Source organism: Triticum aestivum, chromosome 1B (genome assembly GCF_018294505.1).
Source record: "Triticum aestivum cultivar Chinese Spring chromosome 1B, IWGSC CS RefSeq v2.1, whole genome shotgun sequence".
In the NCBI taxonomy this organism is placed as follows: domain Eukaryota; kingdom Viridiplantae; phylum Streptophyta; class Magnoliopsida; order Poales; family Poaceae; genus Triticum; species Triticum aestivum.
The window spans coordinates 231,858,827-231,930,915 of NC_057795.1; the positions used below are offsets into that span (position 1 = coordinate 231,858,827).

The 72,089-nt window shown below is 45.8% G+C and overlaps 1 protein-coding gene across 1 annotated transcript; it reads left to right on the forward strand.

The window, feature by feature from the left end:
• Window positions 1–32,359: 32,359 nt before the first annotated feature.
• On the forward strand, window positions 32,360–59,040 carry LOC123117317 (UTP:RNA uridylyltransferase 1). The gene is made up of 6 exons (XM_044538096.1): window positions 32,360–33,798; window positions 46,355–46,726; window positions 47,032–47,255; window positions 47,340–47,397; window positions 57,785–57,981; window positions 58,504–59,040. Exons 1-6 carry the CDS (start codon window positions 32,431–32,433, stop codon window positions 58,769–58,771), a joined length of 2,487 nt encoding a protein of 828 aa, XP_044394031.1. The 5' UTR covers window positions 32,360–32,430; the 3' UTR covers window positions 58,772–59,040.
• The last annotated feature ends 13,049 nt before the right edge of the window (window positions 59,041–72,089 follow it).

The following is a 72,089-nucleotide window of genomic DNA, read 5'->3' on the forward strand; positions in this document are numbered from 1 at the left end:
GAGTGCAAGGCCCAACTTGAGGCCGCACTAGCCACCACAGGGGAGCCACAGAGACCCCCGCTAGCAATACGTACTTCGAAAAGATAAGTAGTTAACAAAGTGCGGCGTGTGCGTAAATCTGACAATAATATTGCAGAGGGCGCCGGACTAGATCCGGACAAGCAACAGCTACTGCGTCAGCTAAAGGCCGGCGAGAGGGTGCTTATGAAGGTGCAGCAGGAGAGAAACAAGCTCCAAGATGCCCACACCCAGCTAGGAGAAGATCTGAAAGGTGTTCGGGCCCAGCTGTCTGGCTCCGTGAAGGAGAATCAGCGGCTTCGTCGCGGCATTTATAGTAAGTGCTTGAGCGAATTCCTTTGAAAAGAAGAATTTGGCGAGGAAGTCGATTGACAGAAATGTGTCTTTAGGTGTGCTCACAGGTCGCCCTGCGGAGGAAATGCCTGGTTCAACGGGTGACCAACTTCCCGAGCTGGTTCAACTGCTCGAACGTGTTCGGCAGGCGATGAGTGGCGTCGTTCAGGCTTTATGGCCTTCCGTCTCCCTACCCGAGGGCCTTGGAGGGCTTGCTGAGAAGCTCCAGGGAGCACGGCGATGCCTCCGTCTGTGGAAAATATCGGCCTGCCGTCAAGGCGCCAGGGAGGCCTGGGCCATGGTGAAGACGCGGTACCCGAAGGCTGACCCAAACCACATGGCCGAGGTCGGACCTGCGGGGCCTGATGGGAAGGAGATCCCTGTGAGCTTGATGTACGGCCAAGTAGAACTGGCCGCGAAATATTCCCAACAGGACTGTAAATTAGACAGCATGTTAGATGGGATTGAAGAGGAGTATAATCAGTCAGTTTGACGATGTAATTTGAAATGACATGTAAAATGCCTTCTAGTCGGATTGTTGATCGTTTGTCTTTGCCGACCTTTTCGCTTCAACCTCAGGACCCAACAGTCCGGAGTGTGTCCAAATACCCTTACGGTTATAGAAGAACCGGGGTATGCGTGGAGACAAGGCGTCGGGGTCATAATTGCTTTATCAGACAAGTGCCCAACTAGCTATGTTATATTACATGGTTAGTAAGAAACATCTTCCAGGGAGAATAGTTCCGTTAAGGGTTCCTTTCCCTGGGAGGCATGCCCTAAAGTGCATGTCCGGACTGCAAAAATAGCAGAAAAAACATCTGGGGGCAAATAAATAAGTAAGTAATAAATCATCTTTCAAGTCACCGACCGAATATTCTCTTAAGAACGCTAGCTTTCGGCTTCACCCAGTCTGAGGTACACATCCGGCTGACCCGGCAGTAACAATTGCAGAGGTGACCCCTTTACCTCCTAGCCGAACAATCGGGAACGTAGGGGTAAGCACAGGAGCCAGGCAACCCAGCTTGGCCAAAACTTAAGTCATATCGATGCATATAATGGTGAATAAAAGGTACATGCGGAAGTATGACACATGTGTTGGGCATGAAGCCCGTATAAATAAGCTTATGTTAAAGAAGCCCCCAGGTATAATGAGTGCTAGGAGCACATCAAGTGTGTGCGAACAATGCGCAAATCAGCCTATCAAAGGTATTGAAAAAAAGGTGGGAAGAAGGAGGGGGACAAGAGACAGTGAAAATGTAAAAAGGCGGACGAAGGAGTGAGATGAACTCTGAGTCCGGCGTTAGGCGTAGAATCTTCGGAGACGGGCTACGTTCCATGGGTTCGGCTCGAGTCGGTTGTCAGATGCGTTACGTAGACGGTATGCTCCGCCGGTCAGGACTTGGTCGATGATGAAGGGACCTTCCCACTTGGGCTTAAGTTTGTCCTTTTCTTTTCCGGCAGGCGTAGAACGAGTTCGCCAACATTGTAAGCTTTGGCCCGTACTTCTCTGTTTTGATATCTTCGAGCCTGCTGTTGATAAAATGCGGAACGAGCTTTTGCCACGTCCCGCTCCTCCTCTAAGGCGTCCAAACTGTCCTGCCGATCCAGCTCGACTTCTCTTTCTTCGTACATGCGCACGCGAGGTGAGTCATGAATTATATCGCAGGGCAGAACTGCCTCTGCGCCGTACACCATAAAAATGGTGTGAATCCGGTAGTTCGGTTTGGCATGGTCCGCAGCCCCCAGAGTACGGAGTCAAGCTCCTCTACCCAGTGCGTGTTAGATTCCTTGAGGGACCGCACTAGTCTGGGTTTGATGCCGCTCATGATTAGACCATTTGCTCGCTCGACTTGACCGTTAGTTTGGGGGTGATAGACTGAAGCGCAGTCGAGCTTGATGCCCATATTTTTGCACTAGAGTTTAACCTCGTCGGCCGTGAAATTCGTGTCGTTATCAGTGATGATGATGTGGGGGACGCCAAAACGGTGTACTACCCCGGATATGAAATCTATCACAGGTCCGGATTCTGCCGTTTTAACCGGCTTGGCTTCAATCCATTTGGTGAATTTGTTCACCATGACCAATAAGTATTTGTGCTTGTGGGTTCCCCCTTTAAGGGGTCCAACCATGTCAAGCCCCCAGACCGCGAACGGCCAGGTGATGGGTATAGTTTTGAGGGCGGTGGGTGGCATGTGGCTCTGATTAGCAAAGAGCTGGCAACCGATGCATCGTTGGACTAAGTCCTGAGCATCTGCCCGGGCTGTTGGCCAATAAAATCATGTACGGAAGGCCTTGCCTACAAGGGCCCAGGCTGCAGCGTGGTGCCCGCCGAGTCCGGCGTGAATTTCAGCCAGGAGATTTCGCCCTTCCTCTTCGGAGATACACCTTTGAAGGACTCCGGTTGTGCTTTTCTTATAAAGTTCTCCCTCATGGACCTTGTAGGCTTTAGATCGCCGAACTATGCAGCGGGCCTCATTTTGGTCTTCGGGAAGTTCCTGCCTAATTAAGTAGGCTAGGAATGGTTCCATCCATCGGGCAATTACCGCCATTATTTCGTGGGCTGAAGGTGTTATTTCATTTGCTGAGCCGCCGATTGTGTCAGAATTGTCTGAGTTAGGTGCTGCAGCTGGCTCCGGATTGTTATTTCCGGACTCCTCTTCCCATAATACGGATGGCTTAAAGAGCCGTTCTAGGAAGATGTTTGGAGGGACGGCGTCGCATTTTGCGCCGATGCGTGCTAACACGTCTGCTGCCTCGTTATTATCCCGGGCTACATGGTGGAATTCGAGTCCTTCGAACCGAGCTGACATTTTTAGGACGGCGTTGCAGTAAGCTGCCATTTTCGGATCTTTGGCGTCAAAGTCTCCATTTACTTGGGATATTTCGAGGTTTGAATCCCCGCGCACCTCTAGGCGTTGAATGCCCATGGAGATTGCCATCCGGAGGCCGTGTAGAAGGGCCTCGTATTCGGCTGCGTTGTTGGAGTCCATGTACATTATTTGAAGTACATATTGGACTGTGTCTCCAGTTGGGGACGTCAAGACGACGCCAGCCCCCAAGCCAGCCAACATTTTGGATCCGTCGAAATGCATGATCCAATTGGAGTACGCGCCGTACTCTTTAGGGAGTTCGGCTTCGGTCCATTCGGCGACGAAGTCAGCCAGGACTTGCGACTTTATAGCTCGCCGTGGTTTGTAGGTTATGTCAAATGGTAAGAGCTCAATGGCCCATTTTGCAATCCTGCCCGTTGCGTCGCGATTGTTTATAATATCGTTGAGAGGTACTTCGGAGGCCACCGTTATGGAACACTCTTGAAAGTAGTGTCGCAGCTTCCGGGATGCCATGAACACCGCATACGCTATCTTTTGATAATGTGGGTACCGGGACTTGCATGGAGTTAAGACAGTGGATACGTAGTACACTGGTTTTTGAAGAGGGAATCTGTGCCCTTCTGTTTCTCGTTCGACGACGAGTACCGCGCTGACAACTTGATGTGTTGCTGCGATATATAATAACATAGGTTCGCCCAGGTTGGGCGCGGCCAGGACCGGATTTGTTGCCAGTATGGCCTTGATTTCTTCGAGTCCGGCCGTGGCGGCATCCGTCCATTCGAAGTGTTCGGTGCGCCGGAGGAGGCGATAGAGGGGTAGAGCCTTTTCTCCCAAACGGGAGATGAAGCGGCATAGAGCCGCTACGCACCCAGTTAGTTTTTGTATTTGCTTGAGGTCTTTTGGGATATCCAATTGTGAAGAGCTCGGATCTTGGCTGGGTTTGCTTCAGTTCCTCTACCGGATACAATGAAGCCCAAAAGCTTTCCGGGTGGTACTCCGAAGACACATTTTTCCGGGTTGAGCTTAATGTCATATGCTCGGAGGTTGTCAAATGTCACCCTCAAGTCGTCTACTAGAGTTTTGACGTGTTTGGTCTTGACGACCACATCGTCTACGTATGCCTCTACTATTTTGCCTATCTGGGTAGCCAGACATGTCTGAATCATGCGCTGATATGTTGCGCCGGCGTTTTTGTGTCCGAAGGGCATTGTGTTGAAGCAGAATGGCCCATATGGAGTAATGAATGCCGTTGCGGCCTGGTCTTTTTTCGCCATCTTGATTTGATGGTATCCGGAGTATGCATCGAGGAAGCACAATGAATCGTGCCCTGCGGTAGCATCGATGATTTGGTCGATGCGAGGGAGAGGGAAAGGGTCCTTTGGACAGGCCTTGTTAAGGTCTTTGAAATCGACGCAGAGGCGCCAGGATTTGTCCTTTTTTGGTACCATTACTAGGTTGGCTAGCCAGTCCGGATGTTTGATATCTCTGATGAATCCGGCTTCTAAGAGCTTGGCTAGCTCCTCTCCCATTGCCTGTCTTTTGGGTTCGGAAAATCGCCGAAGAGCTTGTTTGACTGGCTTGAATCCTTTTAGGATATTTAGGCTGTGCTCTGCCAGCCTGCGTGGGATTCCTGGCATGTCTGAAGGGTGCCAAGCAAAAATGTCCCAATTTTCCCGAAGGAATTCTCGTAGTGCGGCTTCTACATCAGGATTTAATTGTGCCCCAATGGATGTCGTCTTTGTGGGGTCCGTTGGATGGACCTGAAATTTGACTATTTCGTCTGCTGGTTTAAAAGAGGTGGACTTGGACCTCTTATCGAGTATCAAATCATCCCTATCCACCATGGAGCGCAGCGCAGTTAGTTCCTCTGCCGCTAGGGCTTCGGATAATGCCTCTAGGGCCAGTGCGGCTGTCTTATTTTCAGCGCGGAGTGCTGTATCTGGATCACTGGCGAGAGTGATTATTCCATTGGGTCCGGGCATTTTGAGCTTCATGTACCCGTAATGGGGTATAGCTTGGAAGATTGTGAATGCCTCTCGCCCTAACAAAGCGTGATATCCGCTGCCGAATGGGGCCACTTGGAACCTGACCTCTTCGGACCTATAATTGTCCAGCGAGCCGAACACTACATCTAGTGTGATTTTTCCTGTGCAGCGTACTTCTCGACTAGGGATTATTCCCCTGAAGGTTGTGCTGCTTCGCTCAATGCGGCTCCGGTCAATTTCCATTTTTTTAAGGGTTTCCTCGTAGATGAGGTTTAATCCGCTGCCGCCATCCATGAGTACCTTGGTAAGACGAAAGTCGTCCACTATCGGACTGAGGACCAATGCGGCTGGTGCTCTAGCTGTTCGGAATTTAGGTTCGTCGCTGGCATTGAAGGTGATAGCCGTGTCGCTCCATGGATTTGTTGTTGCTACTTGGTAGACTTCGGCAAGGCTGCAGATTGTTCGTTTCCGCATGTTATTTGATGCGAAAGTCTCGAAGACTGTTAATACCGTACTGGTGCTGCTGAGCTGGTTGCCTGGGGCTAAAAAGCCTTCGCCACTTTTGGCCACCTGCCGTAATATCCAACATGCTCGAAGGCTATGTGTTGGAGTGGCGCCCTCCGTACTGTGGATTTTGCAGGGTCCGTTGAGCCATCCCTCCGGTACGGTTCCGTACCCTTTAGGGGTTTTTTGCTTTTTGGTTTTCACCCCAGGTGCTTGAGTATGACGCACCCTTTTATTTCGGACTGGGGTTGTATTCAGGGCCGGATTGTCCCAAAACCTAGTTTCTGTTTTCCAGGCACTTTCCATCGCGCAGTATTTCTGTACAATGGTCGCTAGGTCGGCGAAGCGTGTAACTTCGCGATGACTGATGGCGTTTATGATTCCCTTGTCCGTGCAATTGTTGCAGAAGATTGAAATCGCGCTTTCTTCACGACAGTCCTTTATCCTGTCCATAACCAGGAGGAATCTGGCCCAGTAATGATGTACTGTTTCATCGGGCTCTTACCGTATTTGAGATAGATCGCTTATGTTTGGGTGGGCGGGTGGAATCAAGTTCGGAACCCCGCCCAATCCGAGGCTCAAAGGCCAAGAAGCTTCCGGATTCGGAAGCTTGGTTTGCTGGACGCTTTCCAACAATTTTGGTCTGATGCCTGACTTTAGGTTGAGTATTTGATTATCATCCGTCCCTCCGCGGGAATCCGGCATGGAGGGATCGGGAATCCGGACATAGTTGGTTTTTAACATAGAAGAAGAGTCGCCGCATTGTTCCTCTACCACGACAACGTGCTGGGTAACCTGGGGAGAGTTAATTTCTCTCAGATTGGTTTTAAGCCCAATCTGATTGTAGTCGGTAGCGACTCCCAGGGCGGCGATGCGATCCAAGAGCTCGTTTATGGAGGAGAGCTCAACCGGATCTAGCTGCTCGGCGAATTCCGAGCTGACATGAAGATCGCTTTTAATGACCTGAGAGGTCATTGTCGGAGCGGTGGCCGAACAGGCGGTCATAAGAAAACCGCCTAGCCGGATAGTCTGGCCGGCAGACAAAGCTCCCTTGACGACGGTGCCGTCTTTGAAGACGGGAAAAGGCATCCTTCCTGATGATGGCGGCACAGAGGAACTCTCAATGAAAGCACCAATGTCGGTGTCAAAACCGGCGGATCTCGGGTAGGGGGTCCCGAACTGTGCGTCTAGGCGGATGGTAATAGGAGACAAGGGACACGATGTTTTACCCAGGTTCGGGCCCTCTTGATGGAGGTAAAACCCTACGTCCTGCTTGATTAATATTGATGATATGTGTTACAAGAGTAGATCTACCACGAGATCAAGGAGGCTAAACCCTAGAAGCTAGCCTATGGTATGATTGTTGTTCGTCCTATGGACTAAAGCCATCCGGTTTATATAGACACCGGAGAGGGCTAGGGTTACACAAAGTCGGTTACAATGGTAGGAAATCTACATATCCGTATCGCCAAGCTTGCCTTCCACGCCAAGGAAAGTCCCATCCGGACACGGGACGAAGTCTTCAATCTTGTATCTTCATAGTCTTGGAGTCCGGCCGACCATGATAGTTCGGCTATCCGGACACCCCCTAGTCCGGGACTCCCTCAGCCTCATCTGGTAATTTTTTGCGATCAATAAAAACGTAATTACGTGTACCAGTTGTTATTCGGCATGTTTGCAGATCTAACAATAGATTCTGCAGACAATCCTGGAGTGAATTTGGAGATCCTACAAGAGGATGAACAACGAGCTCAACGACAGCTAGAGGCTGGCGAGCGTGTGCTTACATGGGTCCGGCGAGAGAAATACGATCTCCAGGATGCCAATACCCGGCTGGGCGTGGAATTGAAAGATGTTCGGGCCCAGCTAGCGGACTCCATGAAGGAGAACAGGAGGCTTCAACGCAGCATTTTTAGTATGTGCTCAAATGAATCTTTGTATAGCTCGGCGAAGAAACAGGCTAACAGAATTATGTCTGTAGGTATACTGACTGGTCGTCCCGAAGAGGAGATGCCCGGATCCGCAGGCGATCTTCTACAAGAGCTTTCGCAACTGCATGAACAAGTTTGGCAGGTGATGCAGGATATTGCCAAGGCCTTGTGGCCATCCGACTCCCTGCTAGGAAGCATGGGGGAGCTTGCACGGTTGCTCAAGGGAGCGCGGCGGCACTTCCACTTATGGAAGATATTGGCTTGCCGACAAGGTGCGAGGGAAGCTTGGGCCATGGTAAAAACACGGTAGACCAATGTTGATCCCAATCACATGGCCCTGGTCGGACCTGTAGGGTCAGATGGGAAAGAGATTCCCGTTAGTCTGGTATATGACCAGGTAGGATTAGCCGCAAAGTATTCCCAACAGGATTGTAGGCTAGACAGCTTGTTGGATGCTATAGAAGAAGAATTTAGCCAGTCTAAGTGACTGTGTACTTCAATTGACATGTTTTTTCCCTAGCCGGATTGTAAATCATTTGTCATGGCGGACCTTTTTGCTTCAGCCTCCGGACCCGACAGTCCAGAGTGTTTTCGAATACCCGCTTAGTCATGTAAACCGGGGTACGCGTGGAAACCAGGCGTAGGGGTCATAAGTGCTTGAACAGACAAGTACCCAACTAGCTATATTATATTACATGGATAGTAAGAAACATCTTCCAGGGATAATAGTTCCGTTAAGGGTTCCTTTCCCTGGGTACACATGCATTAATGTGCATGTCCGAACTACGAACAGAGACGCGGTATATAAAACATCTCGGTTTGTATTGTAATAGGTAAGAAACATCTTTAGTTCACTGACCGAATATTCTCTTAAGAACACTAGCTTTTGGCTTCACCCAGTCTGAGGTACACGTCCGACGTACCCGGCAATAACAATCACAGAGGTGCTCCCCTTATGCCCTAGCCGAACTAACGGGAAAGTAGGGCATAAACACAGGAGCCAGGCAACCCAGCTTGGCCAAAACTTAAGTCATATCGATGCATAATGGTGAAGAAAAGGTACATATGGAAAAGTGACACATATGCAGTGGGCGTGATGCCCTGAAGGTAATTGTATTAAGCTTTTGTATAAGAAGCCCCAAGGTATAGTAGGCGTGCATAGCGCGTCAAGAGTGTGTAGTCGAGTCACACTTAAAGCTTTTAGGGCCATAAAAGAAAGAAAGAGAGAGAATATAACTTAAAAAAAGGGGGGCGGAGGGAAGGAGACGAACACATAGTTCGGCGCTAGGCGTAGAATCTTCAGAGTATGGCCGCGTTCCATGGGTTCGGCTCGAGTCTATTATCTGATGCATCACGCAGGTGGTACGCTCCTCCGATGAGAACTTTATCAATGATGAAGGGACCCTCCCACTTGGGCTTGAGCTTGTCTTTTTTCTTCTCCGGTAGGCGTAGAATGAGTTCACCAACATTATAAGTTTTGGCCCGTACTTCTCTGCTTTGATACCTTCGAGCCTGTTGCTGATAGAATGCGGAACGGGCTTTCGCGACATCACGCTCCTCCTCCAGGGCATCTAAATTGTCCTACCGATCAAGCTTGGCTTCTCTCTCTTCATACATGCGCACACGAGGTGAGTCATGAATGATATCGCAGGGCAATACCGCCTCTACACCGTACACCATGAAGAATGGTGTGTATCCGGTAGTGCGATTCAGCAAGGTCTGCAGTCCCCATAGTACGGAGTCGAGCTCCTCGACCCAGTGTGTGTCTGCTTCCTTCAAGTCTCGCAGTAGTCTGGCTTCGATGCCGCTCATAATAAGACCATTTGCTTGTTCGACTTGACCGTTTGTTTGGGGATGATAGACAGAGGCGTAATCGAGCTTAATGCCCATGTTGCCGCACCAAGTTTTCACCTCATCGCCTATGACGTTAGAGCCATTGTCGGTGATTTTGCTGTGGGGGACACTGTAGCGGTGCATGACCCCTGATATGAAGTCTATCATTGGTCCGGATTCGGCCGTTTTAACTAGTTTGGCCTCTATCCATTTGGTGAATTTATCCACCATGATCAACAGGTATTTTTCTTATGGCTTCCTCCTTTAAGGGGTCCGACCATATTGAGCCCCCATATCGCAAAGGGCCAAGTTATGGGGATTGTTCGGAGTGCGGTAGGTGGCATATGGCTTTGGTTGGCGAAGAGCTGGCAACCGACGCAATGTTGGACGAGGTCCCGTGCGTCTGCTCGGGCTGTCGGCCAGTAGAATCATGTACGGAAGGCCTTGCTTATGAGGGCTCGAGCTGCGGCGTGGTGGCCGCCGAGTCCAGCATGAATTTCGGCCAAGAGTTGCCGCCCTTCCTCTTCGGAGATACATCTTTGGAGTACTCCGGTAGCACTTTTCTTATAAAGCTCTCCCTCGTGTACCTTGTAGGCTTTAGAGCGCCGCACAATGCAACGTGCCTCATTTTGGTCCTCGGGGAGTTCTTGCCTATTTAGGTAGGTTAAGAAGGGTTCGGTCCAGGGGGCGATGATGGCCATGATTACGTGGGCCGAAGGTGTTATTTCGGTGGCGGAGCCTCCGATTATGTCCGAGTGTTTGGGCTCTAGGGTTGTGGTCAGATCCGGACTAGTATTGCCGGTCTCCCCTTGCCACACCATGGATGGCTTGAACAGCCTTTCCAAGAAGATATTAGGTGGATGGGGTCACGCTTAGCGCCGGTGCGGGCGAGGATATCCGCCGCTTGATTGTTTTCTCGGACCACATGATGAAATTCAATCCCTCGAAACGAGCTGACATTTTGAGGACGACATTACGATAAGCCACCATTTTCGGGTCCTTGGCATCGAAGTCTCCATTTATTTGAGATATTGCAAGGTTCGAATCTCCACGCACCTCTAGGTGTTGGATGCCATGGAGACTGCCATCCGAAGACCATGCAGCAGAGCCTCGTATTCGGCTGCATTGTTGGAGTCTGTATATAGTATTTGGAGTACATATTGGACTGTATCTCTGATGGGGGATGTCAGGACAACGCCCGCTCCTAGACCCTCCAGCATCTTAGAGCCGTCGAAGTGCATGATCCAATTGGAGTATGTGCCGTACTCTTTAGGGAGTTCGGCCTCTGTCCATTCGGCGACGAAGTCAGCCAGTACTAGCGACTTAATGGCTCTTCGTATATATAATGTCGAACGGGAGGAGCTCGATGGCCCACTTAGCAATCCAGCCCGTGGCATCGCGGTTATTTATTATATCGTTAAGTGGTACTTTAGAGGCCACCGTGATTGAACACTCTTGAAAGTAGTGTCATAGTTTCGGGGATGCCATGAAGACCGTGTATGCTATCTTTTGATAATGTGGGTACCGTGACTTGCATGGTGTGAGGACAGTGGATACGTAGTGTACCGGCTTTTGAAGCGGGAACTTATGTCCGTCCTCCTCTCGTTCGACGACGAGCACTGCGCTTACAACTTGGTGCGTTGCAGCTATATATAACAGCATGGGTTCGCCAATGTTCGGTGCGGCCAGGATTGGGTTGCTGGCCAAGAGGGCCTTTATTTCTTCCAGTCCGGCCGTTGCCGCATTCGTCCACTCGAAGTGTTCAGTACATCGAAGAAGGCGATAAAGAGGTAGTGCCTTTTCTCCCAGTCGGTAGATAAAGCGGCTTAAGGCAGCCACGCATCCAGTTAATTTCTGGATTTGCTTGAGGTCTGTTGGGGTAGCCAACTGTGAAAAAGCTCGGATTTTAGCTGGGTTTGCTTCAATTCCTCTATTGGAAACAATGAAGCCCAGGAGCTTTCCGGCAGGAATGCTGAAAACACATTTTTCTGGATTGAGCTTGATGTCATATGTTCGGAGGTTGTTGAACGTGAGCCTTAGGTCGTCTATTAAGGATTCGACGTGTCTGGTCTTGATGACCATGTCGTCCACGTAAGCCTCAACTGTTTTGCCGATTTGTTTTTCCAGGCATGTCTGAATCATGCGTTGGTAGGTTGCACCGGCGTTTTTTAGCCCGAAAGGCATGGTGTTGAAACAGAAGGGGTCGTATGGAGTGATGAATGTCATTGCGGCTTGATCGGATTCTGCCATTTTGATTTGATGGTATCCAGAGTATGCGTCGAGGAAGTACAATGAGTCGTGTCCTGATGTAGCTTCGATAATTTGATCGATGCGGGGGAGAGGGAAGGGATCCTTGGGGCAGGCCTTGTTGAGGTCCTTGAAATCGACACATAGGCACCAGGATTTATCCTTCTTTGGTACCATCACCAGGTTTGCTAGCCAGTCTGGGTGTTTTATTTCTCTGATGAATCTGGCTTCGAGTAACTTGGCTAGCTCCACTCCCATAGCTTGTCGTTTAGGCTCTGAAAAGCGTCGTAGTGTCTGCTTGACCGGCTTGTATCCCCTTAATATATTGAGGCTATGCTCGGCCAGCCTGCGTGAGATCCCTGGCATATCTGAAGGGTGCCAGGCGAACATGTCCCAATTCTCGCGTAAGAACGCCCGCGGTGCGGCGTCGATCGTGGGGTCCAGCTGTGCCCCGATGGGTGCTGTTTTTGTAGAGTCCGTTGGGTGGACTTGGAATTTGACTATTTCGTCCGCTAGTTTGAAAGAGGTGGACTTGGATCGTTTGTCGAGTATCACGTCCTCCCTGTCCACTGTGGAGCGTAGCGCAGTTAGTTCTTTGGCCGTGAGGGCTTCGGATAATGCCTCAAGGGCTAGGGCGGCGGTTTTATTTTCGACGCGGAATGCTATGTTCGGATCACTGGCTAGAGTGATGATTCCGTTGGGCCCGGGCATCTTGAGCTTCATATACCCATAATGGGGTATAGCTTGGAAGCTCACGAATGCGTCCCACCCTAAAAGGGCGTGGTATCCGCTACTGAACGGGTCCACTTGGAATGTTATCTCTTCGGACCTGTAATTCTTCGGTGTGCCGAATACCACATCTAGTGTGATTTTCCCGCACATCGTGCCTCCCGACTGGGGATAATTCCTCTGAAGGTCGTGCTGCTTTGTTCAATGCGGCTCTTGTCTATTTCCATTTTGTTGAGAGTTTCCTCGTAGATGATGTTTAATCCGCTGCCACCGTCCATGAGCACTTTAGTAAGCCGGAAGCCGTCCACAATTGGACTAAGGACCAAAGCGGCTGGTGCCCAAACTGTTCGGAATTGAGGTTCGTCACTGGCATTGAAGGTTATGGTCTTGTCGATCCATGGATTTGTTGCCGCAACGTGGCAGACTTCGGCGAGGCCGCGGAGTGCTCTCTTGCGCCTATTATTTGAGGTGAAAGTCTCGAAGACTGTCAACACTGTATTGTTGTTTTCTGCGGGATGATGCTCTGCGGTATTGTTAATGAGGAGATCCTCGCCGCTCTTGGCCACCTGCCGAAGTATCCAACATGCTCTAAGGCTATGTGTTGGTATGGTATCCGGTGTGGTGTGAATTTTGCATGGCCCATTGAGCCATCCCTCCAATACGGTTCCGCGCCCTGTAGTGGGCTTTGGTTTCTTCGTGATTGGATCAGGTGACTTGCGAGAGTGCACCCTTTTTGTTCGGATGAGGGTTTTAGTGAGAGCCGGAGAATCCCAGAACTTTGCCTGGGTTTGCCAGGCGCTTTCCATCGCACAGTACTTCTGTACTATGGCCGCCAAGTCAGTGAAGTGTGATATGTCACGGCGACTTATGGCGTTAAGGATTCCCTTGTCCGTGCAATTTTTGCAAAAGAATGAGATTGCATCTTCCTCGCGACAATCCTTGACCTTGCTCATTACAAGGAGGAATCTAGCCCAAAAGTGATGTACTGTCTCTTGGGGTTGTTGTCTAATGTGGGAAAGATCGCTTGTATCTGGGTGGGTGGGTGGATTTAAGTCCGAACCCTGACCCGATCTGAGACCCAGGGGCGGAGGGACTTCCGAACTTGGGAGTTCGGGTTCTGGGATGTTGGCCAATTTTTCTGGCCCGCCATCTGTTTCTAAGTTCAGAGTTTGGGTCATGTCCTCCCGCAAACGGGTATCCGGCTCAGAGAGCTCGGGAATCCGGACATAGTTCGTCCTCAAGATAGAGGAAGAATCGCTGCATTGCTCCTCCACCACTGCTATCTGATGGGTGACCGGCGGAGAGTTAATCTCTCTCTGATCGGGTTTAAGCCCAATCCGATCGTAGTCCATAGCGACTCCCAAGGCGGCGATCCGATCCAAGAGCTTGTTCAAGGACGAAAGTTCCATTGGATCCATCTGCTCGGCGTATTCCGAGCTGACGAGGAGGCTGTTTTTGATGACCTGAGAAGTCATCGTCGGCACGGCGGCCGAACGGGCGGTCATGATGAAGCTGCCCAGTCGAGGGTTTGGCCTAAAGCCAGGGCTCCCCCAGAGGTGATGTTGTCCTTGATAACAAGGCGAGACATCAAACCTTTTTCGACGTCCCAGTGGAACTCTCAATGAAAGCACCAATGTCGGTGTCAAAACCGACGGATCTCGGGTAAGGGGTCCCGAACTGTGCGTCTAAGGCTAATGGTAACAGGAGACGGGGGACACAATGTTTACCCAGGTTCGGGCCCTCTCTATGGAGGTAATACCCTACTTCCTGCTTGATTGCTCTTGATGATATGAGTATTACAAGAGTAGATCTACCACGAGATCGTCGAGGCTAAACCCTAGAAGCTAGCCTATGATTATGATTGTTGTTATCCTACGGACTAAACCCTCCAGTTTATATAGACATCGAAGGAGGCTAGGGTTACATAGGTCGGTTACAGAGAAGGAAATCTACATATCCGAATTGCCAAGCTTGCCTTCCAAGCAAAGGAGAGTCCCACCCGGACACGGGACGAAGTCTTCAATCTTGTATCTTCATAGTCCAACAGTCCGGCATAAGCATATAGTCCGGCTGTCCGAGGACCCCCTAATCCAGGACTCCCTCATCAGCCTCTAACCTTTTCACCCTACCTAGCAAACCGTTGTTTGGCTATGTTACCGCTTGGCTCAACCCCTCTTATAGCATTGTTAGTTGAAGGTGAAGTTGAAGATTGCTCCACGTTGGAACAGGATTATGTTGGGATATCACAATATCTCTTATTTAATTAATGCATCTATATACTTGGTAAAGGGTGGAAGGCTCGGCCTTATGCCTGGTGTTTTGTTCCACTCTTGCCACCCTAGTTTCCGTCATATCGGTGTTATGTTCCTTGATTTTGCGTCCCTAACATGGTGTGGGTTTATGGGCCCCTCTTGACAGTTCGCTTTGAATAAAACTCTTCCAGCAAGGCCCAACATTGGTTTTAACATTTGCCATAATAATACTTGAACCTAATAATTAATTGGCATAGGGCGTCATGAACCCGAGGATATTTTTCTACATAGCAGGGAGGGGCCAACACTGATGGTGTTGGTCCCAAACGGGTAGACTGCGGGGCCACCACGGGGCAACCCGAGGATCTCGTTTTACTCGTTGCCTGACCTGTCCGTACGTGGCCTGAGACGAGATATGCGCGGCTACTATCAGGGTGTCGACACGCCGGGAGGCTTTGCTGGATTACCATTGTCGAAATGTCTTTTGCACTGGGATCCCGAGTCTCATTGGATGTCCCAGGATGGAGGATTGTCTCCGCGGATCATGAGCTTATCATGGGCTAAGTTGGGACACCCCTGTAGGGTATAAACTTTCGAAAGTCGTGCCCGCGGTTATGTGGCAGATGGGAATTTGTTAATATCCGGTTGTAGAGAACTTGATACTAGATTCGAAATAAAATACCCAACCGCGTCGGTAATTGTGATGGTCTCTTTTCGAGTGGGTCGATAAGAGAACCTGGTGGTGTTATGTTTGAACGTAAGTAGTTCAGGATCACTTCTTGATCATTACTAGTTTGCGACCGTTTGCGTAGCTTCTCATCTTATTCTTTTACTCGTAAGTTAGCCACCATATCATGCTTAGTCGCTTGCTGCAACCTCACCACTTATCCATTCCATGCCCATTAAGCTTTGCTAGTCTTGATACCCATGGTAATGGGATTGGTGAGTCCTCGTGGCTCACAGATTACTACAACAATAGTTGTAGGTACAGGTAATGCGATGATCATGACGTGAGAGTGATGCTTTCTTGCTTTGGAGTTCTTCTTCTGCTTCTTCTTTGATCAGGGGATAGTTTCCAGGTGGGCAGCCTGGGCTAGCAGGGTGGATGTCATTTGAGTTTCTGTTTGTGTTTGATCCGTAGTTGGATGTTGCTCTTATGTATGATGTTGTATTCATGTGGCATTGTATGCCTCTTGTTTGTATCCCCAACTATCATGTAATGGTACGATGTAATGATATCCACCTTGCAAAAGCGTCTCCAATATGCGCTTCTATCCTTGGTGGGACCTTCGAGTTCCTTTAGGATAGGGTCGCATATTGGGCGTGACACAGTGGAGCATAAAGATTATCGAGATTTATTTCAAACTACAATATGCTTCCGTTTTCATCGGACCTTGTCGATATAGATTCAAAAGTCTGCTTAAAAACATCTAATGAACTTGTTATCATTGTCATTAGCAAAGTTTCAAAAAAGATACTGAGTAAACAGTGGAGCACGAAGATTACCTAGATTTATTTTCAAACTGCAATCTCCTTCCATTTTCATAGACCTTGCTGGCATAGATTAAAAATTCTGCACAAAGAAACATCAGAAGGAGAGAGTATCACCATCGGTGCAGTGAGAGTGGTTCCGCTGAACCCACCCATGCTGGAAAACGATGGGAAGGCAATAAGGTGAGGCGAATCACAAACTTCAAAAGGGATCCATCAGTTTCTTATATGGAGAACGTGGGGGAGAGGAAGCGGAAGAGATTAGGAGATGGAGCATCAAATGCCAATTATTTGACGTACATGCAGCATATGTTTTCTTTTGTTAGGAGAAAATCAGGTCATTGTGTAGTTGTACACAATAACGGGGAAGATAAGACAGTATGAGATGGTTGGAGCAGCTGGGCTGCATAAGGGCGGAAGAAGTGGCGTACAGTTTCTGTGTTATTTTTCTTAGAAAAAAACAAATACTGAAGAACAGAGCACATGACCTTCAACTTGAAGAAGTCATCGATGTAGTCTGAAATTGTATGTCCTTGTCCGCACGCCCATGACCAATAAAATGAAGCGCTAGATGACCATGACAGCTTCCTCCCCAGTTGCAAAAGGTCAGCTTGCGGAGAAAGGCCACCATTGCGACAGTAGAAGGTTGCAGCTCGAGGAAGACAAACAACGACTAAATATTCAATGGCCCCGCTATTGGATTAAGCACCTCTTTGAGCATTGGCTGTCACCCTCCATGCGGCCAGCCGCGAGACGGAGGGACCAGAGGGGAGCGACGGCGTGCTGATACGTCTCCAACGTATCTATAATTTTTTACTGTTTCCATGCTATTATATTACCCCTTTTGGATGTTTATGGGCTTTATTTTACACATTTATATCATTTTTGGGATTAACCTACTAACCGGAGGCCCAGCCCGTATTGCTGTTTTTTTGCCTATTTCAGTATTTCGAAGAAAAGGAATATCAAACGGAGTCCAAACGGAATGAAACCTTCGGGAGCGTGATTTTTGGAACAAACGTGATCCAGAGGACTTGGAGTGCAAGTCAAGAAGCAGCCGAGGCCTCCACGAGATAGGAGGGCGCCCTCCCCCTATAGGGTGTGCCCCCTGTCTCATGGGCCCCTCGGGCGTCCACCGACGTACTTCTTCCTCCTATATAAGCCTACGTACCCCGAAAACATCCAGGGAGCCAACGAAACACAATTTCCACCGCCGTAACCTTCTGTATCCGCGAGATCTCATCTTGGAGCCTTCGTCGGCACTCTGCCGGAGGGGGAATCGACCACGGAGGGCTTCTACATCAACATCCTTGCCCCTCCGATGAGTTGTGAGTAGTTTACCATAGACCTACGGGTCCATAGTTATTAGCTAGATGGCTTCTTCTCTCTTTTTGGATCTCAATACAATGTTCTCCTCCTCTGTTGTGGAGATCTATTCGATGTAAACTCTTTTTGCGGTGTGTTTGTCGAGATTCGATGAATTGTGGGTTTATGATCAAGTTTATCTATGAATAATATTTGAATCTTCTCTGAATTCTTTTATGTATGATTGAGTTATCTTTGCAAGTCTCTTCGAATTATCAGTTTGGTTTGGCCTACTAGATTGATCTTTCTTGCCATGGGAGAAGTGCTTAGCTTTGGGTTCAATCTTGTGGTGTCCTTACCCAGTGACAGAAAGGGTTGCAAGGCACGTATTGTATTGTTGCCATCGAGGATAAAAAGATGGGGTTTATATAATATTGCTTGAGTTTATCCCTCTACATCATGTCATCTTGCTTAATGCGTTACTCTGTTCTTATGAACTTAATACTCTAGATGCAGGCAGGAGTCGGTCGATGTGTGGAGTAATAGTAGTAGATGCAGGCAGGAGTCGGTCTACTTGTTGCAGACGTGATGCCTATATACATGATCATGCCTAGATAATCTCATAATTATTCGCTTTTCTATCAATTGCTCGACAGTAATTTGTTCACCCACCGTAATACTTATGCTATCTTGAGAGAAGCCACTAGTGAAACCTATGGCCCCCGGGTCTATCTCTTATCATATTTGCTTCCAATCTACTTTTATTTGCATCTTTACTTTTTGCATCTATATTATAAAATACCAAAAATATATTTATCTTATCATACTATCTCTATTAGATCTCACTTTCGCAAGTGGCCGTGAAGGGATTGACAACCCCTTTATTGCGTTGGTTGCGAGTTCTTTGTTTGGTTGTGTAGGTGCATGGGACTTTTGAGGAGCCTCCTACTGGATTGATACCTTGGTTCTCAAAAACTGAGGGAAATACTTATGCTACTATTGCTGCATCACCCTTTCCTCTTCAAGGAAAACCAACGCAAGCTCAAGACGTAGCAAGAAGGATTTCTGGCGCCGTTGCCGGGGAGGTCTTCGCTCAAGTCAAGACATACCAAGTACCCATCACAAACTCATCTCCCTCGCATTTACATTATTTGCCATTTGCCTCTCATTTTCCTCTCCCCCACTTCACCCTTGCCGTTTTATTCGCCCTCACTTTCCCAATCTCCTCCTCTCTTTTCACTTGCCTTTTTCTGTTTGCTTGTGTGCTTGTTTGTCCTTATGACTTTGCCTAAGGGTTCTGACCACCTTCTCAGAAGGTTGGAAGAGATTGAATCAAATATTAGAAGCTTTATGAATTTACAATTTGAGCATAATAATTTCTTTAGAAAAGAGCTTAAGGAACAAAAAAGTTTTTTGGGATTTATGAACAAAGAGCTTGATGATATGAATAAAGAATTTTAAGGTGTTAACGCTCAAATTACCCGGCTTGAAAATGCTATAGCCAAAATTTCTGATAAGCAAGCCACCTTAGTCAATAAGATGGCCGCCAAACCAGAAAAGTTAGATGAAAATAATGATGAGGATCTTAAAATTATTGATGCGTCTCCTATTAGATCTATGTTTTGCAATATGAATCTTGATAATTATGGGACTGATGATGAGTCAACTTTACCTAGAAGGCGTCCCAAGAATTTGGAGTTTTTACATCTTGATGCTAAATTTGGTAAAAGTGGGATTGGAGAGGTCACAACTTTAAATAGCACTGAACCCACTATCTCGGATTTCAAGGAATTTGATTATGATAATTGTTCTTTAGAAGGTTGTATTTCCTTGTTGCAATCCGTTGTTAATTCTCCTCATGCTTATAGTCAAAAGAAAGCTTTTACCAAACATATCGTTGATGCCTTGATGCAATCTTATGATGAAAAACTTAATTTGGAAGTTTCTATACCTAGAAAACTTAATGATGAGTGGGAACCTACTATAAAGATTAGAATTAAAGATCATGAGTGTTTTGCTTTGTGTGATTTGGGTGCTAGTGTTTCCACGATTCCGAAAACTTTATGTGATATTCTAGGTTTCCATGATCTTGATGATTGCTCTTTAAATTTGCACCTTGCAGATTCCACCATTAAAAAGCCCATGGGAAGAATCAATGATGTTCTCATTTTGCAAATAGAAATTTTGTGCCCGTGGATTTTATCGTTCTTGATATAGATTGCAATCTTTCTTGCCCTATTATTCTTGGTAGACCTTTCCTTAGAACGATTGGCGCGATTATTGATATGAAGGAAGGGAATATTAGATTCCAATTTCCATTAAAGAAAGGCATGGTGCACTTTCCAAGAAAGAAAGTCAAATTACCTTATGAATCTATCATGCGGGCTACTTATGAATTTAGTGCCAAAGATGGCACTCGTTAGATCTATCTTCGCTTTTATGCCTAGCTAGGGGCGTTAAACGATGGCGCTAGTTGGGAGGCAACAATTTTCTTTATGTTTTTTTGTTTTTGTTCCTGTTTAGTAATAAATCTTGCATCTACCTTCTGTTTAGATGTGTTTTTATCTTTTAATTAGTGTTTGTGCCAAGTAGAACCTATAGGATAACCTATGATGATAGTTGATTTGATTCTGCTGAAAAACAGAAACTTTGTGCGCACGAATTTAGTTTTGTTAAATCACAGAAATGTGTTTTTGCGTTGATTCTTTTTTATTCTGATCAATAAACACATTTTACAGGACTTCCTATTTTGGTAGGATTTTTAGAGTTCCAGCAGTTTGCGTTAGTTACAGATTGCTACAGACTATTTTGTTTTTGACAGATTCTGTTTTTCTTGTGTTGTTTGCTTATTTCAATGCATCTATGGATAGTAAATTAGTTTATAAACCATCGAGAAGTTGGATTACAGTAGGTTTAACACCAAAATAAATAAAAAATGAGTTCATTACAGTACCTTATGTGGTGGTTTTGTTTTCTTTCACTAACGGGGCTTATAAGATTTCCTGTTGAGTTTTGTGTTGTGAAGTTTTCAAGTTTTGGGTAAAGCTTTTATGGACTACGGAATAAGGAGTGGCAAGAGCCTAAGCTTGGGGATGCCCAAGGCACCCCAAGATATTCAAGGATAGCCAAAATCCTAAGCTTGGGGATGCCCTGGGAAGGCATCCCCTCTTTCGTCTTTGTTCATTGGTAACTTTACTTGGAGCTATCTTTTTATTCGCCACATGATATGTGTTTTGCTTGGAGCATCGTGTATTATATTAGTCTTTGCTTTTTAGTTTACCACAACCATCCTTGCTATACACACCTTTTGGGAGAAGCCTATTTGATTAGAATTTGCTAGAATACTCTATGTGCTTCACTTATATCTTTTGAGCTTGATAGTTTTTGCTCTAGTGCTTCACTTATATCTTTTAGAGCACGGTGGTGCTTATTTTTGTAGAAATTGCTAGTCTCTCATGCTTCACTTATATCTTTTTGAGAGTCTTTTAGAGCAGCATGGTATTTTCTATGGTTATAAAATTGGTCCTAGAATGGTAGGCATCCAAGTTGGGTATAATAAAAACTATCATAGGAAGTGAATTGGATGCTATGATCAATTTGATACTTGATAATTGTTTTGAGATATGGAGGTAGTGATATTAAAGTCATGCTAGTTGGGTGATTATGAATTTAACGAATGCTTGTGTTGAAGTTAGCAAGTCCCGTAGCATGCACGTATGGTTAAAGTTGTGTAACAAATTTGAAACATGAAGTGTACCTGGCTTGTGCATCCTTATGAGTGGCGGTCGGGGACGAGCGATGGTCTTTTCCTACCAATCTATCCCCCTAGGAGCATGCGTGTAGTACTTGATTTTTGATGACTTCTAAATTTTTGCAATAAGTATATGAGTTCTTTTGACTAATGTTGAGTCCATGGATTATATGCACTTTTACCTTTCCGCCTTTGCTAGCCTCTTCGGTACCGTGCATTGCCCTTTCTCACCTTGAGAGTTGGTGCAAACTTCACCGGTGCATCCAAACCCCGTGATACGATACACTCTATCACACATAAACCTCCTTATATCTTCCTCAAAACAGCCACCATACCTACCTATTATGGCATTTCCATAGCCATTCTGAGATATATTGCCATGCAACTTTCCACCGTTCCATTCATCGTCATGACATACTTTACTTTGTCATATTGCCATTGCATGATCATGTAGTTGACATAGTATTTGTGGCAAAGCCACCATGCATTATTTTTCATACATGTCACTTTTGATTCATTGCACCATCCCGGTACACCGCCGGAGGCATTCATATAGAGTCATATCTTGTTCTAGTTTTGAGATGTAATTCATATGTTGTAATCAATGAAAGTGTGATGATCATCATTATTAGAGCATTGCCCAAAAAGAAAAAAGAAAAAAAAGGAAAAAAAAAGGGAAAAAAGAAGAAAGGCCAAAAGAAAAAAAAGGAAGGCCCAAAAGAAAAAAATAGAAAAAAAAGAGAAAAAAAGAAAATAAATAAAAAGGGCAATGTTACTATCTCTTTTTCCACACTTGTGCTTCGAAGTAGCACCTTGTTCTTCATGTAGTGAGTCTCATATATTGTGCTTCAAAGTAGCACCATGTTTTTCATATAGTGAGTCTCATAAGTTGTCTTTTTCATACTAGTGGGAATTTTTCATTATAGAACTTGGCTTTTATATTCCTACGATGGGCTCCCTCAAATGCCCTAGGTCTTCATGAGCAAGCAAGTTGGATGCACACCCACTAGTTTTCCTTTGTTGAGCATTCATTAATAGCTCTAGTGCATCCGTTGCATGGCAATCCCTACTCCTCATGTTGACATCAATTGATGGGCATCTCCATAGCCCGTTGATTATCCCCGTCAATGTGAGACTTTCTCCTTTTTTGTCTTCTCCACACAATCCCCATCATCATATTCTATTCCACCCATAGTGCTATATCCATGGCTCACGCTCATGTATTGCGTGAAGGTTGAAAAAGTTTGAGATTATTTAAGTATGAAACAATTGCTTGGCTTGTCATCGGGGGTATAGAAGTTGGGAACATCTTTGTGTGAACAAAATGAAGCATAGCCTAACTATATGATTTTGTAGGGATGAACTTTCTTTTGCCATGTTATTTTGAGAAGACATGATTACTTTAATTAGTATTCTTGAAGTGTTACTATTTCTTTTATCAATATGAACTTTTATTTTGAATCATTTGGATCTGAACATTCATGCCACAATAAAGAAAATTACATTATGAATTATGATAGGTAGCATTCCACATCAAAAATTCTCTTTTTATCATTTACCTACTCGAGGACGAGTAGGAATTAAGCTTGGGGATGCTTGATATGTCTCCAACATATCTATAATTTTTGATTGTTCCATGCTTTTATATTACCCCTTTTGGATGTTTATGGGCTTTATTTTACACATTTCTATCATTTTTGGGACTAACCTACTAACCGGAGGCCCAACCCGTATTATTGTTTTTTTGCCTATTTCAGTATTTCGAAGAAAAGGAATATCAAACGGAGTCCAAACAGAATGAAACCTTCGGGAGCGTGATTTTTGGAACGAACGTGATCCAGAGGACTTGGAGTGCAAGTCAAGAAGCAGCCGAGGCCTCCACGAGATAGGAGGGCGCCCCCCTATAGGGCGCGCCCCCTGTCTCGTGGGCCCCTCGGGCGTCCACCGACGTACTTCTTCCTCCTATATAATCCTACGTACCCCGAAAACATCCAGGGAGCCAACGAAACACAATTTCCACTGCCGTAACCTTCTGTATCCGCGAGATCTCATCTTGGAGCCTTCGCCGGCACTCTGCTGGAGGGGGAATCGACCACGGAGGGCTTCTACATCAACATCCTTGCCCCTCCGATGAGTTGTGAGTAGTTTACCACAGACCTACGGGTCCATAGTTATTAGCTAGATGGCTTCTTCTCTCTTTTTGGATCTCAATACAATGTTCTCCCCCTCTGTTGTGGAGATCTATTCGATGTAAACTCTTTTTGCGGTGTGTTTGTCGAGATCCGATGAATTGTGGGTTTATGATCAAGTTTATCTATGAATAATATTTGAATCTTCTCTGAATTCTTTTATGTATGATTGAGTTATCTTTGCAAGTCTCTTCGAATTATCAGTTTGGTTTGGCCTACTAGATTGATCTTTCTTGCCATGGGAGAAGTGCTTAGCTTTGGGTTCAATCTTGCGGTGTCCTTACCCAGTGACAGAAAGGGTTGCAAGGCACGTATTGCATTGTTGCCATCGAGGATAAAAAGATGGGGTTTATATAATATTGCTTGAGTTTATCCCTCTACATCATGTCATCTTGCTTAATGCGTTACTCTATTCTTATGAACTTAATACTCTAGATGCAGGCAGGAGTCAGTCGATGTGTGGAGTAATAGTAGTATATGCAGGCAGGAGTCGGTCTACTTGTTGTGGACGTGATGCCTATATACATGATCATGCCTAGATAATCTCATAATCATTCGCTATTCTATCAATTGCTCGACAGTAATTTGTTCACCCACCGTAATACTTATGCTATCTTGAGAGAAGCCAATAGTGAAACCTATGGCCCCCAGGTCTATCTCTTATCATATTTGCTTCCAATCTACTTCTATTTGCATCTTTACTTTTTGCATCTATATTATAAAATACCAAAAATATATTTATCTTATCATACTATCTCTATTAGATCTCACTTTCGCAAGTGGCCGTGAAGGGATTGACAACCCCTTTATTGCGTTGGTTGTGAGTTCTTTGTTTGGTTGTGTAGGTGCGTGGGACTTTTGAGGAGCCTCCTACTGGATTGATACCTTGGTTCTCAAAAACTGAGGGAAATACTTACGCTACTATTGCTGCATCACCCTTTCCTCTTCAAGGAAAACCAACGCAAGCTCAAGACGTAGCACGTGCACACAGGTGCTGCTCAGGGATGCCTGCTTCAGGCCATGGCGGCACCGAGGAGGCGAGGGGAGGGAACGGTGGTAGACCGGCGAGTTGATCCTTCCCAATGTCGTCTGCACGTACTGGGGCGGCGAGGGGGACGGCCGCATCACGGATTCATCCTGCTGGATCCCGCAGGAATCCAGGGGTGCGATAGGGATGGCCACCGCGTCTGGTGCCACGGCCGCCGCGAGGAGTAACCGGAGAGTCGCTGCGAGGAGGATCCAGAGTTGAGGAACAGGATAAGGAAGTGGCTCCTACCACCGGCAAGGGAGGCCAGCGGTCAGAGGAGGAGCCGGAGTAGAAAAATCAGGAGGGAGTTTCTTCGGGCCTGACCGGGGGCATGGGTACCAAGGAATCCTAATGATTTCGTTTGTTCTTTCGGGGATTTTTTTGCTCAGACTTGAGGAGGTGGACTTGAGTGGGACAGCATGATATGACGTGGCTAGATGTGATTGGATGATGACGTGGCTATGCTGCATGTTAGGATAAATCAAGTAGTGGGGGTGAACTTCTTAAGTATATAGGATGCATGTACTAGTGTGGTCAACTAGAGTAAAGTTTTAGCTTTATGATAGTGCTTTGATAAATTATGGTAGTTTCTTTTTGATAATTGGATTTTCATATAAATGAGAAGTTAACCAAAATGATGCATGATAATAACTAGTGTAGTAAAATCAGTAAGGTTTATTGATGAGTAGTGCAAGAAAGTTATTTTGGTAAGGTTGATCCGTTCTTGTGAGTGGCATGTTTTGCATATCGAATAGTTGCATGATCATGGCATCATATGACTTGGAGTGAGTTTATTTTCAAGTTAAACCTGATAATAATCCAACTTGAATATAGCATTGATCAAGTCATGGTGCCACTGAATCGGGTTTTCTCAGTGTGACCACATTTACCTTATGTGGGGTCTTGATTCGGTCCTTTGTCGTGCCTCTTGCCGGTGCCTCCAACGAGGGAAGGTTATGGCGTGCGGTACCCTGGCCCGGTAAGCAGACATAACCTTGTGTGCTGGTTTGTGTTTTATGGTACCTTGGCCCTATTTGGGACCATTTTGCCACGACGGTGGCCGAAGATGCCTTTGGTAGGCATGGGGCCACCCATGACTTAGCCCTGAGAGGGAGTTGGTCGGAGTGGCCGGGAGAGTATCATGGCAAGGGAAGGGTTTCGTTGGAACGCCGTTGGTCCACCCGAATGGGAGTGCGAGGCCATGGGTTTTCTGGTGTGGGTAAAGTGCACTACCTTTGCAGAGTGTATTAAATCTATCGATAGTCACGTCCTCGCTTATGGACACAACTCGGAAGTAGGTCACACCATGGATCAACAATTATAATTAATCTTGCACACTGAGTATTTATTGTTGGCACTGGTTTTATGATGATTTGTGGGATCATGTGATGATCAGTAAGTGATTGGTTTCAGTTGTGATCCGGGTATGATCACCGTTCGGTTACGAGGTAACCCATCTGGTAAGCGAGTCCGAGGGACTCGGTGCACATGTTGGTTTCATAGCATCAGTAGTATTACTTGCATTGCATTAATCTGATTAATTGTCATGATATTGTTTGTCATTGTGCTTATGTTTGTCGTGAGCTTGCAAGTACATTCAATGTACTGACATGGCGTGTCATGCCAGATTTCAGGCAAGTCGTATCGGATTGGAGAGCTTCCCGCTCTAGATCGTCCACATTGGTGTCCCTGTGCTATGGAGTTCCACTTCATCGTTATTCCGCTGCTGCGTAGTTTATGTGATCGAGGCCCCTTCATGTTCATTAAACAATGTACATACTGTTCAGCTGCATCGTGTGTGCCGCTTGGCCGCTTATCTCGATGTAATATCAGACCTATGTTTCCGCTATCATCAATAAAGCGGTTATTTCTGTACCATGTTGTTGTGTGTTGCCAGAAGACTTGATCTCTGGGCTTGGCAATGCAAGGTAAACCGGTTGCTCTGAGCCGGGGTGCCACACAGTGGGAATGTGAGCACTTGCCTGGCTAAACCTAAGCCTGCAAAGAACATGCTGCTGCGTGCTCTAGGACTGGTTCGTGAAGACATGGTGGCAGATGAATCGGCTGTGCAGGAGCTCCAGAAGATGTTTGACTCATCGCTGAGAGAGCAGCATGTACGTGTGATCACGACGTTGTTCGGCAAGACCGTTCCCTTGCAGCATGAGATGGAGATGGGAGAGTCCACGACGATTACAATGCTGTAGACTAGGCTTGGCGGTGCTGGCGATTCATTGGTTTTCCATGGATTGCAAGCCAAAGGTACTGTGTTGGAACGTGAGGGGACTTAACAACCCGACAAAGAGAAAGGTCGTGAAGGATTTAGTGGACTCGGTCAGAGTTAACCTAGTATGTTTGCAGGAGACTAAAATGGATGTAATGGATAACTTTATGGTAATGGAATGTTTAGGTCCGTTGTTTGACGGCTTTGTGTACTTACCGGCTGCTGAGACGCGAGGAGGTATACTTCTTGCATGGGACACGACTAAGGTCACAGTGGACACCGTGCAATTCAATGCTTACTCTCTGACAAGTCTGGTGCACGACAAGGATAACTCCACTTGGTGGATCACGGCGGTGTACGCCCCGCAGGGGGACGAGCTTAAAACCCAGTTCCTCCTCGAGCTGGATGCGCGACGAGCGGTGTGCCCTGGGCCGTGGATGTTGATGGGCGATTTTAACATGATTTTGCGGGCATGCGAAAAAAATAACAACAACATCAACAGAGCCATGATGAATAAATTTAGAAGTTTTGTGGATGATCATGAATTGAAGGAGCTATATATGCACGGATAGATGTACACTTGGTCTAACGAGAGGGATGCCCAATGCTCACCAAGATTGATCGCATGCTAGTATTGGTCGAGTGGGAATTGGCACATGCGGATCACCTACTACAAGCCATTACTTCAAGTGTTTCTGACCATGCCCCGCTGCACTTATCTACTAGCATGCAATACTCACCCAAGAAGAGATTCTGGTTTGAACTTTACTGGACAAAGTTGGAAGGCTTTGAAGAGGCGATTAGGGAGGCGTGGGTGTGTGATGAGAGCATTGTAGACACGTACAAAAGGCTGGATACTTTGTTCAGGAATATGGTGGATTACTTGCAGGCATGGAGGCAGCACCGTATTGGGAACATTAAGGTGCTGATGGTCGTGGCAAACTGGGTCATTTTCAGATTCGACCAAGTACAGGAGATTAGGACGCTTTCAACCTCTAAGCTTTGTCTAAGGAGATCGCTCAAGTTGGCACTGCTCGGCCTTGCGTCCATGGAAAGAACCATAGACCGACAACAGTCCAGGATTATATGGCTTAGAGAGGGAGACGCCAATTCCAAGCTGTTCCAGGCCATGGCAAATGGCAGGCGTACAAAGAATTTTATCCCTAGTGTTGTACACGGATCAAACATCATTACTGACCAAACCCAAAAGGAGCAGGTGTTCGCGGAGGTGTACGACAACCTGCTGGGCACGGAACATGGTCGTGGGCACTCGATTGACCTAGACTTCCTGGGCTTGGAAGCACTAGACCTCGCAGATTTGGAAGGTATCTTTATGGAGGAGGAAGTATGGCATGTCATAAAGGAAATACCCCCTGATCGGGCACCCTGACCGGATGGCTTCATCGGCGCGTTTTACCATAAAGCTTGGAGTGTGATTAAGCCCGATATAATGGATGCAATGCATAAGCTATATGTTGGGGACAGTAGGGGTTTTGGAAAGTTGAATAAGGCGCACATTGTGCTTATTCCAAAAAAGGTGGATGCCATTGCCGTTGGAGATTACAGGCTGATCAGTTTACCCCAGAGCTTCTCAAAGCTATTCACCAAGGTCTTGGCAATGCGTGCGCGCATGAGGATGCAAGATATTGTCAATATCAACCAGTCTGCGTTCATTAAGGGATGAAATATCCATGACAATTACCTACTAGTCAGACAGATGGCACGGAAAATTAACGAAAGGAAGGAGAAGGGCCTCTTCCTCAAGTTGGATATCTCGAGGGCATTTGATTCACTATCATGGCCATTCTTGTTCGAGGTGATGAGAGCCAAAGGATTCGGCAGCAGATGGCTTACGTGGGTGGCGGCCGTCCTTTCCACAGCTAGCACCAAAGTGATTGTCAATGGAGTGCCTGGCCGAACTATCTACCACGCTAAAGGTCTTAGGCAGGGTGATCCGATCTCCCCCTACTATTTGTGATTGCTATGGACGCACTCACGACTTTGTTCTCTAAAGCGTGCGAACAAGGAATGATCAGTGAAATCCGCGGCAAGTCCCACACAGAGAGACTATCTCTCTATGCCGATGATGTAGCGATGTTCATCAAGCCAACGGTGCCTGACCTAACATTTGTCAGAGAAGTGATGGAGTTATTTGGTGAAGCATCTGGATTGAAGATAAACTACCGGAAAATGATGGCAGTTCTCATTCGTGGCACCGAGGAGGATAGACAAAGAGTCGCGGATATCTTGCATTGCGATTTGCGAGATAGGAAACTTCCCATGCAGATACTTGGGTATCCAGCTGGCGATCAAAGCCCTGACACGCGCAGACTGGCAACCTCTTCTAGATCAGGTCAGGAAATTTATCCCGGCATGGCAACGTGGACTCATTCAACGATCATGTCGCCTGATTCTGACCAAGTCTGTGATCGCGGCAAGGCCAATTCATCAACTCATGGCCCTCAACGCTCCAGAGTGGGTTTATGAAGATATTGACAAGTGGATGCAGTCTTTTTTCTGGGCAGGTAAAGACAAAGTAAATGGCGGGCAATGCCTCGTCGCTTGGGACACCGTTTGTCGCCCTACTCTATTCGGTGGGCTAGGGATCAAGGACATCCGATTGCAAGTGATCGCACAAAGAGTAAGATGGGAATGGCCGCAGAGGGTTGATCAGGCAAGGCCGTGGCATGGGTTGCGTATGATCGAAGACAAGGATGCTAGCATGGTTTTCAACAGCATGGTCAAGATAGTTCTGGGAAATGGCGCCAACGAACTATTTTGGAAGGACAGGTGGATCCATGGGTTTACCGTGGGAGAAATTGCGCCACTAGTTGTCGAGCTTGTGCAATCGCGCGCGCGAAATAAGAGAACAGTGCAACAGACTTTTGATGGGAATGTATGGACTCACGATGTGCATGGGGACCTCTCCATGGCACACATGCAGGTGGCGTACCTTTGCCAAGCCATGGCTACAGTTCCATTGAGCGATGGAGAGACGGATCAGTTTGTTTGACCTGCTGATGGGTCAGGTTGCTACTCCTCAAAATTTGTGTACAACCGCTTGTGCATGGGGTTGATAGATTCATCAATGGCCACATGTATTTGGAGGAGTTGGGCCCCATTGCGATGTAAGATCTTTGATTGGCTAATGGTCCAATACCGGCTATGGACTAGCGACCGCAGAGCACGCCATGGACTACAGCAGGAGCCATCAGCGTGCTACTCATGTCTGCAAGATGAAGACAATGTGGACCACGTCTTTGCGCATTGCATATATGCAAGAGAAGTGTGCATCGTTGTTTCGAGGCATTTTCAGCTGAACATCGAGCTTTCGAGTACAGACATGACATTTCAGGATTGGTGGACGAGGTGTAGGAAGAACTTCTCGGGAAGGATCAGGAGAGGCTTTGACTCCTTCGTTATTGGAACGGCTTGGGCTCTTTGGAAGCAACAAAATGCGAGGGTGTTCAACAAATCTCATCAACAAAGGACGTCGATGCAGCTAGTGGTGCAAGTGCTTGAGGAGATCAAAAACTAGATGGCGGCAGGCCTAGGTGTTGGTGGTTTAGATCCGTTCGTGAGATAATGGCCTGGATCTCTTTTTTGGTGTGGGTGTTTGCCAACATAGATGTTTGCATCTGTTGTAGGTATCTTGTACATATCAACCTTCTATCTTCTATAAAATTACGGAAATGTTAACGCCCACACGTGTGGGCGTTTGCACATCAACCACACGCATCCATCACCACTCATTTTGCCACGTATGAATAGATGACATCAGCAGATTTTTTTTGGTTTTCGGCTTAAAAATGTTGTATCTCCTAAATAAAAAAGCGAATTAAAAATCCGTTTTCACTATTAAATCCGTCTCGACGAGATCTTCAAAACTAGACCCCATGTTGATATGTTTCGACGAAATTTTTTTTTGCCAGAAGTTGTCATGATGTTTACACTGCAGTTGTCATAGGGCTTAAACTAAAGTTACCATGTGGCAATTTTAGTTTGTAGATCATGGCAATTTTAGTATTTTGATGATGGCAACTCCAGTACTTTGACCATGAAAATTATTTTTTGTATGAACCATGACAATTTTACGTGCATGTATCATGGCAATTTTAGTTCATGGTTCATGACAAGTCTAGTTTCTTAATTCCCCGTTTTATAAATGTCAAAATTTACTTTTAAATGTAGAAGAAAATAGCTGAAACATATCATGGCAACTTCAGTGTAAACATCATGGCAATTCATATGCAATAGACATGGTAACTTTTAATCAATTTTTTTTCATCAAAACATATCAACATGAGATCTAGTTTCGAAGATCTCATCGTGAGGGATTTAATGATGAAAACGGATTTTCAATCGGATTTTTCGTTTAAGAGATAAAACATTTTTAAAACTGAAAATCCAAAAAGATTCCTGCATGCATGCATGCGATGACGTGGCAATCTGTTTACATTAGAGACGTGTGGTGCGTCTTCCTTCGTGCCACACGTGTGACAGTTAGCGCGACCCTAAAAATAGGGCCCCGATAACTGCCACACGTGTGGGCGTTAAGAAATCTGCCCACACGTTTTCTGTGGTGCCTAAGAGGACCAGTCCACACGCTTGTGTGTGGGCAAAACAATTAGCGCCCACACGCCTCTTTTTTTCCTCCCGGTCCCTCTTACACGCGTGCGTGTGGGCGAAAATAGATAACGCCCACACATGCGGTATGTCAGGCCTCGTACCTCGTGGTCCAGCACGCCCCACGTGACACTTTACAGCGTGCACGCAGTTGCCATGGGCCGGACCCTCGTCTATGTTCGTTTAAGTGCAGTTGCCATGTCGCTGAACTACGGTTGCCATGTCGGACAACTACAGTTGCCATGTCTGCTCAACTGCAGTTGCCATCTCAGGTCAAACTTCCAGATTGCCATTTTTTGGACAACTACAGCTGTTGCCATGTGTGGTCTGGTCTACTGCAGTTGCCATGATTTCAAAACTTTAGGAGTTGCCACCTACTAACACTAGGCAGTTGCCGTCTAGCACTGAAAAAATGGCATGGCAAAAAAATATGTTCGGGTAAAAGAGAGAGTTGCCATGTGCTCACAAGCACGTTAGGACAGTTGCCATGTAAAAAAAAGAGTTGCCATCTGCTTACGTGCATGCTAGTGCAGTTTGCCATGTACCATGCAAAACATATGACAATTGACATGTTTGGGTAAAAAAAGAGAGAGTTGCCATCTGCTTGCAATCACACTAGGGCAGTTGCCATGTACACTGCAAAACGCATGGCAACTGGCAGCTTGGGTGTGGGAGAGGAGGCGGACGTGTGGGCGAGATGGCAAACGCCCACACATCAGCCCTTATGCATGACTGAAAACTGGTGTGTGGGTGAACTGCTAAACGTCCACACACCGGTCCCTCCGTGTGGCAAATTGAATGTGTGGGCGAACTATGTCACACACCACACACACACCTTGTCCTACGTGGCACACAAAATCAGCCTTTTTATGCCAAGATTCGTGCAAAAGGCGCTGGATGGTGATGAAAGCGTGTGGACGAGTTGGCTAACGCCCACACATTTTTGTAAAATTATCACACGCCATTGACGTACTCTCGAGAAAAAAAAACCGAAATTCGGATATATAGACCTATCTACGAACATTTAGTGACCGGTGATGGAGGGCGTAAAGTGTCTTGAGAGCGTTTTAACAAGCCGGATGCACGCTGTTGAAGATGCCCTAACAACAACCCAGGAAAGACATCGGGGCGCACCAACCCCTCCCCCACCTTTCCCAATGGCCGACGCCTCTTCGGGCGGCGGCGGCCGCGCGCCCCGTCCGTCAACCTCCCCGTCCGACCCTAAGCTTGAGCACTCGGCGTCGGCATCCCTCGACGGTGGCCTCCTCCTCCGTCTCCTCCAAAACTCTTCTCCACGCCCGCAACATCAGCAAAACCCCTCGCAGCCCCTCGCCAAGCCGAACAACTTCTTCGTCGACCCCGCCGTCGCCGCCGTCGGCCCCATGTTTTCCTCCCCACCGTATGTGCACGTGGGGGGCTTTGCGTGGCGCTCCTCCTCCTCTCCTCAACCGCAGCTCGGGTCCTCCGATCCTCGCATCGCGCAGCCGTTGGATCCTTACGCGGAACGTGGAGGAGGCGGATTCCGATCCGTGGATGTTGTCTCGAGGAACAGGCCGGAGAAGCCAAGGTCAGGGGCGCCGCCTCCTGGATTTGGCAAGCCGTCGCCTCCTAAGTTTGCCACGGCGTGGCATTCGGCTACCGGTCGTGAGGTGCATGATGTTTTTGGTGCAATGCAGCAGAACAGGGAGCAGCAAAGGGAGCCAAACTATCACCACCCAGAGGGCTTCGGTAGAACACATAATACTGAAATCCAGGAGATGCCAACTTTCACAGGTGGCCAGGGAGTACTCGGCAGACTGCCCCATGAAGAGCGCAACACATCATTGATCATAGGTAGCCATGGTCCAGCTGCTGTAATGATGTACAGGGAGCAGCAGCAGCAACAACATGATCACATATTATCAAGGACGCCACCTGATGCAAATGCAAGTGCAAATGCCCATGGAATTACTGAAAGGATACCGCATGGGGATCAGCATATACTTCAATTTGCAGGTGGCAGGACACTCATTGGAGAACATCATATCCATCCATCCACAGGTGCCAGAATACCACACAAAGGTCAGCGGCAGCAAGAGCCCTGCTTGGCAGACATTTCACAGCGTGATCAGAGGTGGCAGGGCCATGCCTCGCTGAATCTTTCTGCTGGGATTGTGCTTGAGATGTTAGGTAAGATGCCAATGAAGGAAAAACACCAGGTGACAGCACCTTCTAGCAGTTCAGTTGACATGGATGTTAGGGGGGATAGAGGTAAGAAGTTCCTGGCAGAATCAACTGGCTTGGAGGTTGGATTTGGGGAAGTAGGTTTTGAACGTGGAGTGCACGGGCGGGTTGTAGTGGATGCAAGGAATTTCAAGGTATCGTGCCAGAACAGTGAGGTTAGATTTGCTGCAAAGAAAGAGGAAGAGGATGCTGACAGCAAGGAGGAAGATTCTATAATTGAGCAGTTCATGGATACTGTGGTGATTGAGGGAAATGATGAGGCCAAGGGCATGGTGGTGCGGAACAGTGGCTCAAGGAGTAAGGTAAATTGAATATTTTCCAGGCAGCTTAAGATGTACTCCCTCCGTTCCAAAATTATTGTCGTGATCCACGGCATAATTGTGGAACGGAGGGAGTAGCTTTCATTAATACTAAGTGCAGCTATTTCATTGTGTTGCATTTTAATGCCTGATTAAGTTGATTCTCCCATAGCCAACAGATGTAGCTGTTAATTAGAGCAAGTACTCCCTCGCTTCCGGTTTAGAGGGGCCTATCTCAATATTTTTGTTTTTCTGTTTTGTTAGTCCCATTTTTATTGCTCCCCATCATCTGTTCAGATTTCGAGGCACATTAAATCATTGCATGCAAGTATTAAGAGAAAACTCACCAATGCATGTAAAAGTTCATGGTGACTTGGCGGCTATATTAGGCCTCTTCCAATGCATAGGTGCTTAGATGAGGCATAGTTCAAAAAAGCCCTAGGAGTTAATTGTGCGTTTTGCCACCTCCTTGTGCTTTTCTAACCAAAGCACATGCTTATGCACAATTTTGCGCAGATTAAGCGCAGTTATGCGCTAGGCGTTTTGCTATCGCCTGGAGCCTAGGCGCACTTAGGCGCTCGCTTAGGCGCGCCTTTTTTAACTATGAGATGAGGTGCCAGGTGCATGAAAGAGCTTAGCAACTAAACTCCCAAATACATTTGTGCTTAGCTTTTTGTTGCTAAGCTTCCTTCATTTAATTAGTTGTAGTCTGTAAATTGTGTTGGCACATGTGCTTAGCACCGTTTCTTCCTGGGGCCACCATACTACTCTTCTCATCTTAATTAACTTGTCACATCAGATTTTATGCCTACTGCACAGGGTTGTGGAGCACTGGAAAGGGCCTTATTAGCCATGCTCTTATACCACCCTTGAATTTTGAGCCTAACTTTTACCATGAATTTGACTAACAAAATTTGATTTTTATGCCATAAAAGTTATACTGTTGGAAACTTCTTTCGAATCCAAATCCAATGGTATACTTTTTGTGGCATATAACTCATGGTTGTTAGTCAAAGTTAGGCTCAAAATGTGAGGAGTCCTTCCATATTTGAAAGGAGGGAGTACCTCTCAAGTGCATCAAATTGTTTTATCCTAGTGAGCTGGTTGAGAAGGAGGTTAGTCTTGATGGGCAGGTGGTGCCTCAGAAGAACACCTTTAGATATTTGGAGTCTATGCTGTAGAAGGATGGGGATATTGATGAAGATGTGAATAATCGAATCAAAGCCGGATGGATGAAGTGGCGCCAAGCTTCTGGCATTCTTTGTGACAAGCGAGTGCCACAAAAGCTAAAAGGCAAGTTCTATGGGACGACGGTTCGATCCGCAATGTTGTATGGTGCTGAGTGTTGGTCGACTAAACGGCGACATGTTCAACAGTTAGGTGTGGCGGAGATGCCCATGTTGAGATGGATGTGTGGCCACACAAGGACCAAGGAATGATGATATACGAGATAGAGTTGGGTACTGCCGATTGAAGAGAAGTTTGTCCAACATCGTCTGAGATGGTTTGGGCATATTCAGCGCAGGCCCGAGAAGCGCCAGTTCATAGCGGACGGCTAAAGCGTGCCGATAATGTCAAGAAAGGTTGGGGTAGACCGAACTTGACATGGGAGGAGTCCGTAAAGAGGGATCTGAAGGACTAGAGTATCACCAGAGAACTAGCCATTGACAGGGGTGCATGGAAGCTTGCTATCCATGTGTCAGAACCATGAGTTGGTTGCGAGATCTTATGGGTTTCACCTCTAGCCTACCCCAACTTGTTTGGGACTAAAGGCTTTGTTGTTGTTGATCTTATGGGTTTTGATAGCATGAACTGTAAACAACAAACTCTAAAAGGTGAGATTACTGATCAAGTACTGGTCATTGCTCATCACCTTATGATAGATTTCAAATAACAAAGTCTAGGACTTTTTGATAAACAGGGAGTGAAATAATCTCCACAAATTTGTAAAGTTGAATTCATGAAACAGACCAAGCCCACGACTTATAAGTAATTTCTTACCTGGTCTACAATAAGTAATGGGTGGTTAGATCATCAAGATGTAGAGTATATGTGGAGATCATAATCCTGTAGAGGTAGTAACTCATATTATGGAGTCAAGAAGATAAGGACAGACATACAAGGGAATACCCAGGTGGTCTCTGCTAACGATCGCTATACCGATGGCGACTCCCACCTCCCCACCTCCCCATGGCGACTTCGGCCTTCGGCCCTAGTTGCCCCTCCCGACGCCCCCAATGGACGGCCTCCTCCATTGGGATTTCTCCCCCGGCCTCAGGGTCGAGGATCAGGTGCGTAAACGTTTTTGGATCTACGGTCCATTTCGTCCCCAACCCTAACTCCAAGGAGTTCTTCCTTGAAGTTTCTTTCTCCTCGGCTTCATTTCCTCTCTCGGTTGAATCAGTGGGATTGGCCTTACAATCCTGTATTGGAGGCCTCAGTGATGGTTTCAATGTGTTACGGCTGGGTGATCGTCGTTTTCGGTTCTCGGTGGCTTCCAATCGAGTGGGACATTTTATTTTTGGCCTACGAGATCGCATCTGGCCGGACTTCATATGTCATTTCCATCTTCACCGAGGTGCACATTGTAGGCCTTCGATTGTTGGTTGGCATGCGGATACTGAGCTCAAGGGACTGGCATCTTCGCCTGGTCCGGCAATTAAATCCAATTGGCTTTCATCCAAAGATGGTATTGATCCTTCATCGCTCACGTTTTTTCATAAATTGGGCTGTTCCCCTCGCCGACGGTGACACATTCTGGCGCCGACCCCCCACCGGAGATTTCTCTTGGAAGTTTACCGGGGCCGGATTCTCAGGAACAGCCTTATCCTTTCCGTATTGTGGGCATCAATATACCGAATCTGACCGGATCTCATGTCACGCTGACATCCTTCCGTGGGCATCGATTCTTCCAAGGTTTGTGGGATGATATTCCTGATGAAACACTTTTTCATATTCTTGATGGTTGGCAAGCTGGATATGATGACGATTCTGTCAAGTTAATGGTGGATGTCTCTAGTATACCTACTAAGGAATATATTTATGAACGGCTTAAGCACTCTCTCGTTGTGATAGGTTTGGTCATTCACCTTCAATTTGCACTGGTATCTTTTGTCAAAGGTGTGGGGATGAGTCCGGAAATTGTTTGTGTTGTTCTTCTGATTCACTACAGCCAGCTGATCCGTTCCGGTCACGTCATGAGCCATGCATAATGGGCCGCCTCTACACCGACATTGACGTGCTTGGGCTGCTCATCTGCTGGACACCGGACCACCAACTGCCCTGGGCTTCGTCGATGCCCTCTTTGTCATCACCTAGGCCATAGGGCCCATAGGCCCAACCTTTGCTGCCGGTTGCCTAAAGTGCGTTGGACACATATTAGATTGCATGCAACTGCTTCTGATGAGATCCTAGCTAGGAAAATTCCGCTATCTTCTATGGCAGATAATCCTGCGGATGTTGATATGGCCCGTACTATTCGGGATACGCAGGTACACAAGGTTTGGGTTCGGAAACAGAATATCTCACGCCCATCGAACGTGGCCTCCTCCCATTGCTTGTTGATACGACTCCCTCCGCCTCGTGTAGTCAATTCCGCCTGCCAGAATCACCAATCGACTGCAGAGGCGCCTCCCTCGAGCACGCCACCATTGCCACCTCCACCAAAAACCACCATCGACTCCTCGCCGCCGGTGGATCCTGCCCCTGATCTTTGCCGACGGACTGCTGCTATGTTGAACTTCCCGGTGCGCCCATTCGACTTTCCTCCGGTGGGATCGACCTTCGACAGAGGCCCAACTCACCGCGTTCAGCGCCATGTCATGGTGGTGGATGATCCTCCGCTCAACCATGATAGGTATGCCATCGTCTCCGTCGATCCCCCCGTTCCTGATCATTAGAAGGAGTTTTGGCTGGCTGAAGTTTGCCGCAGTATCGTTGCTGATCTGGAGTATTGAGTTACTTGATGATTTCATTTATCCGCTTGGTATCGGGTATGTGTTTTTTGCGGATATGGAGAGCAGAGATGCAGATTAGAGAGGGGCCGCATGCCCTGACTGATGATTCCACCTTCTCTTTAGTTCTGCATGATGAAGGTCTTAATATGCGCATGCCTGCCTTTGAATATGAAGTCTGGATCATGCTTCTTGTTTTCCCTATGGATTATCAGACTGAGCATTACATTCATAAGGCTGTTTCTAACTTTGGCAAATTACTGGTCTGGCCGCGCCCCGGACAGAATAAAGCCCGTGTTCTTGTTAAATGTCATATTAAAGATGTTGCTGAAGTTCCACACAGCCTGTTGGTTACTCGAGTGGGTCTGCTGCCTGGACTTGGCCGTTCTTGGTCAGTCCCAGTCTATGTGCTTAATGGCAGAAACACCATCCCTGGTTTGGTTGGCACTGAGGAAGCTCCTCCCCTCCTTAATGCATCCCTGCATCCGTATGAGCTCCCGTTCTATACTGTTATGCAGCAGGCCAGGATCGATGAGATGGCTGCACAGGAGGCGCTGAATGAAGCTGCTTGGAATCCCCCTGCACATGAGCAAGAACAGCTTCAGGAGAATGGGTGGCGGGCATGCACAGGAGACTGTCATGCTCCCTCTCAACCCCTTCAGGGTCATTCAAAACAACCTGAGCTCTGTCTGCGCTGTGTGGTTGTCCAATATGCTGCCTGAACCGGATTTCCTCTCTGTGCTCTTTGGCGTTAACTTTCAGATGGGTGCCAGCATTATTCCATGCAACTTGCTGCATGAGGACGTGCCTGGCATAGCTAATGTGCTCGATGAGGAGTGGATATTGGCTGCTCGATCCCCTGGACTTAAGGCCATCACGGCGAATTTGTTTTCTAATCCTGAATCTCAGTCAGTGGATACTGTGCTTGCTCATGGAATTGCTCTCCAGACGCTTGCCTCTTCGTCCCTCTTTGCGGTCACCAGTTCGCGCAAGGCCAGTGTGCCACTCGACACCACTACGGTCAGAAGGAGCACCAGGTCAACCAAGTACGATGGCTTCAAGGTCAACTAGGCTACTGACACCAAGCAGACAAAATCGAAGGTGAGAGCTTGTGCTTTGCCCTCTGTTATGGCCATTTCTATGGCTGCTGCTCCTGCACAGGTGGCCTCTGCTTCGTGCCCACCTCCTACCTCCATTGAAGAAATCCAACAGGTGGGTGGCCGCTGCGGGATCGCTCCTGATGAGCTTTCTGTGGAGAAGCTGCTGGATGGCCAGCAGATGGCACCTTCTACTGAAGACTGAGCTCCTCGGCCATCATGAATAAATCTTGGAACGTGTTGTCGTGGAATGTCAGAGGCATAAACTCTGACAGTAAACTTTTGGCTCTTAGAAATGCGATTGATACTAGAGGTTGTTCGGTCTTATGCATCCAAGAAACTAAGCGTGAATCGTTTGATCTAGCTTTTATTAAAACTTTCTGTCCTAAACGCTTTGATAAGTTTGCGTTTGCTCCGTCCATGGGTGCTTCGGGTGGAATTCTCACAGTTTGGAATAGCTCTCTGTTTGTGGGCTCGCCGTGGTTGATTGAATCCTTTGCTGTGGGTGTTTCTTTTGTTTCCACTCAATCGAATGAAGCCTGGAATTTAGTCAATGTTTATGGTCCTTGTTCTGGACAACGTCGGGTGGATTTTAGTTCTTGGTTGTTTGATCTCAATATACCTAGCAATGAAAATTGGTTGATATTGGCGGATTTCAATTTCATTCGCTCCCCGGCTAATAGAAACAAAACAACTGGTGGAGATGCTGCTGATATGCTCCTGTTCAATGAATTCATCCGTGCTCAATCTCTGATGGAGCTACCTGTCAAGGGCCGATCGTTTACTTGGAGTAACATGCAAGATGATCCCTTGCTTGAACAGCTCGACTGGTTCTTCTCGTCGTCTAATTGGACCACCGCTTTCCCAAACACGATGGTCTTACCTCTTGGCAAGCCAGTTTCTGATCACGTCCCTTGTGTGGTGAGCATTGAGTCAAAAATCCCCAAGTCCAAGCTCTTCCGGTTTGAAAACTACTGGATCAAGCATGAGGGCTTCTCTGATGTGGTCGCACATTCCTGGTCCAAACCGTGTCACGCTCCAAACTCTGCTGCACTTATCTGCAAAAAGATGAAAAACCTGCGATATGATCTTAAGAGTTGGAGCCGTGGTATCTCCAAGCTGAAAATCATGATCCAAAACAGTAATGAAGCTCTCGTGCAGCTGGATAACCTCGAGGATAAACAGGCACTATTCATACAGGAATTTTTTTTCCAGACGCATCTTGAAATTGCATCTAAATATGCTGTTGAAATATCAGAATGACTATTGGAGGAAACAATGCACTGTCAGATATTTCAGGTTTGCGGATGAAAATACTAAACTTTTTCAATCCCTTGCGACTGAGAGGTTTAGACAAAACTCGATCGCTAACTTACGGGACGGGGACGTGGTTGTCAGTGATCACATCGGTAAAGAAGGGGTTTTGTACAAAACATATAAGGAACGTTTGGGCTCTTCCAAACCTACTACCATGCGTTTCAACCTCCCCCGGATCATTAGACGAATCCCTGGTCTTGATGAGTTGTCCTTGCCATTCTCTAAGGAGGAGATTGATGCGGTGATAAAAGAAATGCCGACCGATCGAGCCCCGGGCCCTGATGGATTTAATGGATGTTTTGTCAAGAGTTGCTGGCCGATCATTAAAGAGGATTTCTATAGAATGTGTCAGGATTTCCATGAGGGCAACCTTGATATCACCAACATTAGTGAGGGGTTTATTACCCTGATACCAATGACCTGATCTCCTGAAACTGCCAATGATTACAGGCCTATAACCCTGCTGAATTGCTGTCTGAAAATTGTCACCAAAATCTTGGCCAACCGTTTGCAGAAAGTTATCTTGAAGATCATCCATAGGAACCAATACGGTTTCATCAAGGGTAGAACCATCCAAGACTGCCTTGCTTGGTCGTTTGAATACATCCACCAATGCCAGAGGTCGTCGCATGAGATTATGCTGCTCAAACTTGACTTCGCCAAAGCCTTTGACACCATAGAACATGCCCCAATGATGGAGATCATGAGACACATGGGTTTTGATGACAAGTGGCTGGTTTGGATGGAAACTATTTTTGGATCTGGTGTGTCTTCTGTCCTACTAAATGGGGTTCCTGGCAGAAAATTTCAGTGTAAATGCGGGGTGCGGGAAGGTGACCCCCTCTCTCCACTGATTTTTGTCCTCGCTGCTGATCTTCTCCAAGCCGCAGTCAACGACGCTTTTGCTCGTGGATTGATTGAACTACCTATCCCATGCAATCGCGACGGGGATTATCCGGTGGTGCAGTACGCGGACGACACCATTCTGGTGATGCTAGCCTGCCCTAATCAAGCTGCCCGCATGAAAACAATCCTAGAGGATTATGCAGCATCGGTCGGTTTGAAAATCAATTTTCACAAGTCCACACTTATTCCCATTAACCTTGATCCGCAGCGCGCGCTGGACTTGGCACATATCTTCGGCTGCTCGGTTGGCTCAATGCCGTTCACATATCTTGGCCTCCCCATGGGCACGACCAGGCCGACGTTGCTAGAGCTCATGCCGTTGGTGCATAGGGTGGAAAGGAAAATGTCCACGGCTCTGGCCTTGATGTCATCGGGGGCCAAGCTCACTTTGGTCAATTCTGCAGTCACCTCGATGTTAATCTATGCCATGTGCACGATTAAGCTTCACCCAAAAGTGATTGAGCACCTTGACAAGCTGCGCAGATACTGTCTTTGGGCGAAGAACTCTGATGATGGTGTCAAAAATAAATCCCTTGCTGCCTGGGAATTGGTCTGTAGGCCCAAAAGCAAAGGGGGGCTTGGAGTCATCGATATCAAAACCCAGAATGTAGCCCTCCTTCTGAAACACCCGTTTAAGTTTTATAACCGCCACGATGTCCCCTGGGTGACTTTGATCTGGGATACCTATTATACGGGCAGAATTCCACATGCGGTAGAACCGGTTGGCTCTTTTTGGTGGCGCGACGTAATGCAGCTCAGTGATGTGTTCCGTGGGGTCACCAAGGTCACTCTGGGCAATGGCTCCTCCCTGTTCTGGAAAGATGCATGGTTCGATGATCGTGACGCCCCGCTAATGGAGATCTTCCCCAGAGCTTTCTCTTTCTGCTTGAATGAAGACGAGCCCGTGGTTAATATACTCACTGCTACGGACCCAAGCTTGATCTTCCACCTGCTGCTTTCCACACAAGCTAGAGAGGAGGTCAGCGAAATCCAGCAAGGATCCATGCATGTACTTCTTGACAGAGATTGCAACGATACCTGGGTTTGCAACCTTGGTGGGACTTTCTCATCCAAGAGATACTATGATCACTGCTTCAGAGAAACGGTTGCTGATATGGCCTTTGGCTGGTTGTGGAAGGCTAAGAGCCTGATTAAGTTTAAAATGTTTGGTTGGCTGCTGTTGGTTGATCGACTAAATACCAGGAATATGCTGAAACGCCGGCATTTTGTCGTGGCTGGGAACAATTACACATGCATGCTCTGTCAGAGCCCTCCTGAGGAAACGGTTGAGCATCTCTTCTTCAATTGCCCGTTTAGTCAACAATGCTGGGACAAAGTTGGCATGCTCTGGCCAAGCTCTGGGAATAGGCTCACTCTGCTGCATGCTGGCAGGGAGAGTTGGCGGCGGCCTTTGTTTATGGACATTTTCTTACTGGCCGCTTGGAGCCTGTGGAAGGAGAGAAATAACGTACACTTCAGGGGGATTCCACGCTCTCTCGGTTCGTGGTTGGCTAGGTTCAAAGATCTTTTGGCCTTGTTGGTTCACAATTGTAAGGAGGACCTGCGTCCTTCCCTAGACACTTATATACCAAGCTTGCAACCACTGTTTAGGTGGAACCCTAGATTACATGGCCGGGGGGGGGGGCTTACAACCCACTTGTAACAATGTTGTAACTGGTTCCTTGTGAGTAATACAAAGTCAGTGGGAGCCTCTCCCACTGTCGTGCATTTTTTTTAAAAAAAGAAGATAAATACACATCAACATAACAAGTATGTTTGGTTTTATCTTCTCATGCTCCAAACCACACAAGTAAATATTCAACATTGTATGCTTTCTTTTGGGCACATGTAACTCCGTTTGTCATTAGGGTGCAACAAATTGTGCTGCCCAATCCCCATGTGTCAGTGCAAATTATCTGGTACAAATACAAATGCTTTTCAGTGTTTGGCTATATGCAAACAATACAACAGTTCAGAAGGTGTGAACACAGAAGCCATGCTAACTTCAAAGAGGTTCCGAAAATCATCAAATATTCAAAGATGACTAAACTGAATCATGTAACTTGACTTGAAAACAGTACGTCCATTTTCCTGAGAAAATATCACAAGGACTATGACATAGATCGGTTGTTGTAATCCAAAAACAGATGGTACTAGTTAGAAGTATGAAACAGATCACAAATAAGAACTGATTCGAAATATGAAAGATACCATTGGAATGTCGGGAAGTCGAGCCATGTATTTAATTCGATACCATTGAAATATGAAATGATACCATTGGCTGCACGGTCCAGCCGGCATTGCCGCTGCCCCAGCACTGTAGGATATCGTTTAGAACAGTAGGAATGCCAGCTACAATTCACCACGGAAATAATCAAAGTGCAAACATCAGTTCCAGTTCGAGGTATGAACAGTTTAAACTGCGATGCATACAAACATTGTAAGTTAGGTACTTGATCATGTGACACGTTCTGCATTCTACTTGCCAAATTAACACTTTGTAGTCTGCCACAAAAGGTGAAAGACTTTGGTGACGCTATGGCATTTCTCAAGCCGAAGAACAGAACAACTTCACCTGCACACCCCGCCATGCCAGAGAGATGGAGTGAGTGGAGTTCGGGGATTAGATTAGTTTGAGCGAGAGAGGCAGGGTGCTTAGGGCACGACGTGATGAAAAAGATAAAACTGGGATCGAGTAAAAGAAACAGGAAATGGGTGGAGGAGTATTGGTTTTAAAAAAAATCGGTGGGAGCAGGATGTTGTGTGATGGGGGTGGGATGAGGGGACGAAACAACGTACGAGTTGAGCTTTAATAATAGAGATAAACCCACTATGGACCATCTTGTCACAGGTCACAAGTTAGGTCACAAGTTAATACCACTGTCCAACTCTTTTTTGGGTTGTAATTTCATCATTCAGCTGTGGAGATTGAAGGGCCTTCATGGTGAATACAATTGTTATGGATACACCTAGCTGACTACGTTTTTAAATAAACGAAGGAATGACATGTAGTGAAGAAACTATTACATGCGTACCATACAGAAAGGCTCATGTAAATGTGAAGTTTTGTGCACTTCACACTCTAAAGCTGTTCTTCACATTCTAAAACCGTTTCTTGATTACTACACTAAATCGGCTTGTATCCACAAAAATGAACTTAGGTCCTTCCATAGATTGATATTATATTCAAATCAAGTCGGGTTTGGGAAGTCAGTAACATGGGTTTGGGTTTAGGACTTTAGGTCATTGTATGGTGTGTTACGTGCTTGATGGGGGAAGCATATTAAACAAGACTTGGCGTACAAGGAAGGAAATAGACTAATACGGACTCCTAGACCAATACTAATACTCCTTAACACCTCCCACATGTCTTGTCTACCAAGATATGCTTCCCCTATTGAAAACCACTCTTATATTATGTGATGGAGGGAGTAGATTAATTGACTACAATTCTTTGTCTCTCCGTTTTTTGCAATAGGATTAACAAGATTAATCTTTCCTTAATAACTGAGTGTTATCTAAGAAAACTAACTACCAGGTTATAATGGGGAAGATACTTAACTAATAGTTTCTATTCGATTTGTTTATTCATCTACTTTTCTATATGCATGTATTGTGTAAGAAAACTAACTATCAAGTTTTATGATACAAAGGAAGCTAGGTTGACAAACTATGAGGGTGCATGGTTAAACTTCACGAGTTTGGACTGAGATTGAACGTGATCGAACTTAACTGTGTATCATATAGGATCATGGATGAACAAATACGCGTATACCACTATCAGTTCCAAAGCTCAGTTGAGCCAAGCCCATGTATTTAATAGTGATACCACCTAATAGGCGCAAGGGTGTTCTAATCTTTCGATGAGATAGTAGCTATTGATTTTGGTGGAGCTGACTTTGACGATCCAACTACAACGTGCGACGACGTTGGTCCTTAGCAATCACTAAACCAACTAAAAGAGGTTATTGACCATGTCGGAGCACGATCAACCTGACTTTAATCCTTGCAAGCAATCAAAGAACAAGCAAGAACTAAGATTTGCAATATGGACATTGCAATAAAGATGAAAGCTTATTGATGAAAGTTGGCGTTCCGTAAGCGGTTTTGTCTGGTCGTTGGACACGAACGAAGTACGGTACGTTGTAACTATGGCTAACTTTTAACTAAACAAAACCCCAGTCTAAATGACGCCTTAAGGGCTGTATTTATAGGGGGGACAGAGGGGGAATTTCATCCTCCCTTGGGAAGGTGGGACTAAACTCCATCCTAAGTCGTTTCCCCTACCCATACAGACTCTAAAAACAGCCTACATTATGGTATTTCGAAATTACATGCTTCCATGATGACATATGAGGACTTGGACGAAGTGGCATCTTGTTTATTTCGTCCAATTCCTTGTATATCATCATGGAAGCTTCAAAGTCTTGTAACCACCACTAGAAGCTCCATTCTTGTTCCCTGCGTACGCCTTCATCTCCATGCTTGATCATACTCGAATGTTCATCCTTCTTGTCCATGCTAGGCCCTTCATTCTTAAGCAAAACAAAAGTATCTAATTTAGGCAGCATCATATTCTCATGAACATTAGAAGTAGTTCCAAGAAACGGAAGTACCTAATAATTTAATTGTCGTGCGTGGGCTCTAGTAATTGGTCTACCTTGTGTAGCAGTAGGGGCTATGTGTGTAACAGTGGTAGGGATGTCTGTCCTCATCAAATAGACAAGTTAATGTACATAGAGATACACCTATTAACGAGTTCAATTAAAGTTGAGCTCTAGTCTATCTTTTTGAGCTTTGGTAGAGCTGAGATCAAGTTCATACTCATACTGTGATGCTCAAACCCTAATGAATGGCACATGTACATTGTTCAGATGTATCTGATTTGAATATGTGTGGGTGAAAGATACACGATATACCAGTATCACACTAATACCAGGAGGCAAATTGTTACAAGATTTTTGGCACAGTGCTAGGATCGAAGATCTAAAACGATGCTTACAACACAAACAAAGGAGCGCCTAGCTACTTACGTCAGTTTGCACAACACAAAAGCCACTTGTTGTAACCTATTATTTGAAGTTAGTACCTGGGAGGCGAACAATGTGCAGAAGAGTAGACAAGCAATCGTCCTTCTGTTATTTTTACTTCAATTATGAGCGAATTGTTATTTGTAGCTGTTTTCCCAGTTATGTTGTCAAGAACTTGCCAGTTGCCAAAGGATTCAGAATTGATTTTTTACAAAGTTTGAGATAAACCCTTGAGTTATGCTTTTATATCTTGCAGGACTTCAGATCAGACTCTTCTAGAGGACATCATGTATCAAGTCAACGAGTAAGATTTCAGAGGAGAGTCAGGGCATGTCGGTATGATATAGATCAATTTACACCTAATTTCTTGTCAATCTTTGACTCATTGGTGCCCTCAGAAGAGGAAATTGCAAAGCAGAATCAGTTGGTAATAGCTCTGAGCAGACTAATAAACAAGGAATGGCCAAATTCAAAACTCTACCTCTATGGATCGTGTGCTAATTCGTTTGGTTTCTCAAATAGTGATATTGATCTTTGTCTCTCTATTGATGACAAGGAAATGAGCAAGGTTGATATTATACTGAAATTAGCGGACATCCTTCAAGCTGGCAATCTCCAGAATATTCAGGCGAGATAAGCATATCCTCATGTTGTATTATGATGGATCAGAGATATTTTGAGTTGACGAAAATATGAATAATGTTCTGATCAACTTGCAGTATCATTAAGCATGTAATTTGCTTTACATATCGTTTGGCCATTATGAATTATGCATACAACAATCTCATGGATGGTCTCTGTATATTAGCTATTGATCATATATTTGTATTCATTATATCCAGTCAATTTTCATTTTCGAGGACCTCTTCAGTTTGTGTATATAATTTGATCTTTTTTGCCAAACTTCTGATTTACTTCAATCAAATTTTGCAGGCATTAACTCGAGCAAGGGTCCCAATAGTGAAGCTTATGGATCTGGATACAGGCCTTTCCTGTGATATATGTGTCAACAATCTTTTAGCAGTTGTTAACACAAAACTTCTCAGAGACTATGCACAAATAGATCAAAGGTTACGGCAATTAGCTTTCATTGTGAAGCATTGGGCTAAATCTCGTCGTGTAAATGAAACATACCAAGGAACACTATCTAGTTATTCGTAAGTTGTCCATTTCTGATGATTTCAAAAATTGTTATATTGTCTTCACATGATCATGATCTGAATTCTTTTCTTCACATTCAGCTATGTAATAATGTGTATCCACCTCCTACAGCTGCGCAGAATACTCCCGTGTCTACAGGTATATGGAGTCAACTGTTGTATACTCGCGTTTGGTTACATACTAATATGTGTACTGCCTACATCTGCAAAAAGTACTTTGCGCTTCCAGGGCCCCATTGTGTTTATTGTTATTGCACAACTAGATTTGTGACACTTTCCAGTAGTCGAGAATAACTTTAGAAAGAACTGTTTTTCTCGAGAAAATGCAAAAGACTTGTGCGTTATATTTCATTGAAAAGGAAGGGGTTTGAGTTACAATCCTCCTATAGGAGGCAAACATACCATGCGAAGGCGCGAAATCAATGAACATCCCAGGTCTGGGCGGTGAGAGCTCTAAGCCCTAGCGCTCCGGCTCTGGCCAGAGGGCCTCCTCGTCCTTGATCTTAGTCATCAGTGCAGCAACTGAGGGGCGAACTCTGTCGAAGACACAATCGTAACGGTTCTTCCAAAGCATCCTGGATATGAGCAGGGTCGAGGAGGCGAGGCCCTTGTGCATCGGCTTGGGCATGAGCTGCCACGTTGAGAGCCACCAGGAGTTGATCGATGACTCGCTGTAGGGCGGGTTGCAGGGTATCCTCAACCAGTTTAGTGCCTCGAACTATACTTGCCGAGAGAAGGGGCAGGCGGGAGATGTTGGATGGTCTCCGGCGCCTGGTCGCCAAGTGTGCAGCGCGCGCGGTGCTGCAGGCCGCGGCGGGCGAGGCGGTCAGCTGTCCAACACCGATCAAGATGGGCGAGCCAATGGAAGAACCGGACATGCGGCGGTGCCCAGCACTTCCATGTAAGCTTCCAGGCTCGCAGGTGGTGGAGCCGTGGAGCGTGGCGAGGTGGGCAGACTTCGCGGTGTAGGTGCCCTTCGAGCTCCACTTCCAGAGGAGGCAATCCGGCTCGACGGAGAGCGTCGTATGCTCGATCATGTGCCATAGCTCCAGGTTACTGATTTCCTGGATGCCAATGGTGCCCTTGATGTTGTGCGCCTAGGCCCAGTGGTTAGCTTGAAGGCCGTCCGCTGTTTGGGGATGTAGGAGCATGCGCCCAGGCCCAGTGGTTAGCCTGAAGGCCGTCCACAGTTTGGGGGTGTAGGAGTATAGCAGTGGCGCGATCTCATGGACCGGACGACCTCCAATCTGGCGGTCCTCCCAGAACATGGCCTGTTGGCCGTTGCCGATCTGCAAGGTGGTGGAAGCGAAGAAGAAGGCGCACTCGTCGGCGGAAAACTACATGTCAAGACCACTCCAATCTCTGGTGCTGTTGGTGCGGCTTAGCCATAGCCAACGCGTGCGGAGCACGAGGCCGGTGCGCTCGAGGTCGTGGACGCCGAGTCCTCCAAGCGAGATCGATTGTGAGACGCGCCGCCAATTAATGTGGCAGTTGCCACCATTGGCTTCTGCACGTCCAGCCTAGAGAATTCCTCTTTGGATTTTTTCAAGCACCTTGATAATCCTCTTCGTAGGCACTACCACCAATAGCTGATTGATAGGGATTGCGCTGAGCATGACCTTTATGAACGCGAGATGGTTGACCTTGTTCATGAGCCGTGCCTTCCACCCAGGGAGCATGCCAGCGGTTTTGTCGACCACGGGCTGAAGCTGAGCTGCGAAGGGGCACTTGATCGTCAACGGGATGCCAAGGTAGGTGATAGGCAAGTCCACAATGGGGCAGCCAAGTAAGTTGATGACAGGCGCAGCTTCGTCGGCATCGCAGCGAATAAGGGTGGCCGAGCTCTTTAGGTAGTTCACCTGGAGGCTCGAGGCACGTCCAAAGAGCTGTCCAAAGAGCTGTAGGATACCCTTCACTGCTAGGATTGCGCCCCGCGAGGGGTGGCAGAATAGGATCACATCGTCTGCATATAGCGAGATGGCGGGGATTGGTCGCCGGGGGTGAAGCTGTTGTAGGATGCCCAGCTCGGTGGCGCGGCACAAAAGGTGGCCAAGCGTGTCGACCGCGGTATATAAGGTTGAAGTCGCCGCAAAGCATCCACGGCCCGGGCATTCATCGCGGATGTCGTGTAGCTATTGCAAGAAGGCTACCTTGGCGTCGTCATGCTGCGGTCCATAGACCACGGTGATCCACCACGGCGTGCCAGCGCCGGATGGGGTAGATACCTTAGCAGACAAGGCGTTGGTGGTGAAAAGAGGAATGGTGATGGTCACCTCTCTACTCGTCCAGGCCAACAGAATGCCGCCACGGGTCCCTATCGCGGGCAGGTGCACATAATTGTCAAAATCCGAGCCAAGGGCCTTAAGGACAACCGATGAGTTAAATATGGTGGCAGCGGAAAGTAAAGACTTTGCACATGAACGTAAAGGAGGGGTTTGGAGATAGTCAAACGCAATGAAGACACGGTGATTTTTCTCGTGGTTCCGGTAGGTGGTGCTGTCGTACATCCACGTTGGAGACTTGAACCCATGGAGGGTAATGGCCGCGTGAGTCCACGGAGGGCTCCGCCCACAAGGGTCCACGAAGAAGCATCCTTGTCTATGCAATCATGGCTTATGCCCACGAAGGACTAGCCTCACTTGGGTAGATCTTCACGAAGTAGGCGATCTCCTTGCTCTTACAAACTCCTTGGTTCAACTCCGCAAGTTTGGAGGCTCCCAAGTGACACCTAACCTATATAGGAGACACCACTCTCCAAAAGGTAATAGATGTTCTTGATGATGAACTCCTTGCTCTTGTCTTCAAAAGATAGTCTCCTCAACACTCAAACACTCTCATAGATTTTGGCTATGTGGTAGGAGAGGCATTATGCTTGCACTCCTCCCTGATACGTGTGGCGCTCAGCCCAAACATAAATGTGTAAAGGGTCGGAGGGTCAATTAGTATACCATCCATGAGAGAACGAAGTAGACACACATAAAGGATGGAATTCACCTTAGTATATGTGATGCGCTTGTCCCTTGGGTACAGATCCAAAGCCAAGGTGATAACCCTAGGGTGCTTTGCACCATCCCCCCCCCCCCCCCCCCCCCCCCCCCCTTGAAAGATCCTAGATTGGAGTCGTCACAAGAGTGGAACTTGTCAATCACCATGTACCCACCATCATCTTGATGTTCTATGTGGCCACTCTCCAAGGTCGCTCCTCCATCCACGAGATGCATCTTGCAAACAGCATGAAAGTGTAGCCCATTCATGAAGCTCATATCAAGATGTGGTGCAAAGGGAATGAGTTCACCTTAGGAAGGTTCCCAAAACACTTGTTGGCAAGTATAATGTATGTCTTCTCGCGGGCAACATGTCTCATGACGGCATCGCCTTCTGATTCCTTTGAAATGAGCAAACGGAACATAAACTTGGAAACACAAAGGTGGTAAGCATGAACACGGTGTCCATCATGCATGTGGTGGTTCACCCAACAAGTGTTGTCATCATGCTTATCATAAGGTGTGAGAAAGAAAGGTTTCATGGCATATGAGTATGTGAAGTGAGCACAACTAAAGACATCATGCTTGTTATAGGTGTGAGAAAGAAAGGTTTCAACTTATCTCTATTGCATAGCCCAAGGGGCATATATGCTGCCATGGTTTGAGGGAAAGTCCCATGCTCAACTATCTCGTCACGTCACCAAGGATGCAAGCCAAATGGTGTGGCTCATAATCATTCGAGCAAAGTTACAAAGGAAATACTCCCTCCGTTCACTTTTGTAAGGCGCGGAAGGAGATTTCCGACAGCCCCCAAAAATCGCTAATGGACAACAATACCCTTCGATCAATTTGAAATTCAAAAACCATCGGGATCGCTTCGCCAAGTGCGTCGCCGCACACCTCGCCGCCCAGCTTCTCCCTGCCCACCTCGCCGCCCAGCTTCTCCCTGCCCACCTCGCCCAGATTCTCCTCGCCAGGATCTCCTCCCTTCCCACCTCGCCCAGATTCTCCTCCGCCCAGGATCTCCTCCTCCCTGCCCAGCTTCCTGCTCATCCAGGAACCTCGCTGCCGGCCCCAGGAGGGCACCTCGCCGGCCGCCGGCCCCAGCAACACTTCGCCGGCAAGCTTAAGCTCGCCCAGAACCACCTCCCTTCTTCCCCGTGTCGCCAGAAGGTCCAGCTCGCCGGGGGCCAGGGGAGAAGATCAGGAGCTCCTCTCATGCGTGACCACCTCCAGGCTCGGTGCTCCTTGCCGGCTTGTCCCCTGGCAACAGTAGCAGATCCTCAACTGTAGCTCCTTCCCTTCGATAGCAGATCCTCAACAGAAGAAACAACAACAGATCATTGGCCCTCAATAGAAGCAACAGCAGCAGATCCTCAACATCGACAGTAGCAAATCACTGGCCCTCAACAGAAGCAACGGCAGCAGATCCTCAATAGCAATAGCAGCAAATCGTTGGCCCAATTGCAAGCATGGTAGTCCCAGACCTCATACTCCAAACTTAATTTTGATGGAGTATCATGATTGGCATGCGTTTCCTCTAAATTTGTTGCACATATCATGCATGCTTATCTACTCATGGTACTGTATATATCATGTATGCATGTACAGTTGTACAGTTGGTCACAACTCGATTGTAGGTGTCGATCAGTGCATGCTATGCGCGTGTGGGAGGCCGGCATGTCACTGCCGTTGTAGTACTACGAGCCACACCATTTGAGAGATCCCTCCATCCATCATGCTTGTGAATCTGATGCTCTGAATTATACCACTGACCAGATGCATTTAACTGAAGGTGAGGTGAGAAGAGCAGAATACAGACTACTCCAGAGTACAGAGGATGAACCAGATGCATTTAACTGAAGCGGCTACAGTAAATCCTCACCTCGGAGACGAGCTTCCTGCTCTGCTCTGTGATGGTTGTAGGCCTTGAAGAAGGGCCCATCCACCCCTCCCCCTCCCAGCCCCCCGCCGTTGATGCTGAGGTGGTAAAGTAACCAACGAGGAGGAGGAAGAGGAGCGGGATGGAGACGGCGATGTGGGCATCGCCTGAAGCAGCATATCCAGGCAGACGACCTACAGCAGCAGCTCCGGGCAGGCAACCAGCAGCAGAAGCTCTGGGCAGGCGACAGGCAGTAGCAGCTCCGTCGTGCCGTCTTGATAGTCGCCGCAGCAGATCGAGGACCGCCACTGCAGATCGGAGGGCCGGAGGGGGAAAAATCGCATTTTTAACAATGGAGCTGGTGTTGGAGAGCGCCGGCGACGCACGCGAGGGAGAGGGTGCCGACGACGCGGGCGAGCGAGGAGCTCGGGGAGAGGCGGCGCGGGCGAGAGAGGTGCGAGGGAGAGGACGTCGGCGCCGGCGATGCGGGCGAGCGTGAGAGAGGGAGGGATGCGGGCGAGTGTGTGAGGGAAGGGATGCGGATGTTTCGCTACCGTGTCCTCGGCCGACACGGGGGTAAAAATGGAAAACATCCTTTTTGTGCGTGAGCGAGCAAGTGTGCACACGATTTCGCTCCGCGCCTTACAAAAGTGAACGGAGGGAGTAATAGAAACCTGAAACAGACCAACTATAAGTGAAAAAAGAAGTGAGACCAAAGGTAGCTTGTAGCTTACTAATAACTACTCATCAATGTGTTAGGTTACATCACACTGAAGTATGACATTTATGGTGCATTGGATACTATTTACTCGACCAATGCAACTCAGTTGACAAAATGGGAAAGCTGGATGTTAAACGTGGTAATTGACATGTAAGAATGTCGAGGTAGAATCCGTAGCAAATAGGTTACAATGAAACAGAATGCAATGATTGGGTCTTCTACATCTGGAGGTCTCTGGAGATAGAGCCGCCCAGCAACCAGACATACCGTAGCAAATAGGTTACAAAGAAACACAATGCAATGACTACGTTATCTACATCCGAAGGTCTTCCTCTAACTATCTGGTTATTACTTCCATTACGGGAGATTGGCAAGCACACAAAAATACATCTACATAGTCCTCGCTCTAGTAATGGTAGGGAACCGCCACCACATATATCCATGCTATATAAAGGGGGAGAGGTAAATTACCTTGTCGAGAACTAATTGTCAGCCTGGTGCAACTGCCATACATGCCACAGCTAAATAAATCAGCATGGATTATCTATCCAGCTCTCATAAGCACTTGGGTACACGATAGGCAAAATAATTAGCATTAATCAACGTGGGCAAAAACAGGCAGAGGAGATTACAATGAAAAATTATATGAGAGGTTTCCTATGATTATGCCATATACCGAACTCACTCTCTGTGGTGTTTGTCCTGAAGCTCGATCGTTGGCGAATCTCCTTCCATAGAAGAGCACTTGGGGTCTGAGCATTGGTAGTGGGATCCAACAGGTGTAGCAGATTTGTGGCATGCGGCACATAAAATATACTCACCAGCATGGGCCAGAGCCCAGCCAAGTGACAGTCACCGTTCAAAAGAAATGATTATTCCACAGAGTAGGAAATAGCATAAGAAAGTGAAGAGAAATAGAAACAAGTCCATTGAAATAAACACTAACAACAACAACAAATTACAAATGCCGCTGCAACTATTTCCTGATTTGTAACAATGAATAAAATAAATAGGCTTCAGATTAGAAGTAGCGAGTACTTAGAATAGCAAGAGAAATAGGATCATAAGAAATAATCCTGGAATTAAAACCATGTGATGTCTTTATTATAATATCAAGAGAAATAGGTTGATGGGGCTTAGGATATATATATATATATATATATATATAGGGAAAATGCATCCTACTACCGGGTGTAGCTACACCCATTTCTCATATACTACCATGTGGTAGTATATACTCTATTTTATTATTTTTAGTATGTTTATATACTACATCTAAGATACTCCAAAGTGAGTTATATGAAAAAATTGCAAGTGAGCTCATGGTTTTATTGTATTTATGAAATACGTACATATTTGTACGCGAAATAGAGTATGCACAAAATATGATACATACTACCAAAAAAGTAGTATATATACTACCTAAACATTTTTATATACTACATACTACGTGTACATACTCTCCAATATGATAGATACTACCTAGAACGTATCAAAAAAAAGTGGGAGTAACTACACCCGGTGGTAGGAAAAATTTGTCCTATATATATATATTTATATATATATATTTATATATATATATATATATATTATATATATATATATATATATATATATATAGGGAAAATCCATCCTACCACCCGGTGGTAGTTACCCCACATGTCTCATATACTAGCATGTGGTACTATATATACTATTTTATTATTTTAAATATGTTTATATATTATATCTAAGATATTTCAAAACAAGTTACATGAAAAAATTGCATATGAGCCCATAGTTTTTGTTCTATTTGTGAAATACGTACATATTTGTACGTAAAAAAGAGCATACTCAAAAAATGGTACATACTACCTAAAAATTTGTATATATACTACCTAATCATTGTTATATACTACAGGGAAAATCCATCCTACCACCCGGTGGTAGTTACCCCACATGTCTCATACGCTAATCTAAGCCCGAGCGCAGAATAACTTATCGTACGCTCCGGCTGTCTAAACCACGTTCAAACCACTAAAATTAATCACCTTACCATGTCCCAGCCCACCATTTCCACCTCATGGTAATACTTGGTCTTAAATTACTACAAGTCACTATATTTTTACTATCCTAGTCCATTAGTTTATTCCATAGTAAAACTAATTGATTAATTACTACATATGGCAGTACTATTACCATAGTTCAAGACGAGCTATGCTTGCTCGTAATTTGCTTGTTGTGCTTTTATGACATGCAGTAAAGGACTGGCTAGTAATTGGTGATCTGGGCGTCGTACATGCTTCCCCACCTCATGGCTGACCTCGCCTAGGCTAGTTATTCTTTGTTGCATCATGTTTAAATTTCTTTTAAACTTGAAATGGGGATTGAGTAAACCCTAGCAATTAAATCTAATAGGTTCAAATATTTTTTTCAATGAGCCCAAAATGCCCTTCAGAAAAGTTCATGATTTTTGATAAAGGTGAAAACCTCTGCCAAAAATGATGCACATATTTCTAGGTCATTTTTGGATTTTTGAATTAACACAAAATTATTTGAATTGGAGCCATTTAAATGCTATATATATTATCATACATGGACTACTCTCTGAACCTGCATGTGAACCAACATCAAATCGGTAAGACCAATATTTCAGATGGGAGGGTGTGCAATGGAGAAAATTCTGAAACATGAGCATCTGGTCTTGCTACTTACTCTCATTCTGAAAATCAAGACAGTGGAATGTAATCTATACCCTCCTTCTCAAAATATAAGACATTTTTTGATGCTATCATAGTGTCAAAAAATGTCCAACATTTTGGGACGGAGGGAGTATTTCAGTATGAAGGAACCAAGGCTTAAGGCTCTCAACATAGGTAACAATTGACATGCCACAATAGCCAAAACATTCTGACTGGAATCAATACAGTAAGAGAACCCCACCTCAAGTCAAATATCTTAAATATAGACACCCTTTTTTAGTGATGGCTACCAGCTGCAAAACGAGTGAGGCAAGAAGAATGCACGAGAAAACTCACCACACCAAAAGGGCGACACCACTGGCGTTAATCTGGGCCCGGTGGATGCCGAGGGGTGATCCTGTAGTCGTCTATGGTGTGCTCGTTGGTGCTGCTGATTTGAGGAAGAGATAACGATGCGCAGCACCAGCCACCGCCGCTCTGTTCCGTTTGCCGTCACCGCCGGCGACGCCACATGGCTCGAGGCCCTATCACGGTCGCAAGGGAGGAGACGAGGATAGAAACTGGAGAGGTGAGTGGATGATGGCGACGGCGGCTGGGCTCCGTACGTACCAGGCTCGCAGGGGAGGGCGTGGAGGAAAGGAGGTGGAGCGGCAATGACGACGGCGGCGATGTGGCAGGGAGACGAGGCGGCTGCTACGCGAGGAGGGATGGGAAAGGGGGGAGGGGAGAGGCGCTGCGCTAGGTTTTTACCACCCACCCCGCACGTCCCATTCTTCGCGTACCAAGAGCCGAAAAAACCCATCTTATTTTCTGGAGACCACGTATAAGGAGCCCACCCGTCATCAGCCCCTGGATGCTGCACATGCGTCGTCGAAGGATTTGAAATTTTAACGGCGTAGGGATCGTAAGGCAGTTAAACCGTTCAATAGTGAAAATATCGAACGGTTCAATTCATCCCATCGCGCGAAGGCCTCCAGAATGGCGGGTAGCCAGCAATCTTTCCTAGTTAGATAGGAGGCCTTGATCCCACTAGGGGAGATAAGATGAGCAAAGCTCTCTCAGTTATAGTTAAAAGGCACTGGAAACTAGACTTGGTTATGAACACCCTGCAGGATTGCCTCAAGTCTGGTTGCTACAGCTGAGAGAATCGAGTGGACCTATAGGTGTGCGCGGGATAGCAACGGTGAGTAACAACCTATGTTCTGATGCTTGTGAGGTCAAGGGACCGAAGTGATAAACGAAATCAGTGTTAGGTAGAGATAACCGAAGACACACGGGGATGAATATGTATCCATTTACTTCCTTGGAGGGAAGCTAGTCACTGTTGGAGAGGTGCGAAACCACAAAACCTTCCTACACAATGAGGGCGATGTCCAACCACTCGCGGTAGACCTTGAGACGGCCTCCAAACCTTTACAAACAATTGGGTAATTCACAACCTCACCGGTGCTCCTACCGCCTAGGAATCTCCAACCTCTTATATGTTCCACCATTCCATGCTAATGCTATTCTCTTCGTGAAGGGCTAATAACTGGTTCATTCAAAAGCCAACTTTGTTTGATCTAAGAAATTGTCTTGCTGGATTATTGTTCTTTTGGCTTAATTGCTTGCTGAAAGTTGATATTTTTCTTGTTGTTTGGCGTTGTTAATATAGTCTCATTTATCCAAATTTCGAAGGTGAACTTAAGCTGCAGTATTTTAAAATATTGATATTATCTCCATATGGTTAATGGTCAAGAAGAATGAACACTCCAGTTTAAAAAGGATGGAAAGAAATTTGCATTTCCCTTCCCATCATTACTCCTTTATCTGTCGATCAAAATAGCTCAAGGGTTCTTTCCTGAGCACAGGAACTATGATACTGAGCCTTGTTAACTACTACTACCTCAGTTCCATAATTCTTGTCGTGGTTTTAGTTCAAACTAAAACCACAAGAAGAATTATGGAATGGAGTAGTATATATATTTTTTTTTGAAGGGGAGCCTTGGCGCAGTGGTAAAGCTGCTGCCTTGTGACCATGAGGTCACGGGTTCAAGTCCTGGAAACAGCCTCTTACAGAAATGTAGGGAAAGGCTGCGTACTATAGACCCAAAGTGGTCGGACCCTTCCCCGACCCTGCGCAAGCGGGAGCTACATGCACCGGGCTGCCCTTTTTTTTTAGTAGTATTTTTTGTTTGCACTATGTTGTAGCACCATTATCCGTTTGTTCTGCAATGGTGACATGTTTTTTTTCTCATTTACATTATCAATGCTACCAGGAAATGGAGGCAACTTGTTATGTCACTGTGGATGATAATCATTATGCTTATTTTGATCAAGTGGACAAGCTAAGTAACTATGGCGCTCACAACAATGAGACTTTGTCAAGTCTGCTTTGGGCTTTCTTCCATTATTGGGCATACCAGCATGATTACACACAAGATGTTATATCAATTCGTACGGGAAAGATCATTAGGTAATGTTGCATACTTGCTCAACCACCCGTCCATTCCCACATTTATCGGTGCTGAGCTTTTGTTCCTTCCCTGGCCCCTTTCTTTATCTCATGATGCCGAACTGTGTTCAGCAGCATTTATTTTTAGTCACATTTAGTATGGTATTCCCATCGTTGCAAAATGTACAGGTAGGACGTATTATTGTTGATTAGGACAAGGCTTTGACCAAAAACATTTAATATGTTGTTATGTGATACAAATCATCGTAAGTACTTCTGAATGCGAATTTAATAGCTTCAATTCTATGTGAAATAAATTACATACTACAGTAATGGTTGGTCAAAGCATTGTTTTAACCAATCAAAATGCGCCCTGCATCTTGCAAAAGAGGGATTACCTTCTCTTGTCAAACCAACTAGTGAATCATGAAAGAGTTGAACATGCAATCAATGAAGCAAAGAAGCTTGTGTTTTTCCTTATTCCATAGTGGAACATGAAGTAGTTTGAGAAATTGTTTATCTTCATACATGTGGCACTTTCAGTAAGCACATGAAGGACTGGACAAGACGTGTCGGAAATGACAGGCATCTCATTTGTATTGAGGACCCATTCGAGACCTCCCATGATCTTGGCCGTGTCGTCGACAAGTTCAGTATCAAGATCCTCCGAGAGGAATTTGAGCGAGCCGCCAATATATTGCAGTATGATCCAAACCCAAGTGTGAAGCTCTTTGAGCCATATGTGCCACGTCCTCCATCTGGGACCCTTGACGAGGAAGGGATTCTTAGTACCGCGGGAGCTATAATATGATGATACTACAAACCTGTATCATGGAACCCCTTTGTTTACATGTTTGTTATGGCTTACCTTAGTTGTGCATAGCTGTACAATAGATGCTTAGTTGTAAAGTAACTAGATGTGGAGGTAGGAGTGTGTACCTGCTATATAAGGGTGTCTATTATCATCAGATCCAGAGTCTTGATTAATTATTTTGCGTGTACAAGGCGATGTTTGGACCAGACGACTGAATATAGATTAGTAAAATAAGTCTGCTGCTGAGAGGAACCTTAGGCTGTGTATCTGCCTTTCAACCACCGTTAGATCTTTTTCTTTTCTAACTAGTTAAATGCCCGTGCGTTGCAACGGGAGCATATATTATTATTCTAATGGTTTAACAACAATCGTATCTCAATGCTACTCTTCTTCTTTGCCCATTCTTCATATCTCCACCTCTGTCAATGACGCGTTCGGCTCTCGATCCCTCCTGCACCCCATCCAAACACACATTTTAATTTTTCTTAGATGACAGTGCCTCATATTTGCTTTCTATATTGGGCATCCAACCAAAGCACGTCCCTGTATTACCAAAAGGATCATATACGCTATATTTGCCACCACAAAAGGGGGAAATAATGCCATGGAAATCGACCAAACCATGGTCACATGAGAAACCATGTTCCAGTAGCTTAAAGTTTAACTGCTTGATTGAGTCATTTATTTCCGTTATCCATTTTCTTTAATCATGGAAGAATAATTAATTTGACCTTGCTTTTTAAGCAGAATCTATTAATTTCGGGAGAAAAAAAATGTACACTATGTTGGCATGCTTCAAGGTAGATTTATAACAGATATTACCAAAATCTGGTAATGTATGTAGATTTGTTCTGGGGATCGAAAAGTAGTAAAATATAAAGAATAAGAGAATCAGCATAGTAATACACATGTATGGAGTTGACATAAGTATTAGCGGTCTATAACTCCAGTATGGAGGCAGCGGCATAATCGAACATTTGTGAGAAGATTGCACAATATTGTCAAGTTTCTTACGGGTCATATTAATTTGACCTTTCTTCTTGGTTTTACATGTTTATAAACTGAAACAACTTGAACATTTGTTTCAAATGCATGGTATTCGATAGTCTACTGGATGCACAACAAAAAGCCACATTATATCGTCAATGCACTTTGATGGTTACCCAAAAAATGTACAATGGTAGTCTGAAATTGCATTGGCGTTCGCATCACTCAGCAAATCCATGTAGGGATCCATTGTTCTGCCAAACAACAAGCACTACATAACACATTAGAACTCTCTCTCTCTCTCTCCCTCCCTCCCTCCCTCTCTTTCTAATTTATCTCATCAGCAACGTAGCATAGAAAATGTCATTTCATCTCTCAGCCTGATATCTTTCTCACTTCCGCTGCTCTATCTCACAACAGTACAGTAGTAGTAGCTGGACGCACAAAAGAATCTCTCTCTCCGCTCTCCCTTCCCATTTCCAACGCAGCGGCGTTCCTGCCCCGCTACAACATCGTGCTGTCCTGCCCCAGGGGCACCCCGTATCCCTGTCGTTCCCCACTCCAACGCCGCCCACTATCCCATGTACCCCGCCGCACCCGTTTGGCACCTACGTGTGCGAGCAAAGGAGTCAAGTACTCCAGCAACCACGCCACCATGTGCAGCAGCGCGGTGGGCTACCTCGGTCGCGTCCTTGTACGAGGAGCAGCCGACCCACAACCCCGTCGGGCTCCTACGGAGGGAGCCGAGCTAAGGGACAGAGGGAGCGAGTTGGGCGGCAACCTTCGTTTGGCGCAGCGGATGGCACCACCAAGGCGAAGCGACGACCTCGTCTAGGGCACATCTTGGAGGCGAGGAGGCTGGACTGTAGCTGCAGGAACGCGATTGCTCCTGTCTACTCGCTCGCCTTGTGGTGTCATGGACAGAAGGTGTCCTCGAAGACAACCAACCGGGCGTTTGCTGCCGCCATACCCATAAACCGAGCCACCCTGGGGCACACTGGAGCAACATGGGAAGAGAGGAAGAATATGGCCACGTCGCCGCTAGATCCACAACAACCACCGATGTCTTCCATCATTGGGAAGAGAGGGACGGAGTCACGAAGAGAGAGTCGCTGGTTCGGAGGGGGGAGCGGCGGCGGCGGCTTCATGAGTGGGGTATGGGAGGTGTACTCGGATGGGTATATGTGGCGGCTGTGCTGGGGCGAGGAGGCTGCGCCTACGACGAAGATGGGAGGGAGGCCGTAGATCAGATCGGACGAGAGATTGTGTCCCGATAATTTAGGACGCGGTGATTGTGCGTAGGAAAAACCGGACGAGAGGACGGACGAAGGGACGACGTAAGAGGGGATACGGAACCTTACGGTTATTTTAAGTAGTAGAGATTTAGGACATTAAACCATGATTATTTTTATTTAACGCTCTGACCTGACAATTGTGTAACTTGTGCGTGTGTGAGCTCTAATAATTGGTCCTAGACTAGGATCTTTAGCGGCGGAGGCGGCCCGCGGCTGGTTGCACCCATGGCTCCCTTGCGGCGGAGGCGGTTGGTTGCGCCCATGGCTCCGTAGTCCCTAGTGGCGGAGGCGGCCGGCGTTCATCGCTTGTACGCGGTCGAGGCCATCGCATCCAGCTTCCGACGACATCCTGCGGGCTGCGGCAATGCTTTCCTCTTACCATTCCGTTCCAAGTTTCGATTTGTTCCTGCTCGGCGTCAACATTTTTTCCCCAAGATTTGTCTCCCGATTTCTTGCTTTCCTTTCAATGTCGGTTCTCTTCGTTCATAACCGAGCACCGAACCGAATTTTCGGTGGACCGAAGTCTCGGTCATTGCTTTTGTAGATCACCGATCGGTCAAGAGAATCAGGAAACCGAATTTGAAAAGTAACCGAAGCACCGACCCGATCGGTTCGGTCTAACCGAATGCCCAGTCCTAGTCCTAGTAGCAGTAGCAGGGGCTATGTGTGTAACTGTGGTAGGGATATCCTCATCCTCCCCTTCTTAAACTGAAGTCGTCCTTGACGGTAACTCATCTCCCTCACCCAATAAGACTTCAAATCTACCCAATAAGGCTTCAAATATGCAATATTAAATTTGGGACTAACCTTAAAATCTGCAGGCAACTTAAGTTTTAATACATTATCATTTATTACATGTGAGACTAACCTTGAAATCTGTAGGCATCTTAAGTTTTTATGCATTATCATTTATTTTCTCTAGCACCTTAAAACGATCATTAGCACGTGGCATAAGCTTAGATTTGTGTAAATCAAGAAACCTATCTTTCAGTAAATGTAACCAAACAAGATCTCTTTCTGGCCTTATCTCCAGCAAGTTTGTATTTATCATTTATGCGCTCAATGTTTTCTTAGTTAACTCATGCATTTTTGAGATTAATTCAACACATTGTTTAACATCAAAATTAACCTGTCACCGAAGATGGAAGATGCAACAAATTAGTGGGTGCACGAGGTGGGAAGCCATATACAATTTGAAAAGGACACATCTTAGTAGTAGAATGCATCAAACGATTATAAGAAAATTCAATATGAGACAAGCATTCTTCCCATATTTTCAGGTTATTCTTTAAAACTGCCTTAAGCATAATGTTCTATTGACTACTTTAATTTGTTCATCAGTTGGGGGTAGTCCTCAATTTAGCCCATAAGCATCTTCAAAAATGACTAAGAAATTTAGTATCACGATATGAAACAATAGTATTTGGCACCCCAGACAAGCGAATAGTTTCATGAAAGAACAAATTAGCAACATTCGCAACATCATCGCTCTTATGACATGGTATGAAGTGTGCCATTTTAGAAAATTGTCCTTCCCTTCTTTGTTCGAGGTAATCCTAAAAAATGTTTATGGATATGTCCTCCCACGGAACGCTAGGTACTGACAAAGGCATATATAAACCATGAGGATAAAATCGTGACTTAATGATGACGTAAAATACCGTCAGATCACTTAGTAGGGTTCATGACGAGGTTGGAAGTACCGGCATGGAGTCTGCACACACAGGTTACCCAGGTTTGGGCCTCCGGAGAGTAATACCCTGTATCATGCTTCTTCGTGTTATTCATGGTGGAGGATACCTCATGCAGATGATTACAATGATGTATGAGATTGCTACCGAGAGTTTGTTTATCTGAGATTATATGGCCTAGAGGGTTCCCTAACCTCCCTTTATACAGACATAGATGTTTAGAGTTACAGAGTGGTTGATGCAATCTAGGTCGCCGCCGTCCTTGCCTTGAGGAACATGTCACGGTAAGGTCGGTTTCGCTTGTTGCTGGGCCGGGGTCGTTGACCCATATCTTCACTTGGTCTGGCTTGGTTAGGCACCCTCAGGTCATGGCCCCGTCAGTAGCCCCCGAGCGCGGTAGAGATCGCAAACGTTAGCTTCGAGATCTTCCCAGGGCCTCCCATCCGTAACGCGGGCCTCATCGTCTTCTTCCCGTCGTCATCGCCCCATTGCCGGGGCGAGGTCGCTCCTGGGCCGGCTCTGGCCCAAGTTCTCTGTTGGGCGGCCCCGAGTCAACAAGAGTTGGCCCATAGCTGACGCTTCGGGTGTTGCTGTTGTCGTGGCTAAGATTGAAGCGCCCCTCTCATTAATTACGAGAACATGGGGCGGTGTTCTGGCCGTTCGTTCTTCTTCCTCAAAAAGCTTCCTCCCTCCATTGCCAGACTCGAAGAACCAATCATCGAGAGAGAGATGGCCGCTCCTTCTGTGTCTTCCGGGGAGGGCCCCGGCCCGGAAGATCCATCAGGTGCAGAATCGCAGCCCCCGTCGTGCCTAAACAATCCGCCCGAGTGAATCAGCGACTGGAAGCGCTCATCCATTTCCCAGTCTCCTTTGAAACAGTTGGTGAAGATGGGCTGACTTCCGGAGTTCACTGAAATGGCTTGGATGGCGCCTCGACAGAGGGATGCAGTCCCGCGACCGCTAAGTTGGGACCAGGTAGTGGTGGCATTTATCCACCGCGGGCTGCGACTTCGTTTGAGCCCTTTTACCAGAGGCGTGTTGACCCTATACGGGCTGCAGTTGCACTGCCTTACTCCAAGTGTTGTGCTACACATGTCCTACTTTGCGACCCTTTGTGAATGCTTCTTGGGAGTTTGCCCGCACTTCGATCTCTTCAGGTATTTCATCGAAGCAGTTTCCTGTGCCAAGGATGGCAAGATTCCTTCATGCGGCGGAGCCATGATCCGTCCTCCCCCGGGCTCTAATTAGGGCTTTGCTACACCTACGTAATCATGCTAGGTAAAGTTACGTAAAAACTGATCTGGGATGATTTGATTGGATGGAAAAAAATAGCCCGGCCCCACCCCATGAAAATCGGGTGGGTTGGGGGGGGGGGGGGGGGTAGATAAGTAGATTAGGAAGTTTACGTAGCTTTACCTACATGAGTACATAGGTGTAGGATTATTCCTCTAATTACTTCGAGCTGGCGACTGCCCATGAGCCAGAGTCGTGGAGGTGGGGGTTGTTTTACGCCCGAGATAACTTCTTTGACCCCGACAACCCTGGGATGCCTGAGTTCGCCGACGAGCCATGCTGGCAGAGGGCGGAGTGGAGATCAAAGACTGACTTCTCCCCGGAAACCGACCTCCTCATAGAGTCGGTCTTCCGTTTGCGGGAAAAAGGACTCTCCGGGTTACAGATTTTGAAGACCTGGGTGGAGCGGGATATTCAACCCTTGGGACGGATAGAGCCCCCCATGTATGAGTATCGAGGGTGGGGTGATCCCAACCGTCTGCTTCAGCAGGAGCTTTCGGAAGGTGAGGTCGAAGACCAGCTACATCTGCTGATCAGCCTCTGATGTGGAGCATCCTACAGACATCACCATGTCAAGAGCCCCATTGCTAAGAGACATGCCCAACATCTACTTCAAACATACTAAGGTGAATTCCATCCTTAATGCGTGTCTACTTGGTTCCCTCAAGGATGGTATACTACTTGACCTTCCTACCATGTGCATGTATAGGTTTGAGCCCGATGATGAATGTGCCATGGAGGAGGTCATCCACAAGTGAGCACCTACGCCATATGTGAGAGAAGCTTGGAGGCGGAGAAGGAACCGCCAAGAAAAAGGCTAAGTTCCACAAGCACCGACGAGAGTCCACGAGAAGGTGACATACTGCGAAGCCACTGGATACCCCGTGCGCACGGGCCTCTGGACCTCATGCCCATGGAACTTGTGCCCACAGTACATGCCCGTGTGCACGGGCTCAGTCGCCAGCTCTCTGGATACCCCATGCATACGGGCTCCACTTACCCCGTGCACACGGGGTTGCCTGCGTGCCCATGTATTACCATTCCGCCCCTACTTACCCCCTCATGCCTTGGACCTGTATATATACTTCTTCCTCCTCCCTTTAGGCATAGTTAAGATTAGAGCTAGACATTGGAGCTGAGCTCATGTATCTCCCCCCTTATGGGATTCTTCTTAAGAGAGAAGACTCCACTGGAGTACAAGACCTCCACTTGTGGAGAGGATTCCCCAAGTGAATCATCAAGACCTTCTAAGGGAGAAGGATTCCCCAAGCGAATCATCAAGACCGATCTGTCCTAGAGACTTGGATGAACTACCATGTATCTTTATTTTTCTTGTTGTTTTTGGATCTTTTTTTGAACAGTTAAAACAACAGGAGAGGCTCCTACTATTGCTTCATTAAATAAAACAATGTATTTTTTACATGACTATCTTTACAAGGCCCCAAGGGGCAACAAGTTGCTCGACTTCTACATTACAGAAGGATAAACTAAGCTGCTAGGTCTTGAATCAACCCTTGAATGAAAGTACTACTACCTTCATCTACCCTGAAACTCAGAATTAGAAGGTCTTGCTTTAACATTCTTAGCCAGTCTAAGTGTGTGGCAACCTCTCCATCAAACAACACTCTGTTCCTTTATTTCCATATGTTCCACGCGGATAGCCTTGAAGAGAGGTTTCTACCATGTCGCTTTGCCCAAGTCAAACATTGTTTGAAGATCAGCAGTTGTGTTCCAATTGATGGCTACAATTTCCCAGCATCTTTGTGCAAACGAGCACTCATATAAGAGATGTTTGTTAGTCTCCAGCTCAATGGAATTGCATAATAGACATGCATGATCATCTCCTATGTTAAAATGTCTTATGAGTAGCATACTCGAGTGTTCACACGATCAAGAAGCATGATCCACACAAAAACCTTATGTCTCATGATGCATTTTGACTTCCATAATTCTGTGATATATCGCGTCACACTTGCATTTCTGAATAGGAATTTGTAGAACTTACGTGGTATGTATTGCACATCTCCCCAACTCAAGATCCATTCATCTATCTCCATGTGATCTAGCGTCATGATATTGATTACTGATAGTATATCCTCCATTTACTCTCTCGCCTCGAGTGATAGTGGCAGCCGGAAAAGGGTTGCTAGGTTGGGGTCCGAATGGAATTGAGCCAATGACAGGTTTTCATTTTGTACAGCCGGCTGTGAGATTCCATGAGTACTCTATCCCCATGCCACGAATCCTTCCAGCATAGGATAGTATCCCCCACTCTTGGCACACACGTAGTAATACCTCTATAGATGTCCATTAAAGAGAAAACATCTTTCCACCAAAATGAAGCACAACTTTGCTTGGCATGGGGTGGGTCTCGATCATAATATATCAATCTTCATGTCTTGACCATTTCGAGACTCCTCGTCATGTCCGTGATCACATCCGGGACTCCGAACTATCTTCGGTACATCAAAACATATAAACTCATAATATAACCGTCATCTAACTTTAAGCGTGCGGACCCTACGGGTTCGAGAACTATGTAGACATGACCGAGACATGTCTCCGGTCAATAACCAATAGCGGAACATGGATGCTCATATTGGCTCCCACATATTCTACGAAGATCTTTATCGGTCAAACCGCATAACAACATACGTTGTTCCCTTTGTCATCGGTATGTTACTTGCCCGAGATTCGATCGTCGGTATCTCAATACCTAGTTCAATCTCGTTACCGGCAAGTCTCTTTACTCGTTACGTAATGCATCATTCCGTAACTAACTCATTAGTTACATTGCTTGCAAGGCTTATAGTGATGTGCATTACCGAGAGGGCCCAGAGATACCCCTCCGACAATCGGAGTGACAAATCCTAATCTCGAAATACGCCAACTCAACATGTACCTTCGGAGACACATGTAGAGCTCCTTTATAATCACCCAATTACGTTGTGGCGTTTGGTAGCACACAAAGTGTTCCTCCGATAAACGGGAGTTGCATAATCTCATAGTTGTAGGAACATGTATAAGTCATGAAGAAAGCAATAGCAACATACTAAACGATCAAGTGCTAAGCTAACGGAATGGGTCAAGTCAATCACATCATTCTCTAATGATGTGATCCCGTTAATCAAATGACAACTCATGTCTATGGCTAGGAAACTTAACCATCTTTGATTCAACGAGCTAGTCAAGTAGATGCATACTAGTGAAACTATGTTTGTCTATGTATTCACACATGTATTATGTTTCGGGTTAATACAATTCTAGCATGAATAATAAATATTTATCATGAAATAAGGAAATAAATAATAACTTTATTATTGCCTCTAGGGCATATTTCCTTCAGTCTCCCACTTGCACCAGAGTCAATAATCTAGTTCACATCGCCATGTGATTTAACACCAATATTCACATCTGTATGTGATTAATACCCATAGTTCACATCGTCATGTGATCAACACCCAAAAGGTTTTGCTAGAGTCAATAATCTAGTTCACATCGCTATGTGATTAACACCCAAAGAGTACGAAGGTATGTTCATGTTTTTCTCGTGAGAGAAGTTTAGTCAATGGGTCTGTCACATTCAGAGCCGTAGGTATTTTGCAAATATTCTATGTCTACAATGTTCTGCACGGAGCTACTCTAGCTAATTGCTCCCACTTTCAATAGGTACCCAGATTGAGACTTAGAGTCATCTGGATCGGTGTAAAAGCTTGCACCGATGTAACTCTTTACGACAGGCTCTTTTATCACCTCCATAATCGAGAAATATTTCCTTAATCCTCACTAAGGATATTCTTGACCGCTGTCCAGTGATCTACTGTTAGATCAAAATTGTACTCCCTTTCCAAACTCAGAGCAAGGTATACAATAGGTCTGGTACAAAGCATACTTTATAGAACCTATGACTGAGGCATAGGGAATGACTTTTCATTCTCTTTCTATTTTCTGCCATGGCCGGGTTTTGAGTCTTACTCAACTTCACACCTTGCAACACAGGCAAGAACTCCTTCTTTGACTGTTCTATTTTGAACTACTTCAAAATCTTATCAAGGTATGTATTCATTGAAAAATCTCATCAAGCGTCTTGATCTATCTCTATAGATCTTGATGCTCATTGTGTAAGCAACTTCACCAAGGTCTTTCTTTGAAAAACTCTTATTCAAGTATCCTTTTATGCTATCCAGAATTTCTATATCATTTCCAATCAACAATATGTCATCTACATATAGTTTTTTTTAGAAAATTCTATAGAGATCCCACTCACTTTCTTGTAAATACAAGCTTCTCCAAAAGTCTGTATAAAACCATATGCTTTGATCAACTCATCAAAGCGTATATTCCAACTCCAAGATGCTTGCACCAGTCCATAGATGGATCGCTGGAGCTTGCACATTTTGTTAGCACCTTTAGGATTGACAAAACCTTCTGGTTGCATCATATACAACTCTTCATTAATAAATCCATTAAGGAATGCAGTTTTGACATCCATTTGCTAGATTTCATAAAATGTGGCAATTGCTAACATGATTCTGACAGACTTAAGCATCGATACGAGTGAGAAAATCTCATCGTATTTAACACCTTGAACTTGTCGAAAAACTTTTTACAACAAGTCGAGCTTTGTAGATAGTAACACTACTTATCAGTGTCTGTTTTCCTCTTGAAGATCCATTTATACAATATGGCTTGCCGATCATTGGGCAACTCCACCAAAGTCCACACTTTGTTCTTATATATGGATCCTATCTCAGATTTCATGGCCTCAAGCCATTTCGCGGAATCTGAGCTCATCATCGCTTCCTCATAGTTTGTAGGTTCATCATGGTCTAGTAACATGACTTCCAGAAAAGGATTACCGTACCACTCTGGTGCGGACTGTACTTTGGAAGACCTACGAGGTTCTGTAGTAACTTAATCTGAAGTTTCATGATCATCATCATTAGCTTCCTCACTAATTGGTGTAGGAATCATTGGAACTGATTTCGGTGATGAACTACTTTCCAATTCGGGAGAAGGTACAATTACCTTATCAAGCTCTACTTTCCTCCCACTCACTTCTTTCGAGCGAAACTCCTTCTCTGGAAAGGATCCATCTTAGCAATGAATATCTTGCCTTCGGATCTGTGATAGAAGGTGTACCCAACAGTTTCCTTTGGGTATTCTATGAAGACGCACTTCTCCGATTTGGGTTCGAGCTTATCAGGTTGAAACTTTTTCACATAAGCATCGCAGCCCCAAAATTTAAGAAACGACAACTTTGGTTTCTTGCCAAACCACAGTTCATAAGGCGTCGTCTCAACAGATTTTGATGGTGCCCTATTTAAAGTGAATGCAGCTGTCTCTAATGCATAACCCCAAAACCATAGTGGTAAATCGTTAAGATACATCATAGATCGCACCATATCCAATAAAGTGCGGTTACGATGTTCGGACACACCATTACGCTGTGGTGTTCCATGTGGCGTGAGTTGTGAAACTATTCACATTGTTTTATATGAGGGCCAAACTCGTAACTCAAATATTCTCCTCCACGATCAGATCATAGAAACTTTATTTTCTTGTTACGATGATTCCCCACTTCACTCTGAAATTCTTTGAACTTTTCAAATGTTTCAGACTTGTGTTTCATTAAGTAGATACACCCATATCTGCTCAAATCATCTCTGAAGGTCAAAAAATAACGATACTTGCCACGAGCATCAACACTCACTGGATCACATACATCGGTATGTATTATTTTCAACAAGTCAGTAGCTCATTCCATTGTTCCGGAGAACAGAGTTTTAGTCATCTTGCCCGTAAGGCACGGTTTGCAAGCATCAAATGATTCACAATCAAGTGATTCCAAAAGTCCATCTTTATGGAGTTTCTTCATGCGCTTTACACCGATATGACCCAAACGGTAGTGCCACAAATAAGTTGCACTATCATTATCAACTTTGCATCTTTTGGCATCGATATTATGAATATGTGTATCACTACGATCGAGATCCAACAAACTATTTTCATTGGGTGTATGACCATCGAAGGTTTTATTCATGTAAACAAAACAACAATTATTCTTTGACTTTAAATGAATAACCGTATTGCAATAAACATGATCAAATCATATTCGTGCTCTACGTAAACGCCAAATAACATTTATTTAGGTTTAACACTAATCCCGAAAGTATAGGGAGTGTGCGATGATGATCATATCAATCTTCGAACCACTTCCAACACACATCGTCACTTCACCCTCAACTAGTCTCTGTTTATTCTGTAACTCCTGTTTTGAGTTACTATTTTTTAGCAACCGAACAAGTATTAAATACCTAGGGGCTACTATAAACACTAGTAAGGTACACATCAATAACCTGTATATCAAATATACCCTTGTTTACTCTGCCATCCTTTTTATTCACCAAATATTTAGGAATTTCCGCTTGCGGTGACCATTTCCTTTGTAGTAGAAACACTCAGTTTCAGGCTTCAGTCTAGCTTTGGGCTTCTTCACGGAAGTGACAACTTGCTTGCCATTCTACATGAAGTTCCCTTTATATCCCTTTGCCCTTTTTCTTGAAACTAGTGGTCTTGTTAATCATCAACACTTGATGCTCTTTCTTGATTTCTACCTTCATTGATTTCATCATCAGGAGAAGCTCGGGAATCGTTTTCGTCATCCCTTGCATACTATAGTTCATCACGAAGTTCTAGTAACTTGGTGATGGTGACTAGAGAACTCTGTCAATCACTATCTTATCTGGAGGATTAACTCCCACTTGATTCAAGCGATTGTAGTACCCAGACAATCTGAGCACATGCTCACTAATTGAGCAATTCTCCTCCATCTTTTAGCTATAGAACTTGTTGGAGACTTCATATCTCTCAACTCGGGTATTTGCTTGAAATATTAACTTCAACTCCTGGAACATCTCATATGGTCCACGACGTTCAAAACGTCTTTGAAGTCCCGATTCTAAGCCGTTAAGCATGGTGCACTAAACTATCAAGTAGTCATCATATTGAGCTAGCCAAACGTTCATAACGTCTGCATCTGCTCCTGCAATAGGTCTGTCACCTAGCGGTGCATCAAGGACATAATTCTTCTGTGCAGCAATGAGGATAAACCTCAGATCACGGACCTAGTCCGCATCTTTGCTACTAACATCTTTCAACTTAGTTTTCTGTAGGAACACATATAAAACCATAGGGAAGCAACAATGCGAGCTATTGATCTACAACATTATTTGCAAAATACTACCAGGACTAAGTTCATGATAAATTAAAGTTCAATTAATCATATTACTTAAGAACTCCCACTTAGATAGACATCCCTCTAATCATCTAAGCGATCACGTGATCCAAATCAACTAAATCATGTCCGATCATCATGTGAGATGGAGTAGTTTTCAATGGTGAACATCACTATGTTGATCATATCTACTATATGATTCACGCTCGACCTTTAGGTCTCAGTGTTCTGAGGCCATATCTGTATATGCTGGGCTCGTCAAGTTTAACCTGAGTATTCCGTGTGTGCAACTGTTTTGCACCCGTTGTATTTGAACGTAGAGCCTATCACACCTGATCATCATGTGGTGTCTCAGCACGAAGAACTTTGCATACTCAGGGAGAACACTTATACCTTGAAATTTAGTGAGAGATCATCTTATAATGCTACCGTCAATCAAAGCAAAATAAGATGCATAAAGGATAAACATCACATGCAATCAATATAAGTGATATGATATGGCCATCATCATCTTGTGCTTGTGATCTCCATCTCCGAAGCACCGTCATGATCACCATCGTCACCGGCGCGACACCTTGATCTCCATCATAGCATCGTTGTCGTTCCGCCACCTATTGCTTCTACGACTATCGCTACCGCTTAGTGATAAAGTAAATCAATTACAGGGCGATTGCATTGCATACAATAAAGCGACAACCATACGGCTCCTGCCAGTTGCCGATAACTCGGTTACAAAGCATGATCATGTCATACAAAATATAGCATCATGTCTTGACCATATCATATCACAACATGCCCTGCAAAAACAAGTT

Bases quoted from the DNA above. Each gene is read 5' to 3' on its own strand.
- LOC123117317 (XM_044538096.1), top strand. From the start codon at position 32,431: ATGGCCGACGCCTCTTCGGGCGGCGGCGGCCGCGCGCCCCGTCCGTCA. The intron at 33,799-46,354 runs GTAAATTGAATA...TATATCTTGCAG, and splicing joins ACAGTGGCTCAAGGAGTAAG to GACTTCAGATCAGACTCTTC. The intron at 57,982-58,503 runs GTAATGTTGCAT...TGGCACTTTCAG, and splicing joins CGTACGGGAAAGATCATTAG to TAAGCACATGAAGGACTGGA.